This window comes from Miscanthus floridulus, chromosome 8 (assembly GCF_019320115.1).
Source record: "Miscanthus floridulus cultivar M001 chromosome 8, ASM1932011v1, whole genome shotgun sequence".
Lineage (NCBI taxonomy): Eukaryota > Viridiplantae > Streptophyta > Magnoliopsida > Poales > Poaceae > Miscanthus > Miscanthus floridulus.
Genome location: NC_089587.1, coordinates 193,360,088 through 193,432,176, shown reverse-complemented (window position 1 = coordinate 193,432,176; position 72,089 = coordinate 193,360,088). Strand labels below are relative to the sequence as shown.

Sequence of the window (72,089 nt, the reverse complement as noted above, 5' to 3'; positions counted from 1 at the left end):
GCGGAAAATAAAAAGGTAGTTCTCTCGTGGTAGCACCAACACAGGGGCGGTCAATGGGTTGACCACAAGCCTAAAAGTCCTATGGAAACTCCTCATATCTATTAACATCTGCTACCCATCCAGGATTTTTATCCGAATATTGAAAGTAAACAAGCGTAACTACTTCTCGTACTTAACAAGATAACATGGGGTTATGAAAGCTCAAAAAGGGTGACTCTGGTTTACTGCGGTTAGCACTTTTAGTAAGTCAAGATTTTATCATCAGCTATTATCAAGTTATGCTTAAGCTCCAATTATACCCACGTGATCAGATATTAGAAACAATTGAATCATATTATCATCGTAGAACATCATAAATGAACAATAATAAGTAACCATTTATTCTATGAGTTTTCCAGGCCACTCGTGATCGTGAGTACGGCTGTTATAATAGTTTGTAGCACTCTACAGTGGTTGTGCACTTTCACCGTGAGTCGTGATTCCCATATGCCTAGGTTAATTACTCCCATAACACTGCCAAGGTGAGCGGGCGGGGTACACTATGAAGCCATTTCATAGGTTTCTCTAACAAGTTAGGGCCGCTAGGTTTCCTCGGCAGGCAGATGTAGGAACCCCCTTTCCTATGGCACATCTCCATCGCGGCTATACACATAGGAATAGAGGCATCCCTATACCCAACGTGGCAAGCCCCTTTTGTGCCATAAAGGTAACCTCTAACAAGCTAGAAAAGGTCCTATTATTGAGCTAAAGTCAGAGCCATGTGACCCTCACGGTTCCACTATCAGTCCTAGCTTTCATCGACAGATAAGTCCTTATGGAGGGCCAAGAGCATCATGATCAAAAGTCATTTGATCCTTCGCCCTATAATTCAGCTGTTTAAAAGCAAATTTTACCATTTCGTTCTATAGAACCGTTAGTCATTATGTAGATCATGTACAGTTACATTGAGTGCTAGCAAACTACCCATATGCATATAACCGGTAGGAGACAATGAAACATGATACTCAACCACTAGGATGTCCTTACGGGTATCAAAATTAGCCACATGCAAATGAGAAATTAATCAATGGTGAATATGACATCAAGGTAGATCCCATGCTATATTTCCTTGCTCAACGAACTCAGACTGCTCCTGCTAGTCATCAAAGAACTCTTGGTCTCCAACGTTCTTCTCACCGTCTGAACTCGACCAACAAAGCAACATACAAGCATTCCAAAGGCATTCATGCAAAGCAAACAATTATGGGATTAGAACAGTGTACTAGGGCATAAAAACAAGATAAAAAGGTTCTTAAAAACAATCTACGTCTCTCTATGATCACATAGACGCGAAGTTCACGAAAAACGGAGCTAAAACACGAAAGTTATGAATTAAACGGGGTTTCCTATAGCAATTTATTTAATTAAATCTAACCTCAAAATTTAAATGTTGCAAACATGTTTGATAGTGGTATTAACATGTAGAGAACTTAATTATGAACCTAACAAAATTTGAACGGGTCGATTCATAGCTAAAACGACGATTTTATAAGCAAAACAATGTAGTGGCATTTCTGTAAATAGAATGAACTATTTTCAAATTTAAATAAACTAGAAAAAAATCAGGATTTTCATCTGGCCGAGGACTGTGGGTGTAAAAAGAATAAAGTCATGGGGCTCTTAAGCAATTCTGCCACACGAAGGGGTATCGGCCATCCTGGGCCATTAGATCAAGGATGGACGGCTCAGATTAGGAGAAAGGGGGAGAGGGGAAAGCTGGTGGCCGGAACAGTGCTCCGCCAGGGCGAACCACCATGGCTGGCGGCGAGGAGGTCATTGGCGAGCAGGAAACAAAGCCTTTGGGCTATGGTTCAATGAACCGAGGGCGTCGGAGGAGAGAGGAGGTGAAGGCGATCCCGCCAAGGCCGAGAATGCGGCTGGAGGACACGGCCGACACGGTGGTGACCATGGCTGGCGGCGAGAAATGGTAGACGGCATGGCGGTTTCCGAGCTCGGCGGATCCCGACGCGTCTCTATGCAGCGGTTGCGGCTCTGTGAGCTCTAGCGAGGGGGAACTGTAGCAGGGAGAGCAGCGACGGGGTCTGAGCTCCCTTTATAGAGGCTGGGGTGCGGGGATGCTCCCACGACGTGAGGGGTGGGAGTGGCAGCAGAGGTTCTGCCTTGACCGCGCGCGATGTGGGAGGTGGGCGACGGCGTCGACAAGCGAGCCCAGACGCTCAGCGGCAGAGACAGTGAGGAGGGCAGCAACGGTTGCCCTACTCGAGTTGGGCCAGCCTAAGAGGAAAAGAGTAGAACGGGGAGGAAGGGAGGCGAGCAGGCTAGCGGGAGAAGCTGGGCCAGCAGGCCAAAATGAGGAAGAGAGGGGGAGGGAAAATAATTTACTTTTCTTTTTCCAAATCAATTTTCCAACTTCATTTTCAAATAGTTTTTGGAATCATTTTGAGTTTTGGATCAAAACCACTCAATACAATAAATAAAATGCTACAGCATGAGTGCATCAACATGTATCTATCCTTATGATTGATTTTAATTTCACAAAAATTATTATTTTCCTATATTTTAATGCACACATAATTGCATAAATAAATCAAATTTAACTATTTTAAAAGAATGCAAATTTTAGGGTGTTACAATTCTACCCCCCTTAAGATGAATCTCATCCTCGAGATTTGGATGATTGCTTACTCAAACAGTTGTGGATAAGACTTTCGCAAATCCTCTTCTCTTTCCCAAGTAGCCTCATCCTCTGTATATTGATTCCACTGTACCTTGCATATTTTTATAACTCGGCTCCTTGTAACTCTTTCTGCCGTATGTAAGATCTTTATCGGATACTCTTCATATGTGAGATCTTCCTTAACAGCAAGTTCTTCTAAAGGAATCTGCTCTTCTGGTACTCACAAACACTTCTTTAATTGAGAAACATGAAACACATCATGCACACCTAACAAACTCTCAGGCAGTTCCAACTAATGGGCTCCTTCTCCACATCTCTCTAGGATCTTGAAAGGTCCAATATACCTCAGTGCCAACTTTCCCTTCATATTGAATCTTTTCACATTTCTCATTGGTGACACCTTCAAGTACACATAATCTCCAACTTCGAAAGTTAGCTCTCTTCTGCGAGTATCAGCGTAACTCTTCTATCAGGACTGGGCCACTCTCAAGTTGTCTCTAATCAATCTCACTTGTTCTTCTACGTCTCTAAGGACATTGGGTCCAAACACTTAAGTTTCACCAGTCTGATTCCAGAACAAAGGCGTTCTACATTTACGCCCATACAGCACCTCAAAAGGTGACATGTTGAGACTCTTTTGGTAACTGTTGTTGTACGAGAACTCAGCATATGACAAACTCTTGTCCCAACTAGTACCATACTGCAGTGCACAAGCTCTCAACATATCTTCCAAAATCTGGTTGATCCTTTCAGTCTGTCCATCAGTTTGTGGGTGGTAAGCAGAACTGAAATTCAACTTTATCCCCAAAGATCTATGTACTTTCTGCCAGAATTGCGACGTAAACTGAGTGCCTCTATCAGACACAATTTTCTTGGGAACACCATGTAAGCACACTATCCTTTCCATGTACAACTCTGCTAGCCTTGCACCTATATAGGTAGTCTTGACTGGTAGAAAGTGAGCAACCTTGGTGAGTCAATCCACTATTACCCATATTGAATCATAACCTCTTTGAGTGTGGGGCAAACCTACGATAAAATCCATACCAACTTCTTCCCATTTCCATTCAGGAATCTTCATTGGTTGTAGCAACCCTATAGGTCTTTGATGCTTAGCTTTCACCCTTTGACAAGTGTCACACAAAGCCACGTACTCTGCCACATCTCTCTTCAAACCATACCACCAATACTTCTCTTTGAAATCCAAATACATCTTGGTACTTCCGAGATGAATAAGCAGACTCATGTGCCTCTTGCAGAACTGCATCACGGATAGCCTTCACTTCAGGTACACATATCCTTTTCCCGAACCAAAGAGTACCATTCTCATCCATCCTGAATCCTAGTGCCTTTCCAAGCACTATATTCTCCACTATCTCCTTAAGTTTTTCATCCTCCCATTGACCTTTGCGTATCTCTTGCTCCAAGGTAGGCTCTATCACCAATTCCATTGCATTAGTCACAAAGCTCAAGTTGAGATGCTCCATTTTAGCACACAACTCTGCTGGCATAATGTCATCCGAAGTCCATTGGCATAAGTCTTCCTGCTAAGTGCATCAGCTACGACATTTGCTTTTCCCGGATGATAATGCACTTCCAAATCATAGTCTTTGATCAATTCTAACCAACGACATTGTCTTAGATTCAGATCTGTCTAGGTAAAGATATACTTCAAACTCTTATGATCTGTATAGATATCACTCTTATGCCCAATTAGATAATGTCTCCAGATTTTCAAAGCATGAACCACAGCTCCCAATTCCAAGTCATGAGTAGGGTAGTTCCACTCATGCTTCCTCAATTGTCTAGATGCATATGCCACCACTCTTCCTTCTTGCATAAGAACACATCCAAGGCCCAAACAAGATGCATCACAATATATAGAGAAGTTCTTGCTTAAATCTAGCAAAATCAACACTGGAGCTATAGTCAATCTCTTCTTTAGCTCATCAAAGTTTGTCTGGCATTTATCAGACCATACAAATTTAGCATTCTTTTCCAATAGAGCTGTCATAGGCTTAGAAAGCTTGGAAAAACCTTTAATGAACCTCCTATAGTATCCAGCCAATCCCAAAAAGCTACGAATCTCACTTACATTGGTTGTTGGTTTCCAATTCAATACATCTTGCACTTTGCCTGGATCCACTGCTATTCCACCATTGGAGACAACATGACCCAGAAAAGAGACCTCCTTCAACCAAAACTCACACTTGCTCCGCTTAGTGTACAACTTATGTTCTCTAAGCTTTTGCAAGACCGACCTTATATGTTCAGCATGTTCTTCTTCAATCTTGGAGAATATCAGTATGTCATCAATGAATACCACCACAAATTTATCAAGAAACTCCATGAACCCCTTATTCATTAGATACATAAAGTATGCAGGTGCATTGGTCAATCCAAAAGACATAACAGTATACTTATACAAGCCATACTGTGTAGTGAATGTTGTCTTGGGTATGTCTGAGTTTTGAATCTTTAGCTGATGGTAACCTGAGCGGAGATCAATCTTGGAGAACACAAAGGCACCTCTCAACTAATCAAACAAATCATCAATCCTTGGCAAAGCGTATTTATTCTTGATAGTAACCTCATTAAGTGAATGGTAATCCACACACATCCGTTGGGTACCATCCTTCTTATCCACAAAGATCACAGGTGCCCCCCATGAGGAAGAACTGGGGCGTATGAAACCTTTTTCTTGCAACTCTTTTAGTAGTTTCTTAAGCTCTTCTAATTCATTAACCCCCATTCTATATAGACATTTAGCTATTGGTGCAGTTCTAGGTAATAATTCAATAATGAATTCAATGTCACGGTCAGGTGGCATACCTGGCAAGTCATCGGGGAAAACATCTGGGAAGTCCTCCACAACACGATCTTGTTTATCGGCATCACCATCCAGCTGGTTGACAGTGGTTGTTGACTAAGCTTGCACTACCACCTCTGCATAGATTCTATCTCCAATGGGTGATGTCACAACAATAGATCTCTCCTAACACTAAATCATAGCCCGGTGTTGTTTAATCCAATCCATACCTAGAATAAGATCAAATCCAGCTATTCTCAACACAATAGGTTTCACTTTGAAGTCTACCCCCCTTAAGGAAAGGCTAGCTGAGGGACTCCAATAAGAAGCTGGCATGCTACCTCTCGATGAATTTACTAGTATGGGGTTTTTCATGGCACATAAAGGTATGCTATGCATTCTAACAAAAGCTTGGGAAATAAATGAATACGAAGCACCTGAATCAAAAAGTACTGTAGTAGAGATAGAGTTGACACTGAACGTACCCAACATGACCTCGGGCGTCTCCTGAGCTATATCAGATAACACATAGTTCACTTTTGCCGTGTGAGGTGGTCGAGCATTGAACTTCGGATTGCCATTCTAGTTCTATGGAGCTTGCTGGTTCCGCTTCTTTGGACACTGATGAGCATAGTGACCTACTTATCCACAGCGATAGCATGCTTTAGGGTTATTGGGTGCACCACTCTTCATAGGAGCATTGTTGGGCATTCCCTGGCGTGATACCGGATTGCCGGTCTGTTGCTAGGGACGCTGATTACCAAACTGTTGCTGGTACTGAGGGCGTTGCTAGAACTGGTCACGCTAAGGATACTGACCATGGTTTCCCTGGTTCGATGGTCCTTGATTCCTCTACTGAAAACCCTGCTGGGATAGGCACGTGGGCGGGTGTTGCTTCCAGAAGCTTGCCCTTGAAGCCTCCTCTTCTTGGCTTCCATCTCTTTGCGCTTATTGTCAATCACAATAGCACAGTTCACCAACGACTGAAACTTAGGGTATGTGTTGGACATAAGCTGGAGCTGTAGGCCATCATAAAGTCCCTTGAGGAAGCAGCGTTGCTTCTCACTATCCTCAGCTACATCATTTGGAGCATAGCATGATAGTTGAGCAAACTTGTCACGATACTCCGCCACAAACATGGATCCTTTCTTAAGGGACCTGAATTCCTCCTGCTTCAACTCCACTAGTTCATCAGGGATATGATATGACCGGAAATTGTCCTTGAATTCCTACTAGGTGATAACAGGAGCATCGTTGGGGCATCCATACTGGAAGGACTCCCACCAATCCTGAGCTGCTCCCTAGAGTTGACCAGAAGCATACAACACCTTCTCAAGATCATTGCATTGTGCTATGTTAAGTAGATTTTCCACAGTACGCAACCAATCGTCTGCCTCCAAGGGGTCTGAGGCATGGGTGAACACCGGTGGGAGACCCTTCATGAATTCTCCATGCTTGTCTCTGACCTGAACAGGCGGTGGTCCTCTTGCAGGTTCGTTATCCAAGCATTGCATCATGGCTTGCATCAATTGTGCATGCATTCCCATCAATTGCTCCATAGTCACTGGTGGCGGTGGTGGTGGATTCATGGGAGCACCATGACCACGACCACGGCCTCTGCCCCTTCCTCCTCTTGCGGCCATCTGCTTTCCAAACAAATGCGCAAAATTTTAGAGATTTCCAAATTATAGAGAACTTATAAAAGATAAGGAACAACGCTGAGAATTTTCTAGACAAGATTCAAATACAGCAGTTCAGTAAATCTGTCCTAACTTGAGTTTCAGAGACCCAATAGAGGCGTACCAAGAATGGTTAGAAAGCTTAGGAGATCAGCTACAACTTTTATTTAGAACACTTTTACATATTCTGATATACACATGGTAAAAAATAGAGCTAAACCGAATCTGTTATGAGTTCTAGACTGCACAGAAACATCAACTTGTGACAGCTAGATCTCACAAACCTGAACAGATATCAACGTGATTCCAGAGACATTTGAAAGTTACAAAAGTCTTGATATCTCCACAAAAATTTCAGAATTTTTGGCAGCCCAGATCTCGAGATAGAAGATAAAGAACACAGGCTGCTCTAGAAACAGCACAACAGAGATATGATAAAGCAACCCATCTGCATTAAGACCTCATCTAAACTTAAGGTTCAAACCTATGGAATTTGTGGACATGCCCACAAACCTCCAGCAATCAAACAAACTCCAAATCATCCAAGTTCATAATTAAAAACATCTAATCACTAAAGTTCACAAGACAAAACAAGACTAGACATGACACACGAACTAACAACGTCGTAGCTTTAAACAAGGCACCAAACACCTATGGGGCTGTGTCAACCATCGTGAGCGATTGGGGATTCTTCTTGTAGATCAGTGCCAGCCCAAGTTGAGCACGTAGTTTGTCAACCTGCTTCTAGAGACGCCTCTCGGCCCTCTGCGATGCACGTAGCTCTCCCTTGACTTCTTCATCTACCCCCTGCATGACATGGACATGTCGCACTGTTGCTTCCAGAGTTGGATCACTTTCTGGTGGTGCCAGGACCTGCCAATTACCCTCATGATCATTGCGAGGAAGGAACCTAAAACGATCCTCCTTCATGGCCTCAAAACGACGACCATGGTAGTAGATGTAAGCGTCCTGCGCTACATCTTCCATGCCAACCAATGCATGAGCCCGTCTGGCAGTGCCACTGTGGACAGTCTTCACCTCATGTCTATTCTTTATGTCATTCCAGGCGGTGACAACCATCTCTACCTTCCAAAAAGTTGCCTCCAAAGGGTGCTGGTACTCTGCACAGTGATATTTGATGGAGGCGTGTAGATCAGTGTAGTAGTCATCTAGCACCTGAGTAAGGAGGGTGTGGTAGTAGGCCATCTTCGGGGCCTGCTTGAAGTAGTATTTGCACGTCCAGCCCATCTCCTCATCAACAACAGGGACAGCTAGGGTGGCATAGGCGTTGGTGAAGTAGCTGATGACTCCGTTGGTGTAGCTGCAACAACATAGACAGGTGCAACCGCTGGAGTAGGAGCAGGTGCGGGTGCAGGTACTGCTGCAGGAGTCAGGGTAGCCATCCACTCCTCATCTTCCTTGATCAAGGGTTCCACCTCATCATCGGAGATGGCCACAATCTCCTTCTCCTCCTGTGGAGGAAGGGGGGTGAACATGGCACGGTAGCCTGCAGAGCTGAGGCAGGCGGACTTCAGGTTACGAGGCATCTATAGATTTAGAGTAAGATAGAATTAGAACCAACAATTTTATATAATAGATTAAGGTAGGAAAAGCATAAATATTTTAATAAAATAACAAGAATGAGACAGTAAGCATGAAACCAGTGGAGCAAAGATGCTAAAACGACCATCTCTAACTAGGCATGCGTCCTACAATCAACACTGCTTTGATACCAATTTGTCACACCCAATTTTAAGGATAAAATTGAATGCATAAAACTCATGTGTGCCCAGGGATCCGTCACACACATAAGTTGACAAATTATAAAAAAGTATCATCACGGTGTATCTTACATCACGATTAATACCTTCACATAGTCTTACACAACACAGCGGAAAATAAAAAGGTAGCTCTCTCGTGGTAGCACCAACACAAGGATGGTCAACTGGTTGACCACAATCCTAAAAGTCCTCTGGAAACTCCTCGTATCCGTTGACATCTGCTACCCATCCGGGATTTTTATCCAAATATTGAAAGTAAACAAGCGTAAGTACCTCTTGTACTTAACAAGATAACATGGGGTTATAAAATCTCAAAAAGGGTGACTCTGGTTTACTGCGGTTAGCACTTTTAGTAAGTCAAGATTTTATCCTCAGCTATTATCAAGTTATGCTTAAGCTCCAATTAAACCCACATGATCAGATATCAGAAACAATTGAATCATATTATCATCGCAGAACATCATAAATGAACAACAATAAGTAACCATTTATTCTGTGAGTTTTCCGGGTCACTCGTGACCGTGAGCACGACTGTTATAACAATTTGTAGCACTCTGTAGAGGTTGTACACTTTCACCGTGAGTCGTGATTCCCATATGCCCGGGTTAATTACTCCCATAACACTGCCAAGGTGAGCGGGCGGGGTACACTATGAAGCCATTTCATAGGTTTCTCTAACAAGTTAGGGCCGCTAGGTTTCCTCGGCAGGCAGACGTAGGAAACCCCTTTCCTATGGCACATCTCCATCACGGCTATACACATAGGAACAAAGGCAGTCCTATACCCAACGTGGCAAGCCCCTTTTGCGCCATAAAGGTAACCTCTAACAAGTTAGAAAAGGTCCTATTACTGAGCTAAAGTCAGAGCCATGTGACCCTCATAGTTGCACTATCAGTCCCAGCTTTTACCGATAGATAAGTCCTTATGGAGGGCCAAGAGCATCATGATCAAAAGTCATTTGCTCCTTCGCCCTATAATTTAGTTGTTTAAAAGCAAATTTTACCATTTCATTCTATAGAACCATTAGTCATTATGTAGATCATGTACAGTTACATTGAGCGCTAGCAAACTACCCATATGCATATAACCCGTAGGAGACAAGGAAACAGGATACTCAACCACTACGATGTCCTTACGGGTATCAAAATTAGACACATGCAAATGAGAAATTAATAAATGGTGAATAGGACATCAAGGTAGATCCCATGCTATACTTCCTTGCTCAATGAACTCGGGCTGCTCCAGCTGGTCGTCAAAGAACTGTTGGTCTCCAACGTTCTTCTCACCGTCTGAACTCGACCAACAAAGCAACATACAAGCATTCCAAAGGCATTCATGCAAAACAAACAATTATGGGATTAGAACAGTACACCAGAGCATAAAAACAAGATAAAAAGGTTCTTAAAAAGAATCTATGTCTCTCTATGATCACATAGACGCGAAGTTCACGAAAAACGGAGCTAAAACACGAAAGTTATGAATTAAACGGGGTTTCCTATAGCAATTTATTTAATTAAATCTAACCTCAAAATTTAAATGTTGCAAACATGTTTGACAATGGTATTAACATGTAGAAAACTTAATTACAAACCTAACAAAATTTGAACGGGTCGATTCGGAGCTAAAACGACAATTTTATAAGCAAAACAATGCAGTGGCATTTCTGTAAATAGAATGAACTATTTTCGAATTTAAATAAACCAGAAAAAAAATCAGGATTTTCATCTGGCCGAGGATTGTGGGTGTAAAAAGAATAAAGCCGAGGGGCTCTTAAGCAATTCTGCCACACGAAGGGGTATCGGACATCCTGGGCCATTGGATCAAGGATGGAAGGCTCAGATTAGGAGAAAGGGGGAGAGGGGAAAGCCGGCGGCTGGAACAGTGCTCCGGTAGGGCGAACCACCATGGCCGGCGGCGAGGAGGTCGGCGGCGAGCAGGAAACAAAGCCTTTGGTTCATGGTTCGACAAACCGAGGGCGCCAGGGGAGGAGGTGAAGGCGATCTCACCTAGGCCGAGAACGCGGCCGGAGGACACGGCCGACACGGTGGTGACCATGGCCGGTGGCGAGAAATGGCAGACGACACGGCGGTTTCTGAGCTCGGCGGATCCCGACGCGTCTCTGTGCGGCGGTTGCGGCTCTGCGAGCTCTAGCGAGGGGGAACTATAGCAAGGAGGGTAGCGACGGGGTCTGAGATCCCCTTTATTAAGGCTAGGGCGCGGGGACGCTCCCACGATGTGAGGAGCGAGCGTGGCAGCGGAGGGCAGCAACGGTTGCCCTGCTCGAGATAGTGAGGAGGGCAGCAACGGTTGCCCTACTCGAGTTGGGCCGGCCCAAGAGGAAAAGAGAAGAACGGGGAGGAAGGGAGGCGAGCGGGCTAGCGGGAGAAGCTGGCCCAACAGGCCAAAAATGAGGAAGGGAGGGGGAGGGAAAAGAATTTACTTTTCTTTTTCCAAATCAATTTTCCAACTTCATTTTCAAATAGTTTTTGGAATCATTTTGAGTTTTGGATCAAAACCACTCAACACAATAAATGAAATGCTACAGCATGAGTGCATCAACATGTATCTATCCTTATGATTGATTTTAATTTCACAAAAATTATTATTTTCCTATATTTTAATGCACACATAATTGCATAAATGAATCAAATTTAACTATTTTAAAAGAATGCAAATTTTAGGGTGTTACAATTTGGCTTTGTATATGATGCTCTCATCCTCCCTAAGGACTTATCTGTAAGCGATCACCCATGACTTACAGTACAACCATGAGGGCTATATGGCTCTGGCTTTAGTCAAGTATGAGGACCTTTTCTAGCTTATTAGTGGTTACCGACGGGCGCAAAAGGGGTTTGCCGAGCTGGGTATAGTGCGGCCTCTATTCCTAAGAGTACTTCTGTGTGAGTGTGCCTTTCGAAAGGGGGGCTCTATATCCCCCTTGCCATTGAAATCTAGTGGCCACTAACTTGTTAGAAAAACTTTCGAAAGACTTCATAGTGAACCCTGCTGATCTTCCTTGGAAGTGGGTCAAGAGGCTGACCTCCTCGGGCGAAAGGTTAAATCACAACTCATGGTGAAAGTGTACAACCTCTGCAGAGTGTTAAAAACTGTTATAACAGCTGTGCTCACAGTCATGAGCGGCCTGGACTCCTTATGGAATAATGATACATGATTGACGATGTTTTTAAATGCTATCTCATCAATTCTTGTTATTTTGATGCTACTGGTTAATTGGGGCACATCTATTTTGATGCTACTAATTCTAAAATTTGACACATTAAAATGCTTAACACCGTAAAACTGTGTCTCAGCCTTTTGAGCCTCATGAACCCCATGTTATATTTTTTAAGTACGAAATATACTTACGTTTGTTTATTTTCAATACTTGGACAAAAATCCTGGATGGGTTACAGAGTATGGAGGTTATGATGATTTTCCAGAAGACTACTAGACTCGTGGTTCACCAGCCAACAGTCCATGTGGAGTTGGAAGCTCTCGTGGAGAGTAGTTATCACGTTATTCTGCTTATTTATTAGACTTGCTACCTTTTTCATGAGATATTGTTTGCTATGTAATAAATACCTGTGATGATACATTGTAATTTGTCATTTTATGTATGTGACTTTCCTGGGCACACATAGAATTCTACATTCGATTTTGTCCTTAAAATCAGGTGTGACATAAGTCCAAGCCGCTTGTGCACCCTATTTGATTACAAAACAAACACTTGCAAACACATTAGTCCAATTTAGTCTTGTTGCTCATCAAACATCTAAATCCAAACTAAATGGGCCGATGGTCCATTTTCCTTACAAGTATCAACTTAACATGTGGATAAAAATGTCAACAACCAATAAGATCAAAAGCTGATTCATGAGATAAAAAGGATGCAATAACCAGAGCCGTAATAACTTAAGCTATGATTTGAATTAAATGCAAATTAAAAGATCCATAGAGGTACAATGCAAATGATGAAAACACAAATAGTGTAATTGATAAGTTATCACAATCACATAGATAGTATATAGTATATAAATGGCTAGAAATGAATGAGAGAGAGAGAGAAATATAATCAATTTTGATGGGCTTGTATAAAGAAATTAGAGACCGCAACAATAAACAATTTTGATTTAGATATATGTCCCTCTAAATTTATCTATGAATTTCAATCTCTTAAAATTACAAGAACGTACGGTTGATGGACTACTACCCTTCCTCATCAGCTTAGTTTTCTTATTTAATTAGTAGGTGCACATGCAACTCATCAGTACTTTGTGCTAGTTTGCGCACGATTTTCAGTTGTGTTCTAGTTTTTGTCCTCCAAGGTAGATATAGTCTAAACTGTGGTACTGGTAACACTGGTTCCAGGGTTATTTTTTTTCTTAATTTCCATCCTAGTGAAACAACTCCATTCGGTTAGTGTTTTGTCATATAGAGTTGTTTGGTGGCGACCCACCCACTCTCTTTAATGTGAGTAGAAATGCCTAAAAAACATATTTTCAGTGAAACTATACATACTTGTATTACTTACTTACTTATATATATATATATATATATATATATATATATATATATATATATATATATATATATATATATATATATATATATATATATATATATATATATATATATCCTGATCAAAATTGTTCTCTCTATTGAAAAGTAGCCAACATTGCATTGGAACCTTCTCCACCAGCTGTTGAATTCGATCGCTTTATTTAGAAGCAAGATGGAGAACATATATAGCTAGAACTGCTTAAATGAAAAAAATTTATACTCGTACGACTTGGGTCGCAACTGGGTTGTTGGATGCGTGAACTGCATGCCTGCCTGCCTTGTAGCATGGAAAATTCAGTGGATTCTTGTGGAAATTACGATATTCTTGTAAATTCATAGTGAAAGTAGTGTACTCAAAACACAAAGTCCTCGTCCAGGCAATATCACTACCGGAGACCGGCTCTTTGCCGAGTGCCAGGTGGTTTGCCGAGTGTAGTTTTTCGGGCACTCGGCAAAGACGCCTTTGCCGAGTGTTTTTTTTGACACTCGGCAAAGAGGCTCTTTGCCGAGTGTTTTTTTTTGACACTCGGCAAAGAGCTTCTTTGCCTAGAGTTTTTTTTTGGCACTCGGCAAAGAGCTTCTTTGCCGAGTGTTATTTTTTTTTGACACTCGGCAAAGAAAATTTCAAAGCACATTTTGAAGCAGTAAATTAATTCAAATGAAAAAGTTTTCAACTACAAAGTTGTATAACTCATCAAGATGTACAATGTTTGTTTTGGTCTTTTCTTCATACGACAAAGTGAAAATAAATTTGTTCACAAATCTAACATATCTCTCTTGTAGTTTATGAAACTACAAGAGAGATATATAAGATTTGTGAACAATGTTAGAACGACCATGTCAGATGAACAGATGACCAAACAACCAAAATAAACTTTGTAGATCTCGAAAAGTTATGAAACTTTGTAATTGGCAACTTTTTGATTTGAAAACATTTTGTCATGCAAAACTGTGTTTGAATTTCAAAATTTTAAAATTCGAACTTTTCAAACGACCTCGGATAACTCTGTAGATCTCGAAAAGTTATGAAACATTGTAGTTGACAACTTTTTGATTTGAAAACATCTTGTCATGCAAAACTGTGTTTGAATTTCAAAATTTTAAAATTCAAATTTTGTAAACGACATCGGAAGGAAAAACTTCCTAAACTAAAAGTGTAGATCTCGAAAAGTTATGAAACTTTGTAGTTTACAACTTTTTGATTTGAAAACATCTTGTCATGCAAAACTGTGTTTGAATTTCAAAATTTTAAAATTCAAATTTTGTAAACGACCTCGGATGGAAAAACTTCCTAAACTAAAAGTGTAGATCTCGAAAAGTTATGAAACTTTGTAGTTTACAACTTTTTTATTTGAATTCGTTTAGGGCCTCAAACATGCAATTTATACTCGGTTTAGTATAATATATTAGGAACTAAAACGGAATCCAGACACAAGTGAGAGTGTGGTGTAGTGGTAGAGGAGGTACGTGCACAGCGGGAGGTCTCGGGTTCGAATCGCGTAGGCCGCGTAGCCATGAAATTCGCCGGTGGGGGCCTCCATCGATAAAAAAAAATCCCATTTTTTTGGGTAAAAATTCCCATTTTTCGGGTTTTTCTCGGTTTCAACTTTGCCAAGTGTCGGGCACTCGGCAAAGGCTTTGCCGAGTGCCCGATAAAAGACACTCGGCAAAGTTGGCTTTGCCGTCACTGTTTTTGGCGAGTGTTGTTCGCCGAGTGTTACACTCGGCGAACCATTTGCCGAGTGTTTTATGTCTTTTGCCGAGTGTTTCGGGCACTCGGCAAACTCAAGAAGTCCCGTAGTGTATATACATGCTAATTAAGTTTCTTCACAACACCAATTGCTCTGACCATGAGGGCTTACATACTTGTCCTATTCACAACAACTCTTGGATAGCGTACTATTATATGTGATCTTGATGGATAGCGTAGTCAAATTGTACAGTTTATTAAATTGTCAGTGCTATAGCAGTAGCCATAAATACAAGTATGACCATTGTTTCTTCCCTGGCAGCCACTACTACTGCAGTCATTTCTCTGAATTATTTCCATGACGGTGATGTGAGTACATATGTAGCCTTGGCCTCTGAGTGCTTCCGATCGACTGTGGTAGCGCAGTGTGCAGAAGGAGCCTCGTTCTGTGCCAGGATGTTTTGGTTACACGGACTAAACTTTAATTCCGGTCACGTCGGATATTTGGAAACTAATGTAGAGTATTAAATATAGACAATTATAAAATTAATTGCACAAATTGAGACTAATTTGCAAGACAAATCTATTAAGTCTAATTAGTCCATGATTTGACGACGTGGTGCTGCAGTAAACATGTGCTAATGATGGATTGATCAGGCTTAATAGATTCGTCTCGCGAATTAGCCACGGCTTCTGCAATTAGTTTTATAATCAGCTCATGTTTCATTCTCCTAATTAGCATCTGAACATCCGATGTGACAAGGACTAAACTTTAGTCTCTGGATCAAACAGAATGCTAGCTTCCTGGTATATATCAATATATGTATGGTCTTCCGATCTCTGCAGAGAATACAATCAATTTTTGTTCATGCCCATCACACGCAACCATATATCTGCTACTGTTGATGATCAAAATCATGATCAGTTCAGCGGGAAATAAATACGGGGTAGGAGTCGTAGCTTCGCGGAACCGTCCCTAGTAGGATTATATATAAAAAAAGGAGGATGCTAACCCGCGACCGGTCATGCGCTCGTCTTCCTCCCGTGCGCCGTGCCTCCCCCACCCTCGCCTCCTCTCCCGCCGCCCATTTCCCGCCCCCGCCCCTCGCCCCCGCCCTCCCTTGACCTCACCGCGACACGCCTCCACCGTCTTCGTCCTCGTCTTCGCCCTCGCCCCTACTCCTGTCCCCAGCATCGACGGCCGGCGGCGAGCCGCCTCGCCGTGCCACCCGCAACCCGCCTCCGCCTCTCGACCCCGTCTCGCCCGCCTCCACCGTTGAGTCGCGGCCGCCACCCCCAAAAGCTCCTTCTAAGCCCGTCGGGAACAAACCCCCTAACCCTGCCGCCGCCGGAACCCTAACCGGTGAGGCGCCGTTGTCGCAGTAGGCGCGGGCGCGGTCTTCTTCCTCATCTCCGGTGGGGTGCGGGCGCGGGAAGGAGAGGGAGAGGGAGAGGAAGAGCGCGGGAGGGAGAGGGAGCAGGGTCACGCCGTCTCGCTAGAGCGCAACCGTCGCGTAATACCCTTTTGCATAAAAAAAATGGCAGCCATGCACGGGCAGGGTGCTAGGGTACCTTTGATCAAAGTATCAAACCGTGTTTCTCTTTGTTGCATTGCTTGGACACAATACAATACATACGTTCTGTTTCACTAAAGCAAAGCTCCATGCTTGCACGCTGTCCTAAAGTACAGACAGTCTGCATACACACTAGCAGTGTGAAAGGCGCAAGTGATTCCTAGCTAGCTGTTGCCTGTCGGGCAAGAAACCTTGATTGTCGTCTTTTCAACTCAATCGAAGTCCAACATAGTAGGTGAGGTGAAGCCGGTACATGACATGATGTACCTAATCATATATATATTTTCATGCATGCATGGAGTGCTTGCTATACTACCTAGCTTCAAGCTTATACTAACAGAGACTGAGTCCTGGAGTTTCTGCTATAAATATGGATGTCCTGATGTCCATGCTCCCCAGCTAGCTACTACCTCCAGAGCTCCAAGCAATACACCTCACTGCACTCGGAGGCACATAGACAGATAGACTAGCCTGTACTGTACGAGATGGCTGCAGCATCAGCCCCGAAATGCAGCGGCGGCAGAGGCGTCGTCGCTCTCCTCTTGCTCCTCGTGCTGCTGTCAGCCGGCACCAGCACCTCGTCGGCGGCGCAGCTGTGCACCAGCTTCTACTCCTACTCGTGCCCCGGCGTGTACGACGCCGTTAGGTCGGTGGTGCAGTCCGCCATCGCCAGGGAGCAGCGCATGGGCGCCTCTATCCTCCGCCTCTTCTTCCACGACTGCTTCGTCCAAGTACGCACATACAGTACTCGCTCGCTCCGCCATTAATTAGTAATTACTAACACAATCAAACAACTTGTGATTATATATATGTTTAATAATAATGTGATCGATCATGGTGTAGGGTTGCGACGCCTCGCTGCTGCTGGATGACACGCCCAGTTTCCAGGGCGAGAAGATGGCCAACCCCAACAACGGCTCCGCCAGAGGATTCGAGGTCATCGACGCCATCAAGTCTGCCGTCGAGAAGGTGTGCCCGGGCGTCGTCTCTTGTGCCGACATCCTCGCCATCGCCGCAAGGGACAGCGTTGTCATTGTAAGCCTAGCCGCCGGCCCCTCTAGCTTAGTAGTAGTAGTAGTATATATATTCTTTGAATCACTTGCAGAGCTAGAAGAAAGAAGAGACTGAACCAACTGCATGAACGCTTGCAGCTGGGTGGTCCGAACTGGGACGTGAAGGTGGGCAGAAGGGACTCCACTACGGCAAGCTTCAGCGGCGCCAACAACAACATCCCGCCGCCGACGTCGGGCCTCGCCAACCTCACGTCACTCTTTGCTGCACAAGGCCTGTCCCAGAAGGACATGGTCGCGCTCTCTGGTAGTATAATAATAACACTATTCCCACTAACCGTTGATAAATGCCATGTTCTCCAAGAATATTTCTCTCTTAACTATATATATGGAGATATGCATAATAATAATGTGAATTTAGCCATGCCACACTCTGTTTCTAAATTTAGATATATGGGAGTAGATGGAGTGATATGATGCAGCTGTATATGTAATGTAATATCACTACCGGAATTGTGATAGCTCCCTATGTCGCTAAATAAATAGATTTCTAGAGTTGTCTTATCCAACTTTTTAAACTTTCACCGAATTTATAGAAAAATCCATCAAGGTTTATGACATCAAATTAGTATCATTAGATATACTATAGAATATATGTTCATAATGTGCTTATTTTATATTCATATATGTTGTTACTCTTTCCTACAAAGTTAGTCAAACCTAAGATAGTTTGACTTACATTGGATTCTAGGAATTGATTTATTTGGACACAAAGGAAGTAAGATACTAAACAAGCATATAAAAATATGTGCCCACAGTATTATATACATTCCTGCATACAAGTTAGGTACATACCATACATGTGGCTACTTTTGGTGCGCCTCTCACTACCGGAGACTGTGTAGTTACCGAGTGCCCCGACAATTACTGAGTGTCAAAAGTCGGGGCACTCGGAAAACATTACTTACCGAGTGCCAACACTCGGAAAACATAAACACCCGGTAGTAGACCGCTTTACCGAGTCAGCACACTCGGTAACTTCAGACACTCGGTAAAACTACAAGTTTACCGAAGGAGCGCACTCGGTAAAAACAGCCACTCGGTATTGAGGTGCCACGTCACCTAGTATAGCAACCGTGCGCCAAACGGCGTCATGGCATGACATGTTTACCGAGTGTATAAGTATTTGCACTCGGTAATAATAAAGTTTTACTGAGTGTAAGTGCAGAACACTCGGTAAACACTATCTTTTACCGAGTGTATTGGCGCAACACTCGGTAAAATTCAACCAAATTTCTTGTTTTTCCCTTCATTCTTTTTCCTCTATCCACATATGATATTTAGTACTCCATTCCAAAATATGGTGTTTATTTCGATTTATTTACTATATTTCACAAAATTTTCATTCTTTATGAAAATTAGGTACATATCGTGTAAATTTAATTGTAATAATTAAAATCGAACTCGATAAATCACGAGATTGGAAGAATTAACATTGAAGCATACATCTATGTTATAGAAAAATTTTCATAACGTTTCGGAAGTATTTTTACATTCGTCGCTGCCGAACCGGTACATCTCCCAAAGAGACGCTAAACATTCACAATGACGAGTAGGATTTCTATTAAGAGTGAAATTCAACATTATGATTTGAACTTGGAATTTTTTAGATAGTAAATAGATGACATGAAATAGTTCATGTGAAAGTTTGGTGAATTTTAGGATTAAATTGGCATTTTTTTTGTTTTGCATGAAATAATGGATACTTTTACCGAGTGTGACCTCAAACACTCGGTCAAGGTTAGCCACGGCCCACCTGTCTGCCACAGTGGGCTGCCATGCTTCTGTTTATCGAGTGCCGTAGATCTGGGCACTCGGTAAACATGTACCAGGCCCACATGTCATTGGGCTGCGGTGCTTCTGTTTACCGAGTGCCGTAGATCTGGGCACTCGGTAAACATGTACCAGGCCCACATGTCATTGGGCTGCGGTGCTTGAGTTTACCGAGTGCCGTTCATCTAGGCACTCGGTAAACAGAAGCATTCAACACTTAGTCGTTTCTCCCTCAAATCGTGCACAGACACACACACACACCGCACACGCCCGCGCATCCCCGCCGCACCGCCGCCGTCCCCCGCGCCGGCGCCTCCCCGCCGTCCCCCGCACTTGCGCCCGCGCCTCCCCGCGCCCACGCCCGCGCCCGCGCGCTCCACGCCGACGCCGGCGCCTCCCCACTGCCGCGTCCGCCTCCTCCCCTCCACGCCGTCGCCAGCGCCTCCCCGCTGTCGCCGATGCCTCCCCACCGCCGCGGCCGCCTCCTCCCCTCCACCACCGCCGCCACCGGGCGGTCCCCCACAGCCGCCGCCACCGGGGGAGGGCGGCCACCCGCCACCACCGCGGGACTGCCGCCGCCGCGGCCGCCTCCTCCCCTCCACCACCGCCACCACCGGGCGGTCCTCCACCGCCGCCGCCACCGGTAAATAAGCTCAGACTTGGTCTTCAGTTCTTCCTCCATTGTCGTAATCTCCTGTGCAGTGCAAAACCAAACATGTCAACAAGATGAGAGATATTGGGTGGGTAGGTATCCTAATTAAGACCGGCAACTATGCACATGTGATTCTCTCAGTCTCAACTACTACCAAGGCATTTTTACAGAAACTGATTGCATGAAAATTTCATGTGCACATGTGTATGAATGTACTTGAAAACTCCATTGGGAACATTGTTTTCTAGAAGTGAGGATTCAGCCAGGCTATCAGTTCTTTCAATAATAAACACTTTCATTTTGAGTTAAAAGACATCCTATTCAGTACACAAGTTAATCAGAAAATAACAAAAATATTCCAATTTCCACTACATTCAGTGTCAAATTTTGCTGGGTTACATAGTTATCTTTATGTAACAAAAAGAGGTGATGCGAGAATAGGATCAAGGAGCCTTTGTAATGAAGTTTATACTGAATGTAACAAACTGCCTGTAGCAAGTAGCAATAGGTGAAATTTAGAGTGAGCTTTCCTAAGGATAGCGCCAACCACAAAAGATTATTTGGGCTCATCAAAACATGTGAAAAGTGAATACTCCTACCAATGAAAACTTGTAGTAATTCTCCGTAACCAGTCCCCACTTCAATTTAACCACCCTCCTTAATGCACTCTTATAACTATATAAGAAGATGAAGTGAAATATACCTTCCGAAGCATCTCTTCTGGAGTTGGCTGATCCTCACGCTGCAGGCTGATGAAATAAGACTGGAGCTTCTTGGCAGCTTCCATATAGTCACTATATTGCAGATAATAAATATTGACTAGAAAACATTACCACACTATGGCAGCCACTGCAACAACTAACCAAGACAAAAGGACAAATTTTACGATATTGTGCAGCATCTAACATATTTGCAAGACAAAGCCAAGTCTTGAATTTAGTTTACCATTGATCGAGTAATGATTGATAATACAACAGTTCATAATAATGTCAAATTAAATATGCCAACATATTTCCATGTTGTTTTGTATTGTATCAATGCATGATAAAAAAATCCAGAATTTCTACAAAAAAATAGATTTTTCTTCCATGACAAACCTCTGAATGGAGTTTTTCCATAGGCACCCATCCTTTAGGACCAGATAGGTCAGATATCAGGGCTGCAAGACACGTCGCTACAACCTTCTCTTCTTCTAGTAGGAGCTGTTGATTGTCTATTTCCTTCTCTGCACTTTGTATATCTAGCTTGCTGACTGCATAAATAAAACTAGTTAGGGATACACAAATAAAAATTTTGTATGAGAGCAGGTCAGTAGGATAATGCTCCTTTGGGTGAGTACTGCAATCTTCAAGAAGGAATTTTCTTTTCGTTATTAATTGGGCAAAGAAGTCATATTTTCCTTTTTTCGAGTTATGACTAGATGCATTTGTGCAATCTCTTTCTTGTTTCATTTTTTCTTGTATCTTGCTACTTTTGGTTTTGATGTTTTCTCTCAGTAGGGGTGCAATCCTTCCTGCCCCCTCCAAAAAAAAGGCATAGGAAAAGTCATTCACGTTACACTTGGTTCAAAACTAATTACAGCATATTCATATTTTGTGGCCAACAAAAAGGAAGCCTTCCCATTATCAATATTCATTCTTAGTAATTAAAAAAAATTACATCTATAATTAAAAAATAAGACAAGCCTGCACTGGCAAATGTATATTATTGCAAAGCATAAAAAAAAGAGAGGAAATGCCTGCCAACAATCAATATAGCAGTCAAGGTATACTTGAATTATTTGGCAAATAAACCATGTGGATAAAGTCATTTTGTGATTCCACACTTTCTGTTAGTATGCTAGAATTTGTGACCACAAGATTGATAGTGTTTATATCTTATTATTTTTACTATTGGTGATTGATGGTGGACTGACTTGTTCTACCCATAGTCTGCAAATTACATAAGTGTAAGTAGGTTTATTTTGTCACAAAGATTGGTGTCTGCACTTCCTTTAGCTAATTTATTTATAGCTCCCTACAGTGACATCATTATCAAGAGTCAGCAATGCTATGACCTTGCAGTCACAGTCCAATAATAATTTTCTCCATTTGATTGATCTAATATTTGAGCTGTTTTGATCTGATGTCACTAGGCATGCACTACTCTGTTCTTAGATTTGAGTAATGCTGTCTAATTATTGTTCTGCTCAGGTAGCTCTCGATTGCAATACTGCCATTGTTTAGCCATGTTTGAATTAGACCCGTGCGAAAAATATTCACTTTTGTTCTCTGGACATGGCCACTTTATTTCTGAAAAATTCCTCTTGTTGAAATGCCTGCAGGACGGGGGCTTCTAAGAAGCACGAGCTCAAATCTAAGCAAAAATTGGAAAAGAAGCTCAGGTTTTACTCAAGTAGGTGTGACCTTATCTTAAGTCAGACGATTTTTTTTCTATGAGATCTTGATTCATAGATTCCCTCATGTTGTCCTGTCATCCATCTTTCACTGCCTATTGAATTAGATGTATGTACAAGCCAGACATATGTAGGTAGTATGGTGTTGAGGGTTAAAAGTTTGATTGTATGGAAGAACTGACTGAAGTGCTGGCCTTAGGATAAAGGCATTTGTAGATACAAACTGGACATGTAACATTTGTAGATACAAACTGAATTTTCATAATTCTACAATGTGGATGATAGATAGCTCTATTTAATCTGATGGATAGAGACGAATGTTTATGAACTATATTTGTAAACTTCAAATGTTTACTTCGAACACATGAACCATGGAATCCCAGTCTTCATATTCAGTCATTTACAGTTGCAACATCTAGCAATGAGTAGCACGAGGTATCCCATGCTTGTACCTTCTTCAGCAGTTGGTCAATTTTGTTTTTCATACAATGTCATTGCATTTTCTAGAGAAGAAATATTAACTATCAATGGGTTGTCATCTCCATTCTTCATTGTCTGAAAAAGATGAATAATGGTTCTTTTGCATAGTCATCCGCATAGTAATGTTTACTTTCGGATGCTCCAGACAGGTGTCTATCTTAGCACTTGATTTCTCATAATGTAGAACTATCAATATTTCCCTAAACATTATGACTTTATCCACATGGTTTATTTGCCAAATAATTCAAGTATGTCACTGCAGAATTTGAGGCTGCCATCTCTGGTGTTCCTGGTAGTCAAAGAAAACATTATGTGTTTACTTTCAGTTTCTTGTATGGAGTAAATAGGTTATTTGTTAAAATACAGTATGAATGGATTATATTAGCTGAATTGCATTATATGTCTATGCAGTCTCTTGCTAGACAGCTAAGGTAATGATGTTAGATGAACTAAACATTGTAAAAACATACTGATATGAGAAAAGGGTCCAAAACAACAAATTTATGCTATTAGAGAATACACTGGAGGTAACTACAGAAGTAGACTTTTTGCTTCCTTCAAATCATTCCACATAAGACATAGTGCACTACTACTCTTCCATGTATTCCTCCATCTACAAGTGACATAGCGGCCTTTCAACCTTAGGTAAAATCTCATCATCCAATCTAGCAAACATCTTCTATGTGAATCGACCAAGAACATGAATGTCTCTTTATCATCTCATATGGTTTTTCTCTAGCACTACTACTCTATTGCTCTAAACTGCAATATCGTCTATATGTTAGGATGGATGACCGTCAGTGGATGTACACGGGCTATCAGAAGAGGGGTCAATACACAAATGAATGGATTGAGAAGGCCAATGATTTCATGACGAAGGCATTTGCAAACGGACGGCGACATGCCTGGTGTCCCTGTAGGAAGTGTAAGAACAAGGCAATGAAAACATATGAGGAGATGACTAAAGATCTTGTCAACAATGGATTTGTAGAGAACTATACCCGGTGGACCATGCATGGTGTACGCCATCGTGCGAGAGAAGAGGTCGTGAGACAACGGATCGAGGAGTTTGATTCTAAAGCCGGGGTGGCAGAAATGTTAAATGACCATGACAAGGCTTTCGATGAAGGAAGTGCAGAGCAAGAACCAGAGCAAACTGCAAAGGCGTTTTACGCCATGTTGGATGCGGCACAACAACCCCTTCACGGGCGCACCAATGTTTCTAAACTGGATGCCATTGCACGTCTAATGGCTGTGAAGTCCTAGTTTAGCTGGAGTAGAGAATCCTTTGATCAACTATTGATAGTAGTTGGCACCCTACTTCCGGATGATCACGTTCTGCCAAAGAACACGTATGAGTCAAATAAAATCCTTCGTGCACTCAAGATGGCATACAAGCAGATACATGCTTGTCCAAACGGATGCATCTTATTCAGGGGAGAACATGCTGATGATAAGTACTGCCCGAAGTGTAAGGCATCTAGGTACATTGAGTTAGAATCTGGTGATGGTCGGAAGACGCAAACAAAAGTCGGTGCAAAGATCCTGAGGTACCTTCCTTTCATACCGAGGATCCAACGGCTTTTCATGAGCGAGGAATCCGCAAAACAGATGACATGGCACAAAACTGGACGCCGATACAATGACAAGATGATACATCCGTCCGATGGTGAATCATGGAAAAGCTTCGATCGGAAGCATACCGACAAAGCTGACGAGGCTCATAATGTACGCATTGCACTGGCAACTGATGGGTTCAATCCTTATGGAATGGGTTCTTCACCATACACATGTTGGCCCGTATTCGTCATCCCTCTCAACCTCCCACCTGGCGTCGCCTTTCAACGACAAAATATTTTCTTGTCACTTATAATTCCAGGACACCCGGAGGCTAATATGAGTGTGTACATGGAGCCTTTGATAGACGATTTGGTCCGTGCATGGGACGAAGGGGTAGTGACATACGATCGATTCACAAAGACAAACTTCAGAATGCATATTTGGTACCATTATTCCATGCATGACTTCCTGGCTTATGGGTTATTTTGTGGCTGGTGTGTTCACACGAAGATGCCATGCCCGATATGCAAGTCAGCTGTGGAGTTCTTTCGGTTGGAGAAGGGGGGCAAGTTTTCTTCGTTTGACAAACATCGACAATTCCTCCCTCTTAACCACCCATTCAGGAGAGACAAGAAGAACTTTCGAAAAGGTGTCACAGTGGAAGACTCTGCACCGGAAATGATGACAGGTGCCTAGGTTCTTGAGATGTTAGATGGTCTTGTGGTCGACAATGAAAAGGGGGGCTTCGTGGGATACGGAAAAGAGCATGCATGGACACACAAGTCATGCTTGTGGAAGCTTCCTTACTTTAAGGACCTCCTTCTTCCACATAACATTGATGTAATGCACACTAAAAAGAATTTCGCCGAGGCGGTCCTTCACACAATCATGGACTGGGAAAAGTCAAAGGACAATGTCAAGGCTAGATTGGATCAAGCAACGCTGTGCGATAGACCAAAGCTAAACATGTTGCCTCCCTTACGCGGGAAGTCATGGAAGAAGCCTAAGGCCGACTTCGTCCTAACGAGGGCCGAAAAGAAAGAAGTTCTTCAATGGTTCCAATCGTTGATGTTCCCTGACGGGTATGCAGCGAATTGGAGGAGGGGTGTGAACTTAAGTACCATGCGAATCACAGGGCTCAAGAGTCATGACTACCACATATGGATTGAGCGCCTTCTTCCGGTGATGGTTCGTGGCTATTTCCCTGATCACATCTGGCGAGTGATGGCAGAGTTGAGCATGTTCTTCCGCAAGCTATGTGCTAAGGAGATATCTCGGACCAAGATTGAAGAAATGGAAAGAATGGCCCTGGTGTTGCTCTACAAGTTGGAGAAGATCTTTCCCCTGGCTTCTTCAATCCGATGCAACATTTGCTCTTGCACCTACCATATGAGGCAAAAATGGGGGGCCCTATGCATGCCCGTTGGTGCTATCCAATTGAGCGATGCCTAAAGGTTCTTAGAAAAAAATGCAAAAATAAATGCAAAATTGAAGCTTCCTATGCAGAGGCATCCATTGTGGAGGAGGTGTCATACTTCACAACAAGATACTATGCCGACAACCTTCCTAACGTGCATAATCCACCCCCTCGTTACAATGCTGCCGATAATCAGTCGACCCTTAGCCTTTTCCGAGAGCAACTCGGAAGTGCAAGTGAACCTACCTTGAAGATGTTGAGCCTAGAAGAGTGGCGCTCTATCTAGCTGTATGTGTTGTGGAACCTTGAAGAGGTTGGCCCATACATTGCGTAAGTTTTACACAAACTTGTTTCTTTTCTTGTCAATATTTCGCATGCACCCATCCAACCCTCTTGTTAACGGCCGTTACAGCAAATTTGTTCTCCTCTACCATCGTCCATCATGGAGGGAACCCACCGAAGCGGAAGTTGAAACCCTTCTAAGACATGGCGTGGGAGAACGAAATCCCACTTTTATTTGTTGGTTCAAGGAGGAGGTACTGTTCAATTTCATTTGTTGTTTGTACTTAACTCTCAACTCGACAAATATATAACGAATCATCCTACTTGAACTAGCAGGCCAAAACTGACGTGTCTATGAGTGCCGAGTTGAGGCAAGTTGCCAATGGATTTGAATTTAGGGTCAAGTCATTCTCTATGTACGATGTCAATGGATATCGCTTTCACACAACTCGGCACGAGCAGAGTCGGCCGAATCAAAGAACCACAAATACCGGTGTTTTCACGCCAGGCACAGATGGGTTGGACTACTATGGAATAATTGAAGAAATATACAAACTCAAGTTTCCTGGTTGTGTACCTCTTCGTCCTGTCATATTCAAATGCCATTGGTTTGATCCCAAAGAAGTGATAAAGACCCCTGAGCTTGGGTTAGTCGAAGTTCTAAAGTCATCCGTCTTGCTAGGAGACGACATGTACATTGTGGCCCAATAGGCCACGCAAGTTTATTATCTCTCATACCCGTGCCAAACCAAAGACCGTCTTAAGGCGTATGATGTTGTGTACAAGGTATCGCCGCATGGTAAAGTACCCGTCCCAAACGATGATGATTATAACATCGATGCAAACACATATGACGGAGAGTTCTTTCAAGAAGAAGGATTAGAAGGGAGTTTTGAGATTGTCTTAGATGTAGATCTCGCAATGGAAGTAGACAATGATACGGTCATTGTTGACGAGGATGATGGAGAGGAGGTTCACAACGCGAAGGACTTGTTATTACTTGAGCAACACCATTCAGGCAGTGTCGCTAGTGATGAGACTTTGAGAGACGATCATAATTACGTCGACAATAGCGATGATGAGATTTTTGGCCCACCTATCGATGATCTTGATGATTATTTCTAGTACATGTAAGATCTGTAGTACTTATGGCAATTTTATACATGTATGATACATTTACTTATTTTGCATCTCTTTTATACATGTATGATACATTTACTTATTTTGCATCTCTTTTATACATGTATGATACATTTACTTATTTTGCATCTCTTTTATACATGTATGATACATTTACTTTTGTATATGCGTACTGATAGTTTATTCCTTTTGTTGCAGGTGATTGATGGTGGGCGGTGGAATCAGGAAGATTAGGTCGGTTATGACCTTACTGGCTGGTGGTGAGGGGTCCAGCCAGGGTGGAGGAGGAGGGCGTGCACAGACTGAGGGTGGAGGACGTGCCCAGGGAGGAGGAGGAGGACGATGACAAGGGCGTGCCCAGGGAGGTGGAGCCCAGGGTGGAGGTGGAGCCCAGGGTGGAGGAGGAGCCCAGGGTGGAGGAGGAGGACGGCGACGACGAGGGCGTCGAGAGCCAACACCTCCTCCACAGGACGACGACGACGAGTTCGTAGCGGCCACGGAGGAGGATGATGAGGAGGAGGAGGAGACCAGGGAGGAGATAGCGGAGGTGGTGGAGGAGGCACAGAGGGAGGATGAGGCCGAGCGGGCTGAGCGCAAGGAGGATGCCGACTTGCTGGCAGAGGAAAATGGGGTGCCTACGGTTTGGCTACGAGGGTCGTCGCGCCTCCCAGACTTACCCATACAGAGACGGCTAGTGATTCGACCCTCCGGAACTAAGTAAGTAATTTTTGCATGTTAACACTACTTCACAGGTTTTTAAGTTATAACAGAAACTAATATTCAATCTCAATAACTTTGTGCGGGGATTGGGAAATGGTGATCCCAGGGAGTCACTCTCGCCGAGTAAACGGGATCCTAGGTCTTCTGTGCAGGGCAAACTACCCCGGGATGGTGAGGATCGATGGTGTTGTGCAGCCCGCCATGAAGTGGTCCCACTGGCACGCCGCCAGCGATCAGACTGATCGAGCTGGCAGGTGTTATAACAGCAAGGCCGACCGGGTGATGAAAGAGCTATGGGTACTTGTTCATCACACTATGCTGATAATAACATCACATTAATTGTATATTACTGACTGTATTTGCTTGTAGGATTACTACACCTTGGCGGAGGGAGTACGTAGGGAGGACGTGGATGACGTGGTGAACAGAGTCTATGTTCACCGAGTGCAGGACCTCTTCTACGAGACAAAGCTCCTGTGCAGAAGAATTTACCATGCCCGCAGAGGACACAGAGTCACCAGAGCACAGGCAGTGCACCTGCCCCTGACTAAGGAGCAATACTTGACGGTAAACATGAGATTACATCGTCTGTGATTAATTGCACTGAAATTGATTTATGATTTGTCATGTGCTCGTGTATGTGCAGGTGCCTCCTACTTGGTGTGCGGGGATGGACAACTGCTGGGAGGCCATTGTGGACAAGTGGTTAAGTGAGGAGTACGAGCAATATCACGCCGTACGCTCATGTTGCCGTGCGATGATGCAGGGTTCCTCACACAAACAAGGCCCCACTACCCTCAAGGAATATGCAGCCAGATATGTACGTGGATTTCATTTTGTTGTTGCTATGCTAACTTCTGAATGCATAATATCTTATTGTTGTGCTTCTTCCTACAGACGTGGTTCCACCCCAGCCAGGAGTGCGCCTCGTTCAAGGCATATGCCTTGGCACACAAGGGCAAGGCAAAGGACCCTGACCTCGTCTACAACCCGGAGGACCCGCCCGAGGCATACAGCAACCCGAGTGTGCACAGGCGCCTCAGCGAGTACACGGCGATGGCGAGAGAGATCCATGGGTCAGAATTTGATCTGAGCACCGCTGACCTCGAGGGTGACATCGTCATGAGGTTGGGACCAGGTAAGCCACACGGGCGGTACTATATGGGCAACAGCACCGTAGACACGGCCAACACTCAGACACTCGCCCAGATTAGAGCCTGGAGCACGAGTTCGAGTCCGGCCATACGCCCACGCTCATAGCCCCAGGTGGTAGCACTCCAGGTTAGTTCTGTTGCATTCGTTGTCCATTCATTTTCTACTCGTTCTTTATTTGCATTCTAACTATGTGATAAATAATTGTAGGCCCAGATTGAAGCCCTACAGGAGTCACAGCAGGCCTCACAGAGCCAGCTTTAGGCCCTCGAGCTGTCGCACCAGGCCGAGTTGGCATAGGAGAGGGCATGAGTGCAGGCCCAGCTTGAGGCCTTCCAGCAGGCGCACAAGGACTGGTACGAGTACATGGCCCGTTTTTCTCAGAGCATGGGCCAGCCTCCACCACCTCCGCCGCCGCTGATGATATCGTTGGTGCCTCCACCTCCGCACGATGGCACTCCTATGAGTCACTTAGATGCACTCTTCACTTTCGTGTCATATAGAGCTACCTTCGGCTTATACCTTAGTTTGACCTACCATAGCTTAGACCTTAGAATTTGCTTTGATCCAGATAACTCACATGTGCAATCTCATTCTAGGGACCTTCTACAGCTGGATCGAACAACGATATGCAGGGTGATCAAGACCTAGACTTGACTCCGTTTCTCCGCAGGCCTCCGACCATGTGACAGGCCATCCGACCTTGTTTGATAGGTTTTTATGTTGAACTGTGGACTTGGTTGAACTTTGTGGACTTTGGACATATGTTGATGGTGTTTGTGGACTTTGCATGGTGCTTGTTGACATATGTTGGTTATTGTGAGTGGATGTGACATTTGTGGACATATATGTGATATATATTGCCTATCTGTCATGTTATTATAATTTCCTGTGATTTTGTTGCTTATTGTGACTGGATATGCACTGAAATAAACAAAAAAAATTCTGTGGACATATTTTACCGAGTGTAGCACTCGGTAAAACAGAGATTCTGTCAGTTTTACCGAGTGTAGCACTCGGTGAAATAGCGAACAGAACCAAATTGGTTCTGATTCTGTGAATTTTGCCGAGTGTGCCATTTTTTACCGAGTGCCGCGTCCCCACTCGGTAAACATTATTCCTGAAGTTTATTTGCGGAATTGTTTTAATCACGAAAATGGTTATTATTTTACCGAGTGTTAGGAGTTACACTCGGTAAAAATTATTCAAAAAATTTATTTGCGGAATTGTTTTAATCACGAAATGCTAATTTATTTACCGAGTGGTGCTAGTGACACTCGGTAAACGTCGCCGTTAACGGTCAGTTTGGAGGCTGACGACCGTCAAGTCATAATTGTTTACTGAGTGTCGTTGTAGCACTCGGTAACGCTCTGCTCCGAGTGCGCCGATATTAGACACTCGGTAAAATAAGCTCACCGAGTCGTTGTTTGCCGAGTCCACTTTACCGAGTGTGGCACTCGGTAAAGAGTTTGCCGAGTGTGTAGCACTATTTGCCGAGTGTTACTCACACTCGGTAAATATACAGTATCCCGTAGTGTCTTGCCTACAATCAAATACGTTTATCTTCCTTATTACTGATTAGAGAATCAAGAAAAGCTGTACTTTTATATTTTTTTATTTTAAAAAGAAGATACTTCAAAAACTTTATGTGCTATAGGTTAAGTTAATTAAATGGTATAGTACGGATCATTCATTTCCTCCACCCCATTTGTAACTTTGTATCATGTTTAATTCATTCCAAAATATAAGTCATTAAATATTTCCATATGTGTCGCTTTGCCTCTATTGCTAGGAGCTCACACCATTGGCCTAGCACGTTGCACCAACTTCAGAGCCCATGTATACAATGATACCAACATCGATGGCAGCTTCGCAAGAACAAGGCAATTAGTTTGCCCTAGGACCTCAGGGTCAGGTGACAACAATTTGGCGCCTCTGGACCTTCAAACACCAATTGTCTTTGAGAACAACTACTACAAGAACCTTGTTTGCAAGAAGGGGCTTCTACACTCTGACCAAGACCTCTTCAATGGTGGATCCACCGATGCACAAGTCCAATCATATGTTAGTAGCCAGAGTGCATTCTTTGCGGACTTTGTGACCGGCATGATCAAGATGGGTGACATCACACCATTGACCAGCTCCAAGGGGGAAATCAGGAAGAACTGCAGAAGGATTAATTAAGAGGTAGTGCACACTAGCTATCTATCTGTTGAGGATTTTCAATAACGTCCTACTTTCTTTCAAGTTTGTAATCCACCACTGGAAAACTGGACTTTGCCGAGTGCCTAAGCCTTTGCTGAGTGCTTTTTATCGTGGCACTCGGCAAAGCAATATTTTGCCGAGTGCCGCACTCGGCAAAATAAAGCACTCGGCAAAGGTGGCTTTGCCGAGTGCCAAGCACTTGGTAAAGCCTGGCTCTCGGCAAAACTGGACTTTGCCGAGTGCCGCGGCACTCGGCAAAGATCCCACTCGGATAAAGGTGGCCGGCCCGTGACGGCGGCCACCTGCCGTCAGATTTTGCCGAGTGCCTAACGGTTGGCACTCGGCAAAAAAAATTTTATTTTTAAAAACTTATTTTGCCGAGTGCCAGCCCCAGGCACTCGACAATTTTTTTTTATTTTTTTAAAAATATTTTGCCGAGTGCCAGAGATAGGCACTCGGCAAATTTTTTTTATTTTTTAAAACTTATTTTGTCGAGAGCCAGACCCAGGTACTCGGCAATTTTTTTTATTTTTTAGAAACATATTTTGCTGAGTGTAAGCCTTGGGCCCTCGGCAAATTTTTTTTATTATTTTTTAAAACTTATTTTACCGAGTGCCAGCGCTAGGCACTCGGCAATTTTTTTTTATTTTTGAAAATCATATTTGGCCGAGTGCCTCCCATAGCACTCGGCAAAATATTTTTTTTTATTTTGGGCCCAAATTTTTTTCTGGGGCCTTGTGACAGTATTTCAAACTCTATTTTAAAATTTGAGGTAATTTTGACTTTTTTATATATTTCATTAGTTTATTTCGTTTCGTCGAATTTTTTGGGATATTTCAAATTTGAACTGCAGGTACATGGAATAATGGACTTTGGTCATCCAAAAATTGATACTCATGATATTTAGGGTAAGTTTAGGCCATATCCAGGAATTCACATGAAATCTCGAGCATCTCGTTGACGTAACATGTCGAGGTACCTGCCAGAAATGTGATTTTAAATTATATAAAATGCAAACGAAGTCCGAAAATCACAAAACTTGTCGAGGCGTCGTGTTATCGCATGTGGAGGCTGTGGTAAAAAATTGAGAAGGTTTCGAGCAAGTTGTGATGTCAGATGCCAAAAACCCAGACATCTCATGAGTTCCTGGATACGGCCTAAACATACCCTAAATATCATGAGTATCAATTTTTGGATGACCAAAGTCCATTATTCCATGTACCTGCAGTTCAAATTTGAAATATCCTAAAAAAATCGACGAAATGAAATAAACTAATGAAATATATAAAAAAAGTCAAAATTGCCCCAAATTTTAAAATAGAGTTTGAAATACTGTCACAAGGCCCCAGAAATAAATTTGGGCCCAAAATAAAAAAAAATATTTTGCCGACTGCCATGGGGGGCACTCGGCAAAGTGTGCATTGCCGAGTGCCGGCCCAGGGGGCACTTAGCAAAGTTGAAATAAAAAAAACTGGGCACTAAAAGCCCACCGTCCCATCCCCTGCGCGGCCCAACCCTAACTCACGCTCCCATCCACCCGCCTCCTCCCCCGCGCCCACCCCAGCCGCCGCCACGCCCACCCCCGCCGCTGCCGCGCCCTTGTCGGCGAATCGCCGCCGCCAACGAGCCCCACCCTCGTGCCCACGTGCGCTGCCGGCCGCTCCCGCGCCCGTGCCAACCCCAGCCGCCGCCGTGCCCACCCCCGTCGCAGTCGCACCCTCGCCGATGAATCGCCCCGGCCACGCCCACCCCCATCGCCGGCCACGCCCCGCCCCTAGCCGTCGGCCGCACCCCGCCCTGGTAGCTCCCTGTGGCTCGGCCCCCCTCGCCTCGGCCACCCAGAGGTGGCTGGCTGGTGCCGGCCGGCTATTTCCGACAACGGTGGCCGTGTCCCGGCCATCCCTTCCCTGGCCGCGCCACCCATAGGAGCATGGGAGGTAGGAGGAGCAGGGGAGGAGGGAGAGAAGGGAAGGGGAGAAGAGGAGGAAGAGAAGAGGAGGAAGAAGGGAGAAGGGAGGAGGAAGAAGGAAGAAGGAAGAAGGGAGGGAGGAGAGGAGAAGGGAGGAGGAAGAAGGAGAAGGGAGGTGGAGAGGAGAAGGGAGGAGGAGCCTCGGCCGCTGTCCACGCCTCGTTAGCGGTGGTGCCGTGCCCTCGGCACCCTGCTCCCAACTCCGCCCACCATTGACGAGCACACTAGGTTCGCCCTTTCCTTTCTATTCAAATCATGCAATGGATGTCAGCCATCGAGCCCTTGTTAGTAGTAATAGTTGTTGTATGTGGTTTTCGGCCATCGAGCCATTGTTTGTGGATGTTGGCCTTCGTGTCGATCTTTTTTGTAGGTTTTTGAAACCTCCTCGTGCAGGGGAGGTTCTGCCGAAATTTTCAATTGTCACTAATGTATTACCTTTTTATGCAGGAGGAGGCCCCAGTGGAGGGACCTCAGTGACCCCGATTGTCTTTGTCAGCATTGCGAGTCTACCTGCACCGCGTCACGGCGCCACTGCACCGACTCGCCACAGCCCCGCTAGCCTGACCTCACCGGCACCCTAGGTATAACCCCTCTTTCCATATCATGGTCTTAGGTCGCTGATCCCAGTTAGGCGTCTCCCGTCCGAAAGAGATACGGTCGGAGTTATGCAGGTCTTTGCATATCTATGAGTGTTTCTGTTTCGGATTGTCCACGTTTTTTGGACAGCCCATGGATGCGTAGATGGGTTAGTTTCCATGGTCCGCTCCAGTCCGAGATGGTGTTTCGGCATCACCCCCCTGTTGTTCTTCGGATACACACTCTCCCTTGCAGGACGTGTATCGGGAGAACAGCGGGGAGGTGCTACCGAAATTCCATCTCGGATAGGAGCAGAGCATGGAAACTAACCTCATCTATGGATCCACAGGTGGGATTAGGACCTATCCTCACCTATTAGAGAGTAGGAACACCGCGTAGATACAATTGATGGTGACTCATATGTGCTGATACGTCTGTTAAAGGATGGAGGACCGTGAGTGGATGTACACGCTCTAGAGAGACGAGCATGATTACGACTTGCTGTTTATAGTCAAGGTCAAAGAATTCTTACAGCATGCATTTGGCGAGAGTGCTGGAGGCCATTCTCTAGTGGTTTGTCCGTGCAGCGGTTGTGACAACAGAAGAAGGAAAGATAGATTAACCATGGGTAAACATATTGTGAAGTTTGGATTTACTCCGGGCTACCACCAGTGGATCCACCATGGTGAAGCTGATCAAATTAGGGAGTAGGTGGTGAGACCATGGCTCGAGGCTTTCGATGATGATGCCAGGGTAGCAGACATGCTAGATGACATGCACCAAGCTCAGTTCGCTAAAGGACGTGACAAGGAGGAGATGGAGGCTACCGTAGATGCCTTCTACATGATGTTGGACTTGGCATAGAGACCCCTTCACGATCATACTAATGTTTCTCAGCTGGATGCCATTGGTCGCGTAATGGGGTTGAAGGCCGAGTTAAACCTAAGTCGAGAAGGCTTCGACAAGATGGTGGCCGTGTGGAGCGATATGCTACCGAAGACACACATTATGCTAAAGAACTTGTATGAGTCAGAGAAGCTCCTTCTTGCACTTAAGATGCCGCATGACAAGATACATGTGTGTCCGAAGGGGTGCGTCCTATTTAGGAAAGAACACGCGGATGCAAAGTACTGCCCAAAGTGTAAATCCTCCAGGTACGTGGAGGTAGACTCAGGCGATGGCTAGAAGAGGTAGCTTAAGATCCCCATGAGAGTCCTACGATACCTTCCGTTCCTGTCAAGGCTCCAATGGCTATTCATGACCGAGGAATCCACGAAACAGATGACATGGCACAAAAACGGCACATGGTACAATCCTGAGAAGATGGTACATCCATCCGATGCTGATGCATGTAAGTACTTCAATTCGTGGCATCCTCTCAAAGCAGAGGAGGCTCGTAATGTACGTGTCGCGCTGGCAACAGATGGGTTCAATCCATATGGCATGATGGCTGCACCATACACATGTTGGCCCATGTTCGTCATCCCCCTGAATCTCCCCCCTGGCGTCTCCTTTCAACGGCATACCGTGTTCCTGTCGTTGATAATCCCTAGACACCCGGGGAGTAATATGGGTGTCTTCATGGAGCCTATGATAGATGAGTTGATCGATGCTTGGGTCAAAGGGGTGTGGACATACGACCAAGCTACAAAGACTAGCTTCAAAATGCACGTCTGGTACCACTACTCCCTGCATGACTTCCTGGCGTACGGGTTAATGTGTGCCTGGTGTGTTCAGGGGAAGTTCCCATGCCCAATATGCAAGGAAGCTATGAGGTTCATATGGTTGAAGAAGGGTGGCAAGTATTCATCATTCAACAAACATCGTCAATTCCTCCCTCTTGACCATCCATTCAGAGAAGACATCAAGAGCTTTATGAAAGGTGTCAAAGTGACAGACCCTAGACCACGCTTGAGGACTAGGGCGGAGGTTCGTGCTCAGATAGATGCTCTCATGCCCAACGAAGATGGTGGTTTTGTGGGATATGGTGAGCAACATATGTGGACTCATAAGTCTAGCTTGACGAGGCTCCCCTATTTTGATGACCTCCTACTGCCCCATAACATTGATGTCATGCACACTGAAAAGAATATCGCTGAGGCACTTTGGGCAACGCTCATGGACACTGACAAGTCTAAGGACAACCCTAAGGCTAGAGTGAACCTGGCGACGTTGTGCGATAGGCCAAACCTAGAGATGTGGCCTCCTGCAATAGGAAAGCAGTGGAGAAGTCCTAGGGCCCTCTTTGTCTTGAAAATCGATCAAAGGAGGGAAGTACTTCGATGGATCAAGAATTTAATGTACCCTAATGGGTATGCAGTGAATCTGAGCAGGGGAGTGAACTTAGAGACTCTGCGAGTCAACGGGATGAAGAGTCATGACTACCACATATGGATTGAGCGGATACTTCCATCGATGGTTCGAGGCTATGTCCCTGAGCATGTCTGGCTAGTGCTGGCAAAGTTGAGCTACTTCTTTCGCCAGCTTTGTGCCAAGGAGCTATCTTCGACCGTCATTACAGAATTGGAAACTATGGCACCTGAGTTGGTCTGTGAGCTTGAGAAGATCTTTCCACCTGGCTTCTTCTTGCCGATGCAGCATCTAATTGTGCACCTCCCGACTGAGGCACGGTTGGGGGGCCCGTGCAAGCCCGTTGGTGCGCTCCAATCGAGCGATGTCTAAAGACTCTTCGCAAGAAATGTACAAATAAAGCCAGAATTGAGGCTTCCATTGCAGAGGCAAGCATTCGGGAGGAGGTTGCAAACTTCATGACATCCTACTACAAGCCAAACCTTCCTAGGAAGCATAATCCACCCCCTCATTACAATGCTAGCGAAGTTGAATCGACCCTTAGCCTTTTCAAATGCCAACTAGGTAGCATAAGTGGATCGACCGCCAAGAGATTGGATCCAGAAGAGTGGCGCAGAATCACGCTATATGTGTTCACCAACCTTGTCGAGGTTGCGCCATTCATTAAGTAAGTTATCAACAAACTTGTTTCAATACGATGTCACTATTCTATATCGAACCCCATTGATTCTCTTTGGTACAGGGAATTTGTTCATCAAGAGTGGCATCAATCAAGGGATCCTACCCTGCACGAACATGATACCCTTCTTTCAGAGGGTGCAGGAGCTGGGAGGCCTGATTTCATTTCTTGGTTCAAACAAAAGGTCGTACGTTCATCGATATTCCTTAGTAGCTCGTACGTTCCAATAGTATAACGATGTATCATGCTTGAGCTTGTAGGCACAAACCAATGCGTCCATGAGTGATGAGTTGAGACTAGTTGCAAACGGCTTCAAGTTAAGGGTGAAGTCATATACCGGTTATGACGTGAATGGATATCGCTTCCACACGTCAAGACACGAGCAGACTCGGCCCGATTGGAAAACCACTAGCAGCCAAGTTTTTACGCCAGGCACTAATGGCATCGAATACTATGGAATAATTGAGGAGATCTATGAACTTGAATATGAGGGCCGGGTACCTCTTACTCCTGTCATATTCAAGTGCCACTGGTTTGATCCTGGACGAACGAGACGAACCCCTCGTCTTGGGCTAGTCGAGATTAGGCATGATTTCGTCTATAAAGGAAAAGATGTCTATATTGTGGCTCAATAGGCCGTGCAGGTGTATCATACGCCATACGCGTGCCAAGACAAAGACCATCTTAAGGGTTGGTCTATTGTGCACCAGGTATCTTCGCATGGTAAACTACCTGTTCCAAACGATGAAGATTACACCTTCGACACAAACACATATGATGGAGAATTCTATCAAGCAGATGGGCTACAAGGGAGCTTTGAGATAGTCTTACCCGGTGTGACGACCGCCATGGAAGTAGACAATGAAATGGTTGATGACGAGGACCCTGGAGATGTAGTGCTAAATCCGAAGGACATTCAAATGCTTGAGCGATTCTATTTAGGCAAAGACAATGAAGAAGACACAGAACCTTTGGATAGTGTTGCCCATTTGGACAATTTTGACAGTGATGATGAGACCTATGACCCCAATCATGAAGATTATTCCTAAACCATGTAATACTATGTTTTTTATTAAATTTTGTTATGTTTATTCATTTTGAACTATTTGACATGTATGTACTAACGCTTGTTGTTCATTCTTTGTACATTGTAGGTGACAGAACAAAGATGGTGGGCAACCGTTCACCGAGGCAGGTGCTCTCGGTGTACCAGAGGCTACGCCCTCCTGATGGAGGCGAGGGGACGTCTTCGCCCCCAGCGGCGAGAGTAGGCCTAGGTCAACCTAGCATGGGGAGGGGGAGGGGCCGGGGTCACCCTAGGAGGGACCCGCCTCCTCCCCCGGCTCTCGACCAGCTGGAGGACCTGTCTCCTACCCCGAAGGACCACGTGGCGACCACAGACACTCCGTCGAGGGACAAGGGGACTCAGTAGACGGAGGATAGTTCCGCTCAGTCGGCTCCCTACCTACGAGGTCCCACAAGCCTTCCTCCGGTTCTGCTTCCTGACCGACGCCCACTGGTTCATCCTGTGGGAAGAAGGTAAGTAACTATAGATGTTATCACTAGTACTTCATATGATACATTGAAAATCAAAAGAGAAACTGATATTTTTTCTTAATCACTTATGCAGGGGCTGGCTAGTTCTGTCGGGTGCTCTTGACCCCCCATGCACCCCCGCTACCGTCCTGGGATGTCTGTGCAGGAAACACTTCCTCGGCCTTGTGGACTTGAAAGAGGGGAGGTGGGAGCCGGCCTGGTCGTGGGACAGGTACAAGCTCGGCTCGGATGACAAGCAGGACAACAAGCAGGAGCGGGTTTTGGTGGACTTTTCGGTAAGTGTCTCACAACATAGCTCAATACATCTCCTCCATTGGTTAAGTCTTTTATTGAAATAATGAACGGATACATTGTGTTTGTATGCAGAGGTACTTCAAGGCTGAAGAAGGTCGAGAGACCCTGGTGGATCAGACGGCACACAGAGCCTGTAAGAAGTACGTCGGCGACATGATTCACGAGGTGCGATTCTAGGCCCACGTCGACTACTACAGGTCCATCAAGAAAGAGCCCCTCAACAAAACCGGTGCAAGAAAGGTGGCGCTGACCAAGGAGCAGTACCTTCAGGTAGGTGAATAATATTGATCGTTTTGAGATTTAGTAGGTCCAGAATTGATCTTCTTATATGTCAAACACTTGATGATGTGTAGGTGCCGGCCTCATGGTGCATGTCGCATAGATCGGCATGGTCGAGGATCATGGACAGGTACCTTGACCCAGCGTACATCGCAAAGCATGAGCAAGGCAAGCGGAAGCGGGCACTGAGGACCGATCCAACTCACCACCAAGGCAGCCGCAACCTCCCCGCATTCAAGCGGGCACTTGTATGAGATGTCATTTATCTATTCTAACGCTCAATTTTGCCTGATTTCTAATCATCTTGCCGTCTTTCTCACAGGAGGTGGCACACCCGGACGTGCCGGTGTCGGAGTTTGGGGCATGGGCTGTGTCCCACATGGGCCCGGTGAAATCCGGTGTCGTCTTCAACCCGGATGCCACTGCCCAGGCTTACTCTGACCCGAGCGTCCACGCTAAGGTCAAAGACTACACGAAGGCGGTTAGGGCGCTCCATGGCTCAGATCACAATCTGAGCACTGAGCCCCTTGAGACAGAGGTGATCGTGAGGCTGGGGCAAGGCAGGAAGCACGGGCGGTTGTGTATATTGCAGACGGTGCTGACTCCTCGAGCTCTACACCCTCTCTCTCCGACGTGAGGGCACGGAGCACGGCCAGAAGCCTTCCCATACGTGCACGGCCTACTCCAACACTGTCGCAGGTCGACAAACTTTAGGTAATTCCGGTTTCACTTGTCGTACATTGAACGTTACACACATTGATCAGATTTGCAATACTGAAACATGTGATTGAAACACTGCAGGCCGAGCTAGCAGAGACAAGGGAGACACAAGCGCACCTGGCCGTAGAGCTGGAGGCCACGAAGAAGCAGATGGCGGACATGTATCAGATCATGCAAACCATCGGGCAAGCATCGGGTGTCCAAGTGTAGTTGCCAGCTCCAGCTCCGGTTCGACACTTCACTCCTGTGAGTATGAAAGTTTAATGCATTCGTGCCGTTGGGATTGTCGGCCTTCGTGCCGTTGTGATTTTCGGCCTTCGTGCCGTTGGAATTGTCGGCCTTCGTGCCGTTGTTTCTTGCAGGTTGGAAACCTCCCCGTGCAGTGGAGGTGCTGCCGAAATTTTCAATTTTGAGTCTAACACATGCAATCTCTTCTCTTTTGTGCAGCCTCCGTCGGCGGGTTCAAACAAACTCGCTACCATGTCACCGGCGGCTGATCGCGTCAACCCTACGCCGCAGTCCCGTCCTTCACCGCAGTCCGGGGGGCCACACCTGCAGTCTCCGTCGCCGCAGTAGGGATGTTGAACTTTGTGATGTTGAACTTGTAATAATAAACTTGTGATGTTGAACTTTGGTGTATTTGTCATGGATTTTTGATGGATTTATTAAATATGCATGTGCTTGTGATATATAATGCATGTTGGTGATATAGATGTGATGATTGATGTATATATATATATATATATATATATATATATATATATATATATATATATATATATATATATATATATATATATAGTCTGTTACAATGGGATGTAAAAAAAATTTGCAATTCTCGGGGTCTTTGCCGAGTGCCATGGGCAAGGCACTTGGCAAAGATTTTTAAAAAAATATATAAAATTTCTTTGCCGAGTGCCTTGACAAGGCACTCGGCAAAGTATATTTTTAAAAAAAATTCAGAAATTCTTTGCCAAGTGCCTAAACAAGGGCACTCGGCAAAGAAATTATTTATAAAAAAATAAAAAAAATTTGCCGAGTGCCTGGGCAGGGGCACTTGGCAAAGTAATTTTTTAAAAAAAAACTTTGCCGAGTGTCTGGGCAAGGGCACTTGGCAAAGTACTTTTTAAAAAAAATAAAAAAAACTTTGCCGAGTGCCTGGGCTGGGGCACTCGGCAATATATATATATATATATATATATATATATATATAGTCTGTTACAATGGGATGTAAAAAAATTTGCAATTCTCGGGGTCTTTGCCGAGTGCCATGGGCAAGGCACTTGGCAAAGATTTTTAAAAAATATATAAAATTTCTTTGCCGAGTGCCTTGACGAGGCACTCGGCAAAGTATATTTTTTAAAAAAAATTCAGAAATTCTTTGCCAAGTGCCCAAACAAGGGCACTCGGCAAAGAAATTATTTATAAAAAAATAAAAAAAATTTGCCGAGTGCCTGGGCAGGGGCACTTGGCAAAGTAATTTTTTTTAAAAAAAACTTTGCCGAGTGCCTGGGCAAGGGCACTTGGCAAAGTACTTTTTAAAAAAAATAAAAAAAACTTTGCCGAGTGCCTGGGCTGGGGCACTCGGCAAAGTAATTTTTTTTAAAAAAAATTACCGAGTGCTGGGTCGGGCACTTGGCAAAATAACCGTTAACGGCCGGCGCCGCAACGGCCGAAAATATTTTGCCGAATGCCGCCCCAAGCACTCGGCAAAAAAAAATTTATTTTGCCGAGTGCCCGGATAAAAAGCACTCGGCAAAGACCCTTTGACCAGAAAAAAATTGCCGAGCGGACTTTGCCGAGTACTACACTCGGCAAAGCCTTTGCCGAGTGCAAAGGGCTCTTTGCCGAGTGTAAAAACACTCGGCAAAGCCGCGGCCTCCAGTAGTGATCCTTCCATTTTTTACAAAACTGTGAAATCATTATGTTGTACTAATTTGTTGAGCTTATGTATGTTTGTTTAAATAAGTAGTAGTCTATCATTTGTTTTGTATACAACTTTTTTCTTGAGTCTGTTATACGTACTTTTTGCATGCCAAAAACTAAGGCTCCGATCCCTCTCCAGCAGCTCATGTGCACTAAATCTTGTTCTTTATTTACAATTGTTTGATCGAACACATATATACTATAAAGCTAATAAAGATGCTCTAAAGGATGATATCATAACATTATTTTATTATTATTATTATTATGTGATTTTTTTTTCTTGCTGACTGGTTCAAGATCGAGTAGTAAGACAGTGATGTTGTACCCTAATCTCGCTGCATCCATGTCTTAGTTTCTCTGGCCAGTACACTGTGCTGGTCAATGAAGTCCAACTGCGTGCTTCTTGGTCTAACTTAATTTGCGGCGACAGCGACAAAGCAATGCAATGCAAGAAAGGTAGTAGTAGTGTTACTAGCAGTTAGGTAAGGTGCATGCGGTCACAGTTTTCTCGCAAGCATACATGGAAGTGTAGCTTTTGATTTTACTTTGTATTCCAAGCAGGTTTATCAAATACGAAGAATACAAGTGGATCTTATCTAGGTACCAACTTCTATTACTAACTCGAACAAAGGTTGCTATATGGAAATCATCTTTTTAACTAAAAGCATTAAGCCTCTTTCTGGTTACCCATGAAAAACAGATTGTATATGCCAACCTATGATTATGTTCTTTGTAGTCAGCAAGTTATGGAAGCTTTTGAGCACCCTCTTCATTCGTTGTGTTTTTTCTAAAGCTTGCTGGGACTCAATCGGGCTGCAAATGCTGAATCTAGATAGCCTTGGTTGATTATTGAATCCCAACAACTTCAACGTCAAGTACCTTTCCACTTCAACTTCAAGTACCTTTCTTCTAGGAATCTGTCATTCTAATTTAATACCTTTGAGTGTTTGGACTATAATAACTGACTTCATTTTAATCATAAGAGTCCATCACTTGTTGCTGCCAAATTCTAGTTTAAGCTTGAGTTCTTTAATACGAAAAGATAGATAGGAGAAGAGAGATTGGAAGTGAGGAACGAAAGACTAAGAGAATTTTTATTTTTTAATATTAGGTATAGATTTAGATAGTAAATATGCTCGTGCATTGCAACAAGATGTATTATTTATTGCGCGGTGCTCATGTCAATGAAAATAAGCTAGCTATTGTTGTTGAATTTAGTTGGGCTTTAATTTGTCCGACCTTAAATCAAATTGATTTCAAGGCCCCATAATAAATGCTAGTCCAATAGAACATTAATCATATATGGAAAATCCATATAGGAGTGTTGGGGCCCACACCTTCGGTGCGCCATCCCCCTTTGGCCTTTGGGTTCCCATGTACTGAAGGTTTTAAAGCCCGGAGGAGGAAGGTGAATCGCAAAAGTACACCGACCACTACAGGAAAACGCCTCTTTGCCGACTGCTTGCCCCGGTCGGCAAAGGCATAAACCCAGTCGGCAAAGGCTTTGCCGACCGTAAAGCCACGTGGCAGTCGGCAAAGAGCAATCGGCAAAGCCTGGGTCGGCATGTGGAGATGTCCAGGTTTTAGCCACCCGACGTCGCCACTTGCTCGAAACTTTCTCAAATTTTTACCACAGCCTCCGCGTGCGATGACAAGACACGTCGTCAAGTTTCGTCATTTTCAGACTCCGTTTCGATTTTATAAAATTTAAAAACACTTTTCACGCGCGTGGCTCGGCGTGTTCCGACACCAACACGGTCGAAATTTCACGCGAGGCCCCGCACACGGCCTCAACATGCTCCAAACATCATGAATATCATTTTCTGAATCGCCGGATTCCATTATTTCATGTACCTGCAGTTCAAATCTAGAGCTGCCGGAAAAAATCAAAGAAACAGAAAAAATCTACGGAATATAGCAAAATAAATCAAAATGATCCCAAACTTGGAATATATCATGTACTTACTGTATCAAGGCAACACAAAAAACTGGGATCGAAAATCAAAAAAAATAAAAATTCTTTGCCAACTGCCAGGGAGGATGGTAGTTGGCAAAGCCTGCGCCTTTGCCGACTGCTGACGGAGTGGCAGTCGGCAAAGGTGACGGTGTGGATGGCGTCAACCATGGCCTGCCTTTGCCGACTGCAATTCTTTGCCAACTGCCTGGCAGTCGGCAAAGAATTGCAGTCGGCAAATCCTGCTTTGCCGACTGCAGGAAATTCCAGTTGGCAAAGGGACCTCTTTGCCGAGTGTCGAAAAAAAACAGTTGGCAAAGAAAATTGCAGTCGGCAAAGAGCCAGTTTCCTGTAGTGGACAAGCCAATTGGTGAAGGTGCATCGCGAGGTGTAGAAGAGGACCTTCACATCCACCTGATGGTGACACTGCCCTGAATCGGCCAGTAGCGTGCTGACATGGGCGGGAGTTGGTAGTTTTATACTAGTACAGAATCAACAATTACTACCGGTTCAAAAAGTCCATCACTACCAGACTTTAGAACCAGCAATGTGTTATCGGCAGTAATATTCACAGGTTTCAGTTGAAGTTGAGGTAGGAGGTGAAGAACTCATAGGCTTCAAAGCAAATGAGGGTGGCTAGAAGCGCCAAGGTCAGGAAGAAAGAAAGAAAAGGGAAGTTTTCAAGGTGGCGACCGCTCGATACCATGGCCATGCAATAGAAGTAATCATCGTCCTTTGTGCTTACGAGTATAGCCAAGATGGCTATGAGGTATATGGGCACGAAAAGCATTTACAAGAGGATGTTTGGGATGAAAAACATGTGAGGAAACATCAATGTATGGTTGGCCACTTGGTAGTAGTGCTGGAGGAAATCAAGCTCTAACTGAAGCACCGGAAGGGCCTATCAACTGACCCAACTCCTTAGAGATTGAGAGGCCCTCTAGCATCATCCTGCGCGCCATGTCCTAGCCCACCTCCACCATTAGGTATTACTCGAAATGACATCGTAGCACCTTGAAGACGGAAAAGGAGAGGCATAGGTCCTCAAATGGTATAACCCCCTCTTACCAGAGAAAAGGTGACCAATGTCACTCTTCTTTTTCCTCCATTTCCATACCTTACCGACAATGACCAATTTGCTTGCCTTGTAGTCAAGTTCTGCCTAGTCCAAGTGGAGACATACTTCAGATCGTTCTGGCCACTAGGGCACCTCCTGACACTGTAGCCATAATCGATGGTGGTCACGTCCTTGCGCTGTGCCTCCATGTCACTTGTTTTCGTCATCATATTCTTCTTGTTCTTGTCGAACACAAGTCTATATATGTTCCTCTTCCACCATGAATGAACACATTTCCATAATGGCATTAGGTTGAGAAGCAGAAGTAGCAGCAAGAGACTCTTCTTTGGCGTGCTGCATGTAATCTGCAATGAGGATAGGGTTTCTCCCAATGTGTGCCAGGAGTTCTCCACCATTGTCCAGAACATCCTCTGCATGAGCTTCAAAAAGCTAAGCAGCAAGAGGATGCCAAACATGGCCCTCGTGGCATCCGCCCACTTCTTGTCATATTCATCATGGGTGCAGCCTCCGATGTTGAAGAACACGAGGTTGCCGACCGACATCATGTGGCCAACCTCGTCGGCGTTATCCTTTAGCATGAACCACCTGGCGCGAGCTATCGAATAGGAGCACCATCACCTGCACCTTCATGCGGATGAGATCTACAAGCAGGAATCAGAACAGCATGAGGAGGAACCCTGCCCCACCCTGGGCCTTTGTGAGCGAGAAGATGGGTGTTAGACACTACTAGAGAACAGACTTTAGAACGATGTCCCAATTTAACATTAGCCTCGGCATTTTTTTGCCCCCGGGACTAAAGGATCCTTTAGTCCCGGTTGGTAATACCAACCGGGACTAAAGGTCCCTGCCCAACGGTCCTCCACGGGGCAGGGATCTTTAGTCCCGGCTGGTATTACCAACCGGGACTAAAGGTACCTTTAGTCCCGGTTGGTAATACCAGCCGGGACTAAAGCTTTTAGTCCCGGTTTGGGTGATGCCCCGGGAATAAAGATTAATCTTTAGTCCCGGTTTGAATCCCTAACCGGGACTAATTATCCCGGCCTATAATTCAGCTCATTTCTTCCTTCCCGAGCCCGAGCCATTGCATTCAAACTCACTGCCTCTGTTCTTCAGCTTGCTGTTGTTCTTGCTCTCTCCCCCTCCATTGGTGTTGCTCTTCGATTTTGGAGGTAAGAAACTTAATCCTCTTATGTTTTGTCAGTAGCTTATCTCATTTTACGATGTAGATGCATGTGTAACTTTATATGTTGGACTTTATTATGATTTTATATGTCATTTTTAGCTCAAAATCACATGATGATTTGCATATATGTTTGGATAAACAAAAGTTAAATTAGTTCATCAAAATCACGCCTCGCTCGTCCTCGCTGGAGCACGCGCCATCCTCGTCCCCGGTGGCTTACGTGATCTTAGAATTAATTTTTCCATGAAATGAAAAACTTAGAAAATTGTTAGAAAATTGTAGAAAATCCGTACTAGTTGAACTTGCGGACCGTGTTCATCTCGGCGAGCATGTTCTCTGCCGAGCGGTAACGGACGTCAAGGAGGAGCTTTGATTCTATGAGGGAGAGCGGCAACGGTCGTGGAAGACCGTGTTCCCTTTCTCGTAGAATCGGAGCTCTTCCTTGGCCAAGTACGGTGCCGTCCGGTGGAGAAATACTCGCGAGATGATCACGTAAGCAAGGTCAACTAGTACGGATGGTTATTTATTGAAACATGTGAAATCCGTACTAGTTTAGGTTAAATATATTATTTTAGAAAATATGAAATTTACACTAGTTTGCAAAAATAAGTATAGAAAGTAGATGACAACTGGTACCGGATCCTCGGCCTCTCGTTCGGTTGCGAAACGACTGAGGCCAGAACTCCCTCTCATTATCTGCGGCAAGTGTAAGCAGAAGATTGTGATAGAGTACCGAGTCAAGAGACAGGGACCCAACAAGGGTCGTGTTTTCTACAAGTGCCCGGATCGCGATGTGAGTTTCTGACGCATTTTTTATTTATGGCTAATTGACCTGCTTTTCTTGAATATTTTTGACTAAATATTTTTTGGCTTTAATTTCAGTGGGAGGGCAATGGATGCGATGGTTGGTACTGGGAGGAAGATTATGCTACATACGTGCAGAATTTGGGTGCGCTTGAGGTAGCGGCTGCTGCTGATGAGTCAGTGAGCCAGCAGGAGAAGCTTATTGATATTCAACAGAAGAATGATTTGTCTGTTTTAGTTGCGTATGATTACGAAATAATTATGTTACTGAAGTGCATTGTAGTTTTAGTTTGTTTAGTGATAGTTGGGATTACTTATGTTGTAGCTAGGCTTAGTTAATTAATCAACCGTGTGTGTGTCATTTATGTTGTGTAATAAAATACTAAATTATGTTCAAGGTTTTCATAATTTGTCGTGTAATATAGATTATGTCACGCCATTGGATGTACAATGCCGATCGCCGCTCCCAAGACTTTATTGAGGGCTTGCACTATTTCTTAGGTGTGGCCGAGGCAAATAAGCGGGATGGTTTCATGTGCTGTCCATGTGCCCTATGTAAGAATTTAAAGGAATATTCAAGCTCAATGAGTCTTCATTCACATTTGCTTAAGTCAGGTTTCATGTCAAACTATATATGTTGGACTAAGCATGGAGAAAGCGGGGTAATGATGGAAGAAGGTGAAGGAGAAGATTTAGACATTGATGACATTATTGCTCAGTATGGTGCCTTTGATGATACTACAATGGGGGGAGATGAAGAAGAGGTAGCAGTAGAAGATGATCTCGGTGATGCTCTTGGCGATGCCATTCGTGATGCACAACAAGAATTGGAAAGTGAAAAAGAGAAAGTTAAGTTCGAGCGCATGCTTGAGGATCATAGGAAGTTGCTATACCCGACGGCCGAAGAGGGGCAAAAAAAGCTGGGTACAACACTAGAATTGCTACAGTGGAAGGCAAAGAATGGTATATCCGACAAGGCATTTGGGAATTTATTGAACCTCATAAAGAAGATGCTTCCGAAGCCAAATGAATTGCCCACCACTACGTACGAAGCAAAAAAGGTTGTCTGCCCATTGGGATTAAAAATCCAGAAGATACATGCATGTCCTAATGACTGCATCCTCTACCATGGCAATGAATACGAGAATTTGGATGAATGTCTGGTATGTAAAGCATCGCGGCATAAGATCAGGCGCGATGATCCTGGTGACGTCGAGGGTGAACAACGTCCTAGAAAGAAAATCCCTGCCAAGGTTATGTGGTATGCTCCTATAATACCACGCTTAAAACGTTTGTTCAGAAATAAAGACCATGCAAAATGTAGTTCAAATTTCACAAGTGTGTGACATAGTTTTAGAAAGTATATATGAGATTCAAGAAGTTGTGACTAGTGTTTGATAAAAATTTCTCAAATGGGAAAATAAGCTATGTAACAATTGTAGATCTTGCTGAGATGATCAAACTTGGTATTCAGAGTTTTTTCATCTGAGGTCATTTATTATCTCATTTGAGCAAGTTTGACCAAGTCAAATTTGGTCAAATAAAAAAACAACACTTTGACTCTAGTATTATGAACTCTAAATGACTTCAAACTAAAAAGTTTTGAATACCAAGTTTGTTAAACTCAAAAAGATCTACAATTGTTGTTTTGGTCAACTTTCCATTTGAGAAAGTTTGGATGGTTCAAATTTATGATTTTTAAATTTCGACGCTTACAAACTAGTTTTCGGGACCCTAGATTGTCTCAAATTGAAAAGTTTTGAATACCGAGTTTGTTAAGCTCATCAATATATACAATCCTTATATAGGCCATTTTTTCATTTGAGAAAGCTTGAACAAAATATAGTTCAAATTTCACAAGTGTGACATAGTTTTAGAAAGTATATATGAGATTCAAGAAGTTGTGACTAGTGTTTGATAAAAATTTCTCAAATAGGAAAATAAGCTATGTAACAATTGTAGATCTTGTTGAGATGATCAAACTTGGTATTCAGAGTTTTTTCATCTGAGGTCATTTAGTGTCTCATTTGAGCAAGTTTGACCAAGTCAAATTTGGTCAAATAAAAAAACAACACTTTGACTCTAGTATTATGAACTCTAAATGACTTCAAACTAAAAAGTTTTGAATACCAAGTTTGTTAAACTCAAAAAAATCTACAATTGTTGTTTTGGTCAACTTTCCATTTGAGAAAGTTTAGATGGTTCAAATTTGTGATTTTTAAATTTCGACACCTACAAACTAGTTTTCGGGACCCTAGATTGTCTCAAATTGAAAAGTTTTGAATACCGAGTTTGTTAAGCTCATCAATATATACAATCCTTATATAGGCCATTTTTTCATTTGAGAAAGCTTGAACAAAATGTAGTTCAAATTTTCACAAGTGTGTGACATAGTTTTAGAAAGTATATATGAGATTCAAGAAGTTGTGACTAGTGTTTGATAAAAATTTCTCAAATAGGAAAATAAGCTATGTAACAATTGTAGATCTTGCTGAGATGATCAAACTTGGTATTCAGAGTTTTTTCATCTGAGGTCATTTAGTGTCTCATTTGAGCAAGTTTGACCAAGTCAAATTTGGTCAAATAAAAAAACAACACTTTGACTCTAGTATTATGAACTCTAAATGACTTCAAACTGAAAAGTTTTGAATACCAAGTTTGTTAAACTCAAAAATATCTACAATTGTTGTTTTGGTCAACTTTCCATTTGAGAAAGTTTGGACGGTTCAAATTTGTGATTTTTAAATTTCGACGCCTACAAACTAGTTTTCGGGACCCTAGATTGTCTCAAATTGAAAAGTTTTGAATACCGAGTTTGTTAAGCTCATCAATATATACAATCCTTATATAGGCCATTTTTTCATTTGAGAAAGCTTGAACAAAATGTAGTTCAAATTTCACAAGTGTGTGACATAGTTTTAGAAAGTATATATGAGATTCAAGAAGTTGTGACTAGTGTTTGATAAAAATTTCTCAAATGGGAAAATAAGCTATGTAACAATTATAGATCTTGCTGAGATGATCAAACTTGGTATTCCGAGTTTTTTCATCTGAGGTCATTTAGTGTCTCATTTGAGCAAGTTTGACCAAGTCAAATTTGGTCAAATAAAAAAATAACACTTTGACTCTAGTATTATGAACTCTAAATGACTTCAAAATGAAAAGTTTTGTATACCAAGTTTGTTAAACTCAAAAAGATCTACAATTGTTGTTTTGGTCAACTTTCCATTTGAGAAAGTTTGGATGGTTCAAATTTGTGATTTTTAAATTTCGACGCCTACAAACTAGTTTTCGGGACCCTAGATTGTCTCAAATTGAAAAGTTTTGAATACCGAGTTTGTTAAGCTCATCAATATATACAATCCTTATATAGGCCATTTTTTCATTTGAGAAAGCTTGAACAAAATGTAGTTCAAATTTCACAAGTGTGTGACATAGTTTTAGAAAGTATATATGAGATTCAAGAAGTTGTGACTAGTGTTTGATAAAAATTTCTCAAATGGGAAAATAAGCTATGTAACAATTGTAGATCTTGCTGAGATGATCAAACTTGGTATTCAGAGTTTTTTCATCTGAGGTCATTTATTGTCTCATTTGAGCAAGTTTGACCAAGTCAAATTTGGTCAAATAAAAAAACAACACTTTGACTCTAGTATTATGAACTCTAAATGACTTCAAACTGAAAAGTTTTGAATACCAAGTTTGTTAAACTCAAAAAGATCTACAATTGTTGTTTTGGTCAACTTTCCATTTGAGAAAGTTTGGACGGTTCAAATTTGTGATTTTTAAATTTCGACGCCTACAAACTAGTTTTCGGGACCCTAGATTGTCTCAAATTGAAAAGTTTTGAATACCGAGTTTGTTAAGCTCATCAATATATACAATCCTTATATAGGCCATTTTTTCATTTGAAAAAGTTATAGAACAAAAAATACTATATTTTCTCTATTTTTATAGGTTCAACAAAAAATTCCTGTCAATTTTGGTCAAAAACCGAGAAAAAATTGAAACATTTGACGTTACAATAATGTGATAATAAATTTCCTATCGAATAATATTAGTTTTATTAATTTTAAGTTACAAATATATTTTTGCATTAACAAAATACTTAGTATTAGTAACATTTATATTCTATATTCATAAAAGAAATTAAAAACTTTAGGTTACAAAATTTTCCTATTTATAATAAATAATTAGTTAACCAATAGTATTTTTTTAAATAAATATTGCAAAGTATTGAAGTTGCTATGGAATTAATTGATTAACCTAGTATTAAACAAAATCAAAATCCCAGAACTTTCCAATTACGCGGGCGGGTTGGCAAAATTTTCAGGGCTTCAGTCCCGGCTCAGACCAAGAACCGGGACTAAAGGGTGGGCGGCAAATTCGGTGCCCGCCAAAAAAATACCTTTAGTCCCGGCTGGTAACACCAGCCGGGACTAAAGGGCATTTAGTCCCGGCTGGTAAGACCAACCGGGACTAAAGGGTTGGACCTTTAGTCCCGGTTGGTATTACCAGCCGGGACTAAATGCCCTTTAGTCCCGGCTGGTGTTACCAGCCGGGACTAAAGGGTCGCAGGCTATATATATCGAACGTCTGTTCTGTTCATCTTCGATCTCGCCTCCATCGCTCAGCCCCGCCTGGCCACGCCATCCGCTGTCGTCGAGCTCGTCTCTGCCGCGCCGCCGTCGTCGTCTACCCCCGCCCGGCCGCGCCATTCTCCAGGCCCGCATCGCCGCATCCCGTCTCCACCGCCGCACCCGATTCCACCCTCCGTCGCCGACGCTTCCCACGCGCCCACGCCGTACGGCCTCCGTCGAACTCGATATGATCTGCTGCTCTCGATCGGCCATGTTTTTAGATTTTTTTTACAAAGTCTCGGCTGTATGTTAGATTAAAATAAGTACATGTAGTTTATTGTTAGTTTTTTAGTTATTTTTAGATAGTTTTTTATATATTAGATTTAAATGTATTAAAATTTAATTAGTATTTTATTTAGATAGTTTTTTTAGATAGTTTTTTATTATAGTTTTTGATATATGTAAAATGTATTATCTATTACTAGTTTATCTAATTTCATGTTAGATTTATTTAATTGGATTTAGTAATTATATATTCTATCTCTCTATATATATTATATATCTAGAGAGAGATTCTATATGTATACATATGTACTTAATTATTTCTATATGTATATATACATGTACTTATTTTCATGTGTTGAGAGAGAGAGAAAATTGTATCTAGAGAGACATTCTATGTGTATCACATGCATATCTAGAGATATAGACATATGCACTTATTTCTATGTGTTGAGAGAGAGAGAAAATATATTGTATCATTCTATGTGTATATATATACATGTACTTATTTCCATGTTGATGAAATATTATGTGTTATTATATTTAATTGGATTTAGTAATTCTATATGTGTTATCACATGTACTTATGTTATGTATCATAGTAATTCTATCTATGTGTTATCTTGAAGATACAAATGGCTGCTCCGGATCATAACTTGAGTGATGACATAATGGCGGATATTATCAACGCCGGCACCAATATGGATGTAGATGACACGAGTCAGTACTTTGCTGATTATGAGGATATCCTGAATATGCCGGTGGTTGAAGATCAACAAATTGTCGCGCAAGAAAATACTGGCGAGGTATATTAGATTATCTATCATCTCTTATAGATGCATGCGTACGTATATTTGTTGTTAATCGTTGTGTTTCTACTCATGTAGCTGGTCTCTGGATCTACATCAACCACCGACAAAAGTAGGAAAGTCCAAGGGCCAAAAAAGCCATTAGAGGGCCGTTTCATAATATCAGAATTCGACACCGACACCGGCAAACCATTGGGACCACATGCTCAGACATATGTCAATCAATGTGGGTTCGTTGTAAGGGATAGGATCCCAGTTAGTGCTCGTGAATGGAAGCAGAAGATATCCGCTCCTAATGTTAGTTTTGTATCTAATCGTGACAAGAACCTAGCTTGGAGAGATATCACTCAGCATTTCACATTACAAGCAGATGATGCTTTGAAGGAGCTAGTGAGGGATTGGACAATGAAGAAGATGGCAACATTGTTCCAGAGTTGGAAGAAGACATTGTATAAAAAGTTTATCTTGAAGAATGCTACGCCGAATTTCAATGCTAAGGCATTTGTCAAGTTGGAGTCCCATTGGGATGCCTTCGTAGAATACAAGACATCCCAAGACAGTGAGGAACGTGTGATGAGGAATCGGTAGAATGCCCGACAGAAGCAATACCATCATCGCATGGGATCAGGTGGTTATAAGAGTGCTATTCCCAAGTGGCAGAACCTAGAAGCAGAGATTACTGCCAAGGGAATCATACCTGAAACAATAGAGAAGAACTGGCCTCAACGCGCGAAGAATTGGTTCAACGCTCATGGGGGAAGCCTAGACCCAGACACTGGCAAGCTAATTTTCGGCCAAAAAATTGAGAGAGCAACACAGAGACTAGCTCGTGCTAGGGAAGAAGCTGATAGTGGTGTTTTCAAGCCCAACAGAGAGAAGGATGAATTGACATATGCCCTAGAGAATCCCGAACACGGTGGTCGAACAAGAGGCTATGGGGCGGTTCCATGGCTACACGCATTCCCAGCAGACAAGGATACCTACAGAAGCCGCCAGAGAAAGAAGGATGAGGAGGCAGAACGAATCCGTGCATTGGAGCAATTTGTTGATGAGTCACGACAAGCATTGCTTGAATCACGTGAATGAGAAAAATCTCTTGAGGCAAGAATGCAGGAGGAGATCAAGAGGCAAGTGCAGCTAGCAATGAGTCAAATGCAATCGCAATCAACGTCGGGAGTCACCATTAGCCCCGTTGGTCAGATGAAAAGCAGTTGTGCTTCTACGGAGCTGCCAGTTATTCAAGACGACGCTGGGTTGCGCTTCCCTATTGATGACATTACCGAGCCTCTAACAACATGTGAGCTGCACATTCCAGATGGTAATAATGCATCAATCATGGTGGCTGTCGGGGTTGTATCTCCAATAGACCGAACGAAGACACTAAGAATCCATGGGTCAGTTATTCAACCTAGATATGCTAGCGTCTCGGTCGATAGAGTGCTCAAAGGTTACAGCAATGTTCCTCTTGACATTGAAGGCGGTGATGGGGAGAAGACACTAGGAGAAGCAGAGAAGACATTTATTCAATGGCGCAAACGCTTCATCATCATTCCTGGGGCGCCACCGCTTCCCCTACCTCACCCTAGGTATGAATGAAAGTGAATGAAATATTATTTTCCATTAATTTTCTATTGGCTTCAAAAATAATTGACACACAACTTGTTTTTGTAGCAGGGTCTCCCCCAGCCTAGCCTAATCATTCATTCCCCATCTCATCACAGCGTCGCGGGGGGCGAGACGACTTCATCCCCACGGCGATCGCCAACTCCTACACCGGCCCCATCGCCTCCACAACGATCTCCAACTCCTACACCGGCCCCATCGCCTCCACAATGATCTCCAACGCCTCCACGCTGGTCTCCACCAACACCGGCCTCATCGCCTCCATGCCGGTCTCCAACACCGCCCCCACCCCCTCCACAGTGACGCACTACAAAGACGTCTAAGGTCCCGGCGGCAAAGAAGACCCCGAGAAAAAGAGTTATTTCTCAAGAAATACTTCCTAAAAAGACTGATGAGCAAATAGCAGCTGAAGAAGACAAAAAAGTGAAAGATTTTTTTATAGATATCAAAACAAGAGTCAAGCGAAGCTTAAGGAGAAGCTGTACTTTTATATACCACGAGATGTGTTGTGGCAGAAGGTCGATGCTCACAAGAAAAAGATGATTGAACTTCGTAAGCCTTCGCCACTATCAGACTATGACCGCTCCCTCGTGAAGTCACATGATGCAGATAAGAAAAGGAAAAGAGCATCAGGGAAGGATGTCCCACAGCTCGGACAACAGAAGCAACCAATACAAAATCTTGTTGTTGCTAATCAATATGGTTCCAACATAGAAGTCTATCGACCAGACAACTCTAGAGAAGTGTCGGTTCAAGCCCTTAATGCTTTTTTTCAAGATACTGGTTTAACCTTGGATCAATTGACAGGCAAAGCTCCAATCCAGAACCTGGAAGTTGATACCTGGAAGACTTATAAATATGGCAAAAGTCTGTACAACCCTGCGGCTCTGAATGAATTGGGTACGCAAATGTACTTGCTCAACAAGTGGTACATGCAAGCGTGTGGCAGGGGTGAGCAGTGGATCTTTGTCAGATTTAGAGACCATCATTACTTCCGTGGCGATGACATCTTACATATTAGTTTCGAAGAATTGCATCAACTATACCACATGGACGCTCTGGACAAATCAATCATTAGCTCCTTTTGTTTGTAAGTGATTCTTACTTTTATTTAATAAACTCACTTCCATGCGTACGTGTATATAATTATCCTCACATGTAACTTATATTTATATACAGATTCCAGATGTCAGAGCTCCAAAGAATACAAGACACCAGTGTTGGCTTCATTGATCCTTATATCGTATTCAAAACCGGTATTATTGTCAAGGAGCGATGGGTATCTGAAGCACAGGAGAATATCATGATGTTCTTCGTGAAGCAGCACGACAAGACAACAATACTTTTCCCATATAACTTTGAGTAAGTGTTAATAATAATGTAGTCTACACATTTTATGTAATATCAATATAACTTATATGCATGTACGTGTGTGTATAAACCAATGCAGTTTTCACTGGATACTCATTGTTATTGAGTTAAACTCAAGTCGGTTACTAATCTTTGACTCATTGAGAAAAGAACGGGCACTATACCAAGATATGATAGACATTATCCAGGGGTAATTTTGATCTCTCGCGCATAACTATTATTGAATAGACTTTGCCATAATTTATTAACGATCGTACATTATTAGTCGCACAGGGTTTGGAAAGAGTTTATTCAGCAACATCGCAAGGATTGCAAGGCACCACTTAATGTAGTTGAAATACCAGTAAGTTGTACTATATACACTTCCCCACGTGTTTAATTACTATATCGTACTTCAATTTACGTGTGAGATGATGAGAATAATCTTCTTCTCGTACAGTGGTGTTTGCGGCAGGAACCAGGTAATAACTTGTGTGGATACTACGTTTGTGAATTTATCACTACGCACATAAGAAGAACTCCTAAAGATGTCCTCAGAGTACGTATATATCAATTTTTATTTATTTTTAAATGAATATATGTACATATATGTGTATTAATACTTTTCCTTTTATTTCAAATGCAAGACTGAATGGTTGAAACGAAGGGTCACGCAAAAAGACCATCTGAAAGCAGTTCAAGAGTCAATAGCAGGATATCTTCTAGAAAAAGTGCTAAATCCCAACGGCGAGTTCTACTTTGATCCTAAGGAATAAATGATGTAAATTAAATGTTTATTGATATCGTTATTTTCGAGAACAAAATTATGAAAGTGTTGTATATATACATATATATATATCTATAATATATATAGTTTCATACTTTATTCGAATATAATAATGCTCAAGATGAGAATTAGATGTAATTATACGCATGCGTGTATTTATATTAGCAGCGTAGAATACGTACATAAAAACATATTATATATTAAACAAACACATGTAACTGAACTGAAAACAAATTAAACAAAAAAAAAGAAAAAGAAAAGGAACCTTTAGTCCCGGTTGGGGTTACCAACCGGGACTAAAGGGTGAACCGTTAGTCCCGGTTGGGGTTACCAACCGGGACTAAAGGGTGAACCGTTAGTCCCGGTTGTGCGCCAGGTTTGCTCGGCTGGAGGGCCTTTAGTCCCGGTTGGTGTTACCAACCGGGACTAAAGGTCTCTTTTTAGTCCCGGGATCGTTGTCCCGGCGCGGTAACCGGGACTAAAGGCTGTTACCACCCGGGACAACAAGTCCATTCTGTAGTAGTGAGAGGACATGGAGGATGAGGACAAAGGTGATACATAGCAAGATGTACACCACAGGTTCTAGGTTGAGAGTCCTGTGGCCAAGGTCGACGGACATACGTACCAGGCCCAAGTAGAGGAGGGTGAACACAAGCAGCATCATGAGCACCACTATGAAGGCTAATGCCCTCACCATCATTGGATCTATGCTCGTAATATCTGCCATGCCATTATATGACTATAGCATTTGGTTGCACTAGGCCTTGTCGAGCCTCCATAGATCCCGGAGGCTAGCCCTACCTATAAATGGCCAAACAGGCCACCCGGCATGGCACTGGCATGAGCCCGCTAATTAAGGCACGAGCTGTTAGGCATCGGGCCGCCATGGCACAGCTGTCTTAGTGAACCATGCCCCGCCCACGAGATGCCCCTTAGGCACGGGCACGGCCCTTTAATCCTCAGGCAATGTCGGGCCAACCTGTCAGGCCGGTGAGCCCGACATGCTTATGCTCGTGCCGCAATGTCGAAAGGCCGTGCGGCACTGCCCGGCGCCTTGCGCTAGTGCCGCCTCTGCCCACATGCTGTCAGGGGCACACCTTTGCGCCACCCGTACTATCGAATATGCCCCTTTGCCCGAGCAGAAGATGCTCCTCCGCCCGAGCCTCCGCAACCATAGGCGCGACCACACCTTGCGCCACCACTTCAAAGCGGTGGAGGATGGTAGCAGCAATGGATTCCATGAGGGGAGGATGAGGATGGAGGTTGAGAGGGAAGGGAAGAACTGTCATGGGGACCAAAGTCAGGGAGAGAAGTCACGGACGACGGGCATGAGGGGTGGCAGCGGGTGGGGATGAGCGATAGGGTTTTAGAATTGGAAGAGATTTTATCTCGGTAGTATGGGGATAGGTTAGTCGAGCCAGGCCGGTATGCATGCTGTGCCGAGGGAGCAGCCCAAGCGTGGACCTCCCATAAGGCCAGGCTAGCATGGGCACGATTGCCAATGGGCCAGGCCAAAACAGAAGACCATGGGCCATGTCAATGGGACTCGGGCCATATGGCCATCTATAGCCCTAACTATGTCAAAGAGCATCTCCATTATTGCGGCTATGTGTTGACGGTCAATAATGTTCATCATAAACCGTCAATATAACTTGTATTCATCCTTAAAATCAATCACCAACATAGGTATATGGCTTATAGTATATGATGCTCTCGTCCTCTCTAAGGACTTATCTATAAGCGATCACCCGTGACTTACAGTACAGCCATGAGGGCTATATGGCTCTGGCTTTACTCAAGTATGACGACCTTTTCTAGCTTGTTAGTGGTTACCGAAAGGTGCAAAAGGGGTTTGTTGAGCTGGGTATAGTGCGGCCTCTGTTCCTAAGAGTACTTCTGCGTGAGTGTGTCTTTCGAAAGGGGGGCTCTATATCCCCTTGCCATTGAAACCTAGCGACCACTAACATGTTACAAAAACTTTTGAAAGACTTCATAGTGAACCCTGCCGACCATCCTTGGAAGTGGGTCAAGAGGTTGATCTCCTTGGGTGAAAGGGTAAATCATGACTCATGGTGAAAGTGTACAACCCCTGCAGAGTGTTAAAAACTGTTATAACAGCCGTTGTAACACGCTGAATTTTGACCCTATTTTAAAAATCACTAAAATTTTGAACTTTTTAAAACTTTACATAAAATCAAAAATCACAAACTCCAAAAAGAATTATTCACCTCCACAAGAATTATTTCAGGAATTAATTTAGCATAAATAATAAATCAACTTAATAATAAACTACTTGAGTGGAAGTGCTTGGAATGTTTGTTGCTTGCTTGTGAACATATGGTGGTACACCCTACTTGAAAACATTTCAAATCTTGAATTCAAAATCATTTCAAAACATGAAATAGAATAGAAAAGGAATTAGGAAATAGGAAAGACCACTTGGGCTCAAACCTCCTCCTCCTTCCTTCCTTTCCTCCACCTTGGCCCGCGGATGCAGCCCACCTCCCTCTCCCTTCCCGCTCTCGCCTTGGGTCACAGCCGCTCAGCCCAGCCCAGCTGTGCACCGTGCCGCTCCCTCCTTTCCTTTCCCTCTCCCTCACTGACGCGCGGGGCCAATGCATCAGCCCCATCTTCTACCTTGCCGTAGCGATGCAAATACCGCGTCGTTGTAGGCCGCCTTGACAGCGCCGCCACCCATTCCACTCCAGCGGAGTGGATAAGGACGCAGGTGATCTCTGGAAGCTTCCCAACCCCACTGCTCTCTCTCCCCCTCTCTTCCCCTCTCTGTCTCTCTGCCACCATGGCCATGCGTCGCGCCGAGCTCGCTCAACCGTTGCGCCATGGCTGAGCTCCGAGCTCCTGGACAAGAGCATGGATAAGGACACACTGTGCCAAACCGCCATAGCAATTTGAGCGCGTGCACGGGCGAGAAATACCTCCAACAGTCGGGAGATATTTCCCGCCGCTGGCACCGCCATGGCTGGCCTATAAATAGGCCCGGCCAGTGACACTCTGGTTGCACCACCACCACTACTTGCTTCGCCATAAGCTAGAACACACCTTCTCCCCCTCTCCTCCTCTCGGTAGCGCGCTAGGGTAATTCTCCCCAAATTAGGCGCCACCATCGCCATTGGAGCCACCTTCCCCTTCCTCCTTCTCTGCTGGGTCTCGGATCGATTGGAGTGGCCGAAGATGGTGAGTACCAGGAAAGTGAAGATCTGGACTACGTAGCGGAACCAAAAGGAGACAACAATGACGACAAGTCCTAACTCCCCCTTCCACCAACATCACACCTTACTACTACCACCATAAATCCTCCGCCTTCCACTCCTCTAATTAATTAACTAAACTTATATTATTCTCTCATTATGAATTATGGATTACTACGAATTATGAGCTTGATTTTTGAGATATGAATAATGATGATATGATAAGATGTATTATGATGCCTTATGAGCTCTGTGATATACATGAACATGAGAATAATTGTGAATTATAACCTGGTAAACCTAAACTTGATATCGACAAGGGGCGAGTGAGGGGCAATTCGTGTGGTATGGATTACCTTAGCAGGATCACCTAGTGAGGGTTCCTGTTGGAAGATACTCGCCTCGGTCACATAAGGACCGGTTCATAGGCCATCTCGCCTAGCCAAATATTATGTATAGCCACATGTCTATATGAGTAGACTTGATCTCACACCCCGTTAGATAGAAGTATAATTTCTACTAGGAGGCCGGTGTTGGCAGCGGAATATTAGGAGAAGACCCGATTGCTAAGTGATCTTCTGTGGTCTGGTTGGCGTGGTTGCTAAGTGATCCTCCATGTTAAGCCCCTTGAATTGGCCGAGTTCGAGCCCTTTTATTGATCGGATGATGTGGTATCATCCGAGTTCTTGAAATGGATGATGTGGTATCATCCGAATTAATGATATGGATGATGTGGTATCATTCGAAGTTTTCCAACCCCTGAGAAGCCATGGTAGAATTATATGGACATCTAAGGTCGCATACTTTTGGGTATGGGGTATCGTTAGGCCTATTCCGTCCACTGATCATGGAAGGGACTGCGCCTATCATGTGGGGAAATTTGTACACCTCTGTAGAGCATATTGAATCTATTCGAATAGCTACGTCCTTGGAATGGGCAATCGCTGGGATGAGGTCACTTATGATTAGATTTACTTTTATGTGTAATGAAATGGAATTAATGAGATTTATGAATCTTTAACACTAACCCGGTGAAAGGTCCTAATATGGCTAGAGGGGGGGGGGTGAATAGCCTATTTAAAAATCTACAAATCAACTAGAGCAATTTGATTAGTATGACAAATAGCGTAATGCAAACTTGCTCTAGCTCTACAAGGGTTACAAGCCACCTATCCAACAATTCTAGTTGCAATGATTACTTAGGCACACAAACTTGCTATGTAATTACTCACTAAGAGCTCTCAACCTTGCTACTCTAAAGAGCTCAACTAGATGAATATAAATAATAAAGCAAGCTCTCAATTCTAATTACACTAAAGAGCTTGTGTCAACTAGTTTGCAAGAATGTAAATAAGTGAGTAAGGTGATTATACCAACGTGTAGGGGATGAACCAATCACAAGATGAATATATAGCCAATCACCGGGAGAATGCCAAAGACAAGAGACAATCGATTTTCTCCCGAGGTTCACGTGTTTGCCAACACGCTACGTCCCCGTTGTGTCGACCAACACTTGGTGGTTCGGTGGCTAAGAGGTGTTTCACAAACCTCGTCCACACGATTGGACACCGCAAGAACCGACCCACAAGTGAGGTAACTCAATGACACGAGCAATTTACTAGAGTTACCTTTCGGCGCTCCACCGGGGAAGGTACAACTCCCCTCACAATCACCGGAGACGGCCATGAACAATCACCAACTCGTGCCGATCCTCCACCGCTGCTCCAACCGTCTAGGTGGTGGCAACCACCAAGAGAAACAAGCGAAATCCACAGCGCAACATGAATACCAAGTGCCTCTAGATGCAATCACTCAAGCAATGCACTTGGATTCTCTCCCAATCTCACAAGGATGATGAATCAATGATGGAGATGAGTGGGAGGACTTTGGCTAAGCTCACAAGGTTGCTATGTTAATGAAAATGTGCAAGAGTAATCCCTTGAGCCGGCCATGGGGCTATAAATAGAGCCCCCATCAAATAGAGCCGTTATACCCCTTCACTAGGCAAAACGCGCTCTGACTGGATGCTCCGGTCATACTGACCGGACGCTGACCCTCAGCGTCCGGTCGCCCGATGGACGCCACGCGTCACTAGCTTCAAACGTTGTTCGTCAGATTTCAACGGCTACAAAGCTGACCGGACGCTCCGGTAAAACCGACCGGACGCTGAAGCCCTAGCGTCCGGTCGTTTCCAGTAAGCTCCCCGAGGCATATTTTTTCGACCGGACGCGTCCGGTCCACCATGACCGGATACAGACCAGCGTCCGGTGCAATACCCTCGGTACTGTGCAGACTCGTTAGTTTGACCGGACGCAGCCTTTCAGCGTCCGGTCACTGCGTGACCCAGCGTCCGGTCAGTAGAACGACGCCAGCATCATTTCGACCAACTCCATTTCAATTCTAACTTCTTCAACCTTGCTCAAATATGCCAACCACCAAGAATTTGCATCCAGCGCAATAGAAAATAGGCATTCCATTTTCCCGAAAGCGCCGAACCCATCTCAACCCTGCAAACACCACCTCCTTTGTAGATGTGCCAACACCACCAAGTGTATCACCTTGTGCACAAGTGTTAGCATATTTTCACAAACATTTTCAAGGGTGTTAGCACTTGACTAGATCCTAAATGCATATGCAATGAGTTAGAGCATCTAGTGGCACTTTGATAACCGCATTCCGATACGAGTTTCACTCCTCTTAATAGTACGGCTATCTATCCTAAATGTGATCACACTCACTAAGTGTCTTGATCACTAAAACAAAATGGCTCCTACATTTTATACCTTTGCCTTGAGCCTTTTGTTTTTCTCTTTCTTCTTTTCCAAGTTGCATTTGACCATCAACATGCCATCACCATTGTCATGATCTTTGCCATTGCTTCATCACTTGGAGTAGTGCTACCTATCTCATAATCATCTTGATAAACTAGGTTAGCACTTAGGGTTTCATCAATTAACCAAAACCAAACTAGAGCTTTCACCCGGCAACTAGTGAGAATGGTAATGTGGCAGAACCGCCTGATTTAATGCGCTCCCAAGGGTACTCGTCTTTCATTAGACACTAAGTACCCAAGCGAGCACAATAAACCACACAGTTCCGTCGAGTGGAAATAATTTCCTGACTCTAAAGGATATGATAAGGCTTTATGACTTGCTGGTTTTATTTATTTTGTGAAAGCATCACTAAGAGTAAATCCTTATTTTTGTGTTTGTTAGCTGTCAATTTACTTTATTCCCTAGCCATTCTAGGTAAGCACCTGTGCTACTTTCAAGCAAGAGTTGAGCAATCAGAACCATTTTACCATTCCTTCATATTCCAATTCTTACTACGGTGCTAGACCATAGCCAAGTCGAACCGCTTGCACGGTGATTCGTGAACCAATGTGCCCAGCTGGGTACCCTAAAACACATGCCTCGTCTGCACCCCAGGTACAAAAACATCCTGAACATAGATAAGACCAACCCATTACACTCCTATCAAGGAGTCCAGGTCCCCATCCAAACTTGGACTCTAAGCCCCCAGACATGAGTCCTGGACTCAGCATGGTGCTTAGACCTCCACCTATACCCACCTCCAATCAGTCGGTCTAGAAAGAGCTAGAACCCACGACACGAGAGTAATGAGTCTTCCCTCTCCCATAAGCAAGTATGTGATCAGCATAATAAGTCTGTGACCTGACTACCATCCACAGCAACAGACGGTCCTCAATTGACACGGACAGGGAAATAGTGCAACCCAATTAAGCCCCGCTGGCCGTGGGACTCAACTCGTCACACCCACCAATAACCAGACCACATCCCTGCCTGGTCACCATATTATTTTCATCATTTTACCATGAGAGTAATATTATTCACCTATTGTGAGCAACGACAGGTTACTCTCGCTACCGATAGCCTAAGCATGGTGGCTCCTCGAACCTACACTAGTAAGACTCATAGGATATATATATATATATATGCATCTGGTTTCCATAAAACTCCTAAAACATAAATGCAAAACACAGTTATATACGATGAATATGAAAAATAGGGGTTATGCACCAGGGCTTGCCTTCAGCGGGCATGGTGTCTGCAAAGTCAGTGACGGACGGCTCTGAAATGCTCCCCTATACTAGGATCTCCTCCTCATACTCTTCGATGACCTCATCATACTCCTGTTCACCGAAGGTCACGATCTCCAGCGGCTCGTTCTCTATATGCATGCAGTGATGATGATGCAATTATTAACTAGGCAACAACAACTCTTAAAATAAGAATACACATATCAAGCTAACGAGCTAGCTCTAATGTCTAAGATAGAAAGCCACCTTTACTAAGCTAGATGTCATATCCATTCTAACAAGCATTCATTCTTGTAATTTCATGTCACACCTATTTTTTATTATATATTCATGGTATATAAAACATGGGACATTTAGCCACCTTATTAACAAGCCTAATCTAAGGCTACCAAAATTACATAGAGCATCTAATCTCATCATGAGCCTACTATAAAAATTTCTAGGGCTAGCACTTCTACCAACGCATCACAAAAATTTATTTTCTAAATAATCATAATAATAATAAGCATTTCAAAATAATAAAGTAACCCTAAAGTTATCACTGAACTAAATGAACTAAATACACTAACAGATAGATCATGAATTTAGGAATCTAACAAATTTGTTTCGTAATTTTTGGACTTTTACAAGATTTTATATTAATTATCAAAGATCATCTCAGCAATAAAATAACAAAATTATATCTAATTTCCTGGAAAAAAGAAAAGGCCAATGACCCAAGCGGCCCAGCCAGAGCATGGCCCACGCACGCGGCGTGCGGAAGTGGCCCACGTGACGTGGCCCACGGTGGAGCCCCCGCGCGTGCTGGCTCTTTTGCTAAAGAGCCCCCGTTCTCTTTCCTATTTGCGAAACCAACTCAAACACTATTTAACTGAGTCATGAATTTTTTCAACTAGCACCCTAGGTTAAATCAAATTCATGTTTTTCTAGGTCCCTGGCCGGATCTATTAGAGGTCATGGCATCTCTGGCCAAACGCTAGCGAGCACGGACCTCCCCGACATCAACCATCACCACCATGACACTCTATGTGAAACGCACAACCGATCGAGGTATTAATCACCAAAAATGGTGCATCACAGAGGGGTGGGTTTGGCCGCAGTGACACCGATACCGATGAAAATGGCTAGTCCGGTGCTACCATAGCTACCTAGCCTCCATACATAGGGTACTACTAACATGCTAGAGGCCATAGATGTACCAGTTCTACTCCCAAACGAGCCAGCCATGAAAACAACATCTAAACCGAGTTCGGCGGCGGCGGCGAATGCATTCTGGCGAGCCTAGACCTTAACCGGTTCAACCATCTACCCTAGGAGCAGTAGTGCCTCACTAGAGACAAGTAGGACAGTCTGGATGAGGTCGTGAGCCTCGGCAAGGTGGTTGGCCACGTGCGTGGGGTTGCTCTGGATCATGGCAAGCGTGGCGACGGTGTTACCAGCGGTCTACTGCTCCCTCGGTGAAACTATTTCATAGGTGAGGCAACCAAGTCAAGGCAACGCCAAAGCACCGCTCGTTTGAGGCAATGGAGCAAAGAAACTATGCCAAGGCAGAGCACCCACTCTGGCAGCCATGGCGGACTACCGTGAGGAAAATGCCCTGCATTACCTCACTGGTGGATGAAAGCTCGTCAGGTTTGTTCCAATCGTGAGCTAACCTCTCTAGCTAGGCATGGTTGCAAGGAATTGGACAGAGGTGGTTTGATTAGAACGAATTTCGAAAGGGGGTAGTTGGCAGCAATGGGGATGCCTTCAGCTTTAATGACCGGTTGATGGCTAAGGCAGGGCTAAAGGGTTTTGGACTCACTTGGTGGCGAAGTGTGGGCTAAAGACGGAGCTACGGATGCAACGAAATGACACGAGGTGACCTCTCCCTAGATGGTTTGCATGGCGGCCTTGCGATGGGTGAGTGTGACAATGAAATAAGAAAGGAAGGGGATGGCTTGCCTCGGCCTGACGTGAGTTATGGTGGGTGGTTGGGGGACGGCAAGACCGACGCTCATGCGGTTGTTGCGGCGGTAGCACGGCCATGAGTCCGACAGCCGACACGCAGAGTAGTGGCATTCAGGGGCAAGGCGACGGCGTGGGCAGAGGCCATGTGCTAGCTACAGCAGGCTGAGAGTGGCCACACACGCAAAAGCTCCACGTAGGCTGAGTGCGGCCAAGCCGCGCAACGCGACGGCCAAAGCGAGCAGCAGCAGTGTGGCAGCAGGATGAGGGTGGTGGTGGCACGGCTATAGCTGGGCCACGCGCAGTGCGAGCAGCGTGAGCAGAGCAGCGGGGCAACAGGGTTGCAGCAGAATAGCGCGTTACGGCAGCAGAGGCTGGCAACAGTTGGCTACGGTGCCTTGCCAGCGGAAGTTGGCCCTAGATGAGCCTCGACAAAGCCAGAGGCAGGCCCGGCCGGCCAGTGCGTCAAGGCAGCGGCCTCGGCCAGGGCTAGCCCGGCCAGCAACCAGCAGCAAGCAGCTACGGCCGGCTACAGCCGACTGGCCAGTGGCAGCAGCTGGCTAGGGCAGGCTAGAGCTAGGCCAAGCAGGCCCAAAGCCACTAGCATGAATTTTAAAGCATGAAGAAAACTAACCTAGCTCAATTTAGGTTTTCCCCAACCAAACCATGGCATAGATGATCTATAGAGCTATCAACTCATGCCAAAACATGGTACTTTTTTTAGCCAAATTAACATGAATTAATACTGAAAAATGGCATTGATTTTACATTACTAGACTTAGAAAAATTCTAGAGTTTGAAGCTAGATTCAATTTTGAATTCAATTTCCAAACTATTTTCAATGCTAGCTAGAAGCATTATTTTTATAGTGCAAGAGTTGTATTGTCATCTACAAAGTTTGTACCTCCAACTTTATTAAGGTGTCACACATGTGTTCTATAATATTTTTGTTCAAGAAAAATGCATTAACACGTCTACTTGTTGATTATGAATCATCGCTTTCCTTTCCCTTTTTCATTCCCATTAATTATTTGAAGAGACAAAGAATTTATTTTCACACTTTATTACATGCAAAAACACTTAAACATGATGCTCATGACATGATTTAGAAATTTATTAAAGCGGTAACACCGAGGGTGTTATAGCTCCTCCCCACTTAAGAAAAATCTCGTCCTGAGATTTCCAGTGCCTAGAGTGGGAAAAAGATAAGAAAACAATTTCCAATCATTTGATTACCTCGATAAATTAGGAAGGAGATGAGGGTAATGCTCCAAAATATAATCTTCTTGTTCCCAAGTCGCCTCATCTTCCGAATGATTTTACCATTGGACCTTGTAAAATTTTACCACTTTGTTCTAGTGACCCTTTCTTTTTCGTCCAAAACCTTGATTGGATGCTCGACGTAAGATAGATCGGGTTGGAGAGGAAGTCCTTCCATTTCCAACACTTCAATGGGAACTCGCAAACACTTCTTCAGTTGGGATACATGGAAAACATTGTGGACTATAGATAAAATATTCGGAAGCTGAATGCTATAAGCAACAGAACCACACCTTTCCAAAATCTTGTAAGGCCCAACATAACGAGGAGCTAATTTTCCCCATACTCCAAACCGATGCACACCTCTCATGGGGGACACCTTAAGATACACATGATCACCAACTTCAAAGCACAAAGGCCTTCTTCTCTTGTCTGCATAAATTTTCTGACAGTTTTGTGCTGCTTTCAAGTGACTCTAGATAATGCTGACTTGTTCTTTAGCTTCCTTAATAAAATCAGGCCCAAAATAACCATGTTCTCCTACTTCAACCTAGTTAAGAGGAGTTCTACATTTCTTGCCATACAACGCTTCGAAATGTGCCATCTGAATACTCTCTTGGTAGCTTTTGTTATAAGAAAACTCAGCTAAAGGCAAGCATTCATCCCACTTCTCCGGAAAAGAGATGACACAAGGTCTCAACATATCTTCAAGGACTTGATTAACCCTTTTGGTCTGACCATCAGTCTGTGGGTGATACACTAAACTCTTGAGAATACGAGTACCAAGACACTTCTGGAGTTGCTCCTAGAAATGAGAGACAAAGATTGAACCTCGATCAGACACAATTGTAAGAGGAACTCCATGTAGACATACAATCCGATCAAAATATAGCTTGGCATATTTCTTGGCTGCATATCTAGTATCCACCGGAAAAAAATGAGCTAACTTAGTGAGACGATCCACAATAACGCAAATGGAATCATACCCTTTTGCGGTGCGGGGCAAACCCACCACAAAGTCCATAGAAATATCCTCCCATTTCCAAACAAGTATAGGCAAGGGTTGTAGATATCCTGGTGTACGTAGATGGTCTGCCTTAACTCTCCTACAAATATCATACTCTGAGATGTATTTACTAATATCTTGTTTCATGTTTGGACACAAAAATAGGGGATGCAGATCATGATACATCTTGTTGCTCCCTAGATGTATGGACAGCTTGGAGTTGTGAGCTTCATCCAATATTTTTCTTCTAATCTCCCCTCCTGAGGGAACAACCAATCAGTTCTTGTATCATGCCACACCTTGCTCATCAATGCTGAAATGAGGACCATGACTTTCAGCTATTAACTTCTTGATATGAGGTATTATTGAAGTATCCTGCCTTTGCTCAGCGGCAATCTGCTCGAGCAATTCAAAGACTAGAGCAATGTGTGCTAAAACCTCAGAATGGGTGAGAGACAAAGACCCCTCATCATCCTGATGTGACTTCCAACTCAAGGCATCGGCAACCACATTAGCTTTACTAGGGTGATAATGAACTTCCAAATTATAATCCTTAATCAGCTCAAGCCATCTTCGCTGCCTCATATTCAACTCGGATTGGGTAAAAATATACTTGAGGCTTTTGTGATCTGTATAAATATGCACTTTGTTTCCCAATAGATAATGTCTCCAAATTTTAGAGCATGCACAACTGTAGCTAGCTCTAAATCATGAGTAGGATAATTCACCTCGTGCTTCTTCAGCTGACATGAAGCATAAGCTATCACGCATCCATCCTGCATAAGCACACAACCAAGTCCAATTTTTGAGGCATCACAATATACATCAAAAGGCCTCTCAATATCTGGTTGGGCAAGAACCAGAGTAGAGGTGAGGAAGTTCTTCAGGGTCTGAAAAGCTTCTTCACATGCTGGACTCCATACAAACTTGGCATCCTTCTAAAGCAACTTGGTCATTGGTCAAGCTACCTTAGAGAACTTAGGAATGAAGCGCTGGTAGTAACCAGCAAGACCAAGGAACTGCCGAATTTGATGTACTAACTTTGGTGACTTCCAATATAGCACCTCTTGCACCTTACCAGGATCAACTGAAACACCTTCAGGGGTTAGGACGTGTCCCAAAAATTGCACTTGATCCAACCAAAACTCACACTTCATGAACTTGGCATACAGCTTGTGTTCGCATAGTCGAGTCAAGACTATGCGCAGGTGTTGTGCATGCTCTTCGGCATTTTTGGAATATATCAAAATATCATCAATGAACACTACCACAAACTTGTCCAACTCTAGCATAAAGATCGAGTTCATGAGATACATGAAGAATGTAGGAGCATTAGTGAGACCAAAAGACATCACTAGGTACTCATAAAGACCATACCTAGTAGAGAAAGTTGTCTTTGGTATATCCTGCGACTGAATTTTAATTTGGTGATACCCCGAACGGAGGTCAATCTTGGAGAACACCTTGGCACCAGCTAACTGATCAAACAGAGTATCAATGCGAGGCAATGGATACTTGTTCTTGATGGTTACCGCATTGAGAGGGCGATAATCAACACACATCCAAAGAGTATCATCTTTCTTCTATACAAAAATAGCTGGAGAACCCCATGGTGATGAGCTAGGATAGATAAATCCTTTCTCCAACAAGTCTCCTAACTGCTTCTTCATCTCAGCCAATTCTAGTGGAGCCATGCGGTAAGGACGCTGAGAAATAGGGGTGGTTCTAGGTTCTAACTCAATGGAAAATTCCACATCTCTATCTGGAGGTAACCCAGGTAAATCCTTAGGAAAGACATCTGGAAACTCATAGACCACCAGAATGGAGGCAAGGTCAAGATAAGCTTCAACATGATAGACGACTGCCAAAGTAGGGGTTGAAGGCATAAGAAGAGACATCCTATCCTCAGAGGAGGGAAGCTTTAACTCAACAACTCTATGCTTGAGATTTAGAATTACCCCATTACTTCCCAACCAGTTCATTCCTAGAATTACATCTATGCTTTGCCCAGGCAACACCATGAACTGGGGATGATAAGAATGAGTGGCTAGCACTAGACTGACTCTATCAGTCCACGTCTAGATACACAACTATGCACCAGGAGTGCTGACTCTATAGGCAATAGGAATGCCATAGTAGATATATTGTGCCTTTGTACAAAACCCGCACTCATGAAGGAATGTGATGCACCAGAATCAAATAACACATATGCAGGGTGGGAATCGATGGGGAACATACCAGCCATTATGGGCTCGCCCTGTGGAAACTCCTCAGCCACAGTAAAGCTAACATGTCCAGAGCAGCTCACAGGCACCTTCTTCCTGATGATCGTCCTCTTGACCAAACGAGAGTTGGCTGAAGACTGAGAAGGCTAGGAAGGCTGGTTCTGAGGGCACTCACAAGCATAGTGGCCTTCCTTGCCACACTTGAAATAAGCACCCGACTTGTTCCCCTATCCTAGACGAGGTGGAGCCTGCTGTCCCTGAGGTGGCTGTGCCTACTTAGGTTGCACCTGCTGAATAGGCGCATAGTACTAAGTGTGCAGCACAGAGTGGGCCTGCTAAGGCTAACGTGGCTGCTGTCCACCCAGGGAGTGGTAAGACACCCTCTGAACCACATGTGCTATTTGAGGCTATGAGTGACTGGAAGACCCAGGGATTCCCCTCTTGCACTTCCATTTGGCCTAGGAGTCATGCTGCAATCCTTCCATTGAGATGGCAGCGTTCATTAGCTCCCCAAAAGTGCGATAGCCCCTAGTGAATAGCTTCTCCTACAAGATGCAGGAAAGACCAGGATTGAAGCACTCCCTCTTCTTCTCATCAGTGTCCACATGGTGACTAGCATACTGAGCAAGATGGTTAAGCTTGTTGACGTACTCCATCATAGTCATATTCCCTTGCTTCAGCTCTAGGAATTCAGATAGCAAGCCAGCAGGGATAAAGTGCTCACGAAAGGTTGTGGTGAACTCCTACCAAGTCACATGGTGACCCACTAGCTGCATGGCAGAGAATGTGTCCCACCAAGCAGTAGTGGACCCTAGAAATTGCTGTGTGGCAAAGCGCACCTTCTGCTCATCATCCACCATGAGCAGCTAGAACTTCTGCTCCAGAGTACGAAGCCAATGCACCGCATCTAGAGGCTCGGTAGATAGTGTGAACGTGGGTGGCTACATCTTCAAGAAGTCTTGATAGGAACAAGGCCTCTTGGGACCGTGGGCACCACCCCTGTTCCCACCGCCACCACCGTGGCCTCCACGAATGAAGCCACCAATAAACTATGCCATCATCTCCAAGGCCCAGGCTGACTCACGTCGAGCAGCCAACATTTCAGCCATCATCTCTGCCTGGGTCATCATATGCAGTGGCGGTGGTGGTGGTGGCGGAGGAGGATCTAGCAAAGTGGCCTCCCAACTCTCTCCATTGCCACGACCATTTTCATCTTGACCCTCATGGCCATGACTAGTCCTAGCACTAGCACTCCCACGTCCAGACCTTAGGTTTGCCATCTATAAAATAGATAGAGACCTACCATTAGGGACAAGGCCTCCCGATAAGGAACAAAACATTTCAAGAAATGATAAAGTTTGATAACTTATTTGATAATTATGGCTTTCCATTTGGAGCATTCCATTTTATTAATCACCCTATTAGCTATTATTTTACATGAAGGGGGGTTAACTTTTCATGATGCATGCTCAATCTATTCGCTCACTCAAGCTAGAATATAGCGGCATACGCACAAAATTTGGCACATCGCACTCTTACTTGCCGAATGCTAAACGATTTCATACGCAGCGTATGTTAGTGTACTTGCAGAAAGATGATTAGATATAAACCAGTGCCACTATCCTAGATAGACTATATTGCTAGGGCTTATACTCATACACGCTAAGTTACCGCATCCTACTTTTGTAAAGACTTTTGTTGGTCTAGTTTTAGTTTAGAAATAGGTTTTCAAGTTCCTAATACCCATTAACCGCTCTGGTACCAACTATGGCAGAATCGTCTGATTTAATGCGCTCCCAAGGGTACTCGTCTTCCATTAGACACTAAGTACCCAAGTGAGCACAATAAACCACACAGTTCCGTTGAGCACACCTAATGGGAGAACTCGAAAATCCACAATTTCATCCAGGATACAATAATGAGTACGAAACTTACTTCACTTAGTCCATTTCGTACAATATAGCATCTTGGAAATTAGTTACTACAATACCAGAGTTCAGAGTGTG

The 72,089-nt window shown here is 43.9% G+C and overlaps 1 protein-coding gene and 1 long non-coding RNA gene across 2 annotated transcripts; one reads left to right on the top strand and one right to left on the bottom strand.

The window, feature by feature from the left end:
* The first annotated feature begins 17,255 nt into the window (after positions 1-17,255).
* Positions 17,256-31,595, top strand: LOC136474397 (peroxidase 4-like). Its single transcript, XM_066471982.1, has 4 exons — positions 17,256-17,501; positions 17,614-17,805; positions 17,922-18,087; positions 31,204-31,595. Exons 1-4 carry the CDS (start codon positions 17,256-17,258, stop codon positions 31,593-31,595), a joined length of 996 nt encoding a protein of 331 aa, XP_066328079.1.
* Positions 20,240-21,513, bottom strand: LOC136474399 (uncharacterized). Its single transcript, XR_010762917.1, has 3 exons — positions 21,363-21,513; positions 20,969-21,059; positions 20,240-20,307 (listed from the first exon to the last, which is right to left on the bottom strand). It is a non-coding gene; the product is annotated as an uncharacterized lncRNA (long non-coding RNA).
* Positions 31,596-72,089: the final 40,494 nt, after the last annotated feature.

Coding starts and splice junctions, on each gene's coding strand:
- LOC136474397 (XM_066471982.1), top strand. CDS start 17,256: ATGGCTGCAGCATCAGCCCCGAAATGCAGCGGCGGCAGAGGCGTCGTC. Junction 17,806..17,921: donor CAAGGGACAGCGTTGTCATT/GTAAGCCTAGCC, acceptor GAACGCTTGCAG/CTGGGTGGTCCGAACTGGGA. Junction 18,088..31,203: donor GGACATGGTCGCGCTCTCTG/GTAGTATAATAA, acceptor CTCTATTGCTAG/GAGCTCACACCATTGGCCTA.